This window comes from Gossypium hirsutum, chromosome A01 (assembly GCF_007990345.1).
Source record: "Gossypium hirsutum isolate 1008001.06 chromosome A01, Gossypium_hirsutum_v2.1, whole genome shotgun sequence".
NCBI lineage: Eukaryota > Viridiplantae > Streptophyta > Magnoliopsida > Malvales > Malvaceae > Gossypium > Gossypium hirsutum.
In genome coordinates, this window is record NC_053424.1 from 2,055,786 (window position 1) to 2,126,882 (window position 71,097).

A 71,097-nucleotide genomic window follows, 5' to 3' on the forward strand; every position below is an offset into this window, starting at 1 on the left:
AGTTTGAAACTTTACTATAAAATTTTAATATTAAATATGAGATTGAATGGAAAATAAAGTTGAATTGGAGGACATGTTCTTATGATTTGGGGCCATTGATTAATGATGTTTTATATTTTATTTTATTTTTTTTAAAGTTTTGAAAAGAAGAGAGATTTTAGTGCATGCTAGTGTTACATTTACTTGACAGCATCTTCTTTGTCTTCTTTTTTTCCTTTATATTTTATTTATTATTTGCTTTAACTTTTAAGGGATGTCAACTTATTAAGTATAAAAAATTATTTTTATTAATAGTGTATCTAATAATTTATATCTCAAGATCCGTCACTGGTGTTATATAATCAATTTGATTAAATTTAAATTTTTTTGCTCGATTTCTAAGTTTGGGTTTTTTTTAAATTAATAATTCGATTTAAGATAATTTAATATAAAATTTTAAATTTAATTTTTTTAAAAAAATAAAATTTTTGACTTCGTCTCGGATATAATTGATTGATGGTGTAATTAAGTTAAATTTGACTCTATTAAAAGAATAAAGACAAGAATCAAAATTGTGGTATCTCTTTGATGGTCCCCCAACAAATTGGCTTAGAAAAAGCCACCTTTGAGGAAAGCTTTAAAACCATTTAAAAAAAATGGAAAACTTTAAATTGAAACAAGTTTTGATTTGAACAAGGAGGGAAAATAAAACATTGGGGGAACATGTTGTCTCTAACATGTCAATGTTTGGTCAATTTACATTAATTCCCAATTTGCACCATCAAAGGATCTATCCTTGTGGACTCCATGCCTTTATGCAAAAACCATTATCTTTTCATATTTTCCCTATTCGATTGAGTGTTTAAATTTGAGTTTTATTATTTATAAATTGTTATTTGTGTGTTTTCTCTTAGATTATTTTTGGGTTTAACTTCAATCATGTGTGTTGGGTTAAACTCGAATTATGCGGCGAACAAGAATGAAAACCGAGAAATTGGATACAAATATTTATGTGGAAAAATTCATTCAAAGAGGGTAAAAACTCATGGATAAAGAAAACTCCACTAAAACGACAAATAATCGAAGAGGAGTACAAGATGGAGAAACAAACAAGCCTGAACCCAAAAATACAAAGTTCTCCCGAAATTCCCAAAAAACTCTCTCTTAATTTTATTGTTGTATTTTTCTCTTTAGGGTGCTAAAAACCTTATTTATAAGCAAAATTTCATGGCTTAATCTAATTAGAGTATCCCTAGAGTTATTAGAGTTTGACTAGGTAAAAATGATAAAGTTTAACTAGGAAAAGAAACCCAGTTTAATAGGGAACACGTCGCCACGTCGTGACGTCACTTGTCGCGTTGTCAGGATGTCACTCCACAATGTGTTGGTCCTGGGTCTAAATATATTTCATTATTTTGGTTTATTATGCTCTGTATCGAGCTTATACTAGTCTTAACTTATCAAACATGTATCATTTGTAATTTGTACTATATCTATAATTGTATTCCTAAATTCTTTAAACATATATAGTGAATGAATCATATTATAACACATTATTAGTAAATAAATGAATATTTAAAAATAAATAAATTTGCCAACAAACTATTCATCTAGTGACAATAACTTGTAAACTTTAGATAGAGTTTAAACATTAAAAGTTGACTAGAATCTCAACCTAACTTGCTTGATTATGGTTTATTGTTGGGTCAAATTGTATATAAGGTCCTTGTATCATTTTTTTTGGTGGATTTAATCCTTCTATTGTAATCTGTTCATTCTTAATCTTTTTATTTTTGTCTCAATAACGTCTTCTACAAGGTTTGAACCTGAGTCTTCCTCGGATGCTACATGCCTTAACACTACACCCAACACTTATTGACTCATGTTACCTAATGTTTAAAATATACATTTCTAAAAATATGGGGGATTACAAATGATCTATTCACAGTAAAGGGACAAAATCCACCAAAAACACATAATACAAGGAGCTTCTATAGAATTTTACCTTTGTTTTTGTGTACTACAAAACTAAATTGAATTAGATTCTTGAAAATACCATTTTTTTTAAAGTCCAATGGTCAAAAGTTGACTGGCAAAAGTACCCAAAAAAAAATGATGGTTTGTGGTAGTGATTATACAATCAATGGTCCGTGTGGAAAACCTTTTTATTCTCTTTGTAGAAGAAGAAAATGTAAGGACAAAGCTTTTTACAATTTGGTCCAACTTTTTCTTTTCTTTCCAAAACTATGATTAAAGGAGAAAAAAAGAAGATAACATAATATTGGGTCCTTTAATGTTGGCTTAGTCAATTCACTCCTTTTAAGAAGTAAAGTTGCAATCATATCTAATTTAATCCTCATCTAAACCCTAGATTGTAAAAAAGAAAAGGTGTTTTATGTGTGTCCCACCTTTTTTGGATTTTTCATATTTTCATATCATTTGCGATATAAAATGAAAAAGAATTAAAAATGTTAATAAACTTTGATTTAATATATAACGTAGTTCAAAAATATTGAATATAGTTGTATATATATATATGAAAATTTGATTTACTATATGGCAGTAGGAATGAAAGAAAAATAAGAATACATAGGTTTTACGTGGAAAACCCTTATCGGAAAAAGTCACGAACAGAGAATGAGAAATTCACTAAAGAATACAAGAGATTTTTGGCTATACGCATTTTTTAAGGACTTCGGCCGTTGGACCTTCGCCCTACATATCCTCAATTTTGCCTCTCTATTTTATTTCTCTAACAAATGTGTTGCACCTCGAACTTTTCAAGCTGGATCAAACAGGATTCGAGTCACACAACTCTAACATATATAAACAAATAATTGTTTTTACTTAAGACAAAAACAAAGTTTTTTTTTTAACATCTTTATTGGCAAAGAAGAATGAGAGGGAGAAAAAACTTGAACGTTTGAAAGTCTTGTTCAATTGTCAAAATCCTTCAACATTCATCTCGACCAATTTTTGAAGTCAGATTCAAAGATAATCAGTGATCAATAAGAAAACTTCTCCGACTATCAATGTTAAACCGAATCGTGATTTTCGTATCACATATAAATTAAATAAAATATTTCACATTTAGACTTCATCTCCTACATAATCATAAAAGATGAAGTGTAAATGAAGTCCAATAGACCACAAACATGCAAAATGCAAACCAAGTGAAAAGTAAAGTCAGAACACTATAAGAAATGGACCCTTTAAAGGCCAAAGTCATTTCATGATCAAAACATTAAAAGAAGAGTTTCCCTTCACATGGTATTTAATAATCACCCCTCTCTCCATCCAACCTAACTACAACTAGGCTTGAGATGAGAACCCTTCATGGGTCCGGTGAGTTTGCAGCTCGATTTTAAAAAAAATTCTAAGCTCAGGTCTATTTTCGACTCAATCTAGTAGTTTGACACGTAAACTGATTCATTATTCACAATATTTAAATTTTTTATAAATAAATTTAGATATAAAAAAATTTAATTATTTATTCGGATCGATTATCAAAACTTGGCTCATGTCGAGTTAGGCCGGGCAGATTACTTGCCGTTTAGACAACTCTAAGTTATGCAAATCATAAATTAATTTACCTTCAAAACCGAAACTAGAATTTCTTTTATCAGATGAGAAAATATAATTATAAATTTTTATGGGTCAAAATTAAAAATTTTAATTTTTTAGATGAAGTAAACTGAATTTTTTAGTTAAAAAATTAAAAATTTGTTTCAGTCACTTCGAGAGGGTTGAGAATGATCGAACACCTACAATATAGAGGGTAAACTTTAATAATGTCAAAACCTATGTTCCGATATATTCTTTGATGCTTAAGTCAGATAACGGTGATGAACTTAAGAAAATATCTGGATAGAATATGAGTAACAAGTGAGCTTCGAAATGAATATATTTGATCCTCGAGGCATTGTGGGGGCTTAGCTTATGTTAGAGTAGTGTGAACTTAATCGCTCCTTACTTGAGATTGGTTGAAGTCATTGTTCTCGTCAAGACTACTTTTGGGTAACAAGAATTTCCTAGCTGGTCATTATAGATTTCTTTCTCTTAGTTCGGGTAACATATTCGTGCTTGATATTCATTCTTTCGAGCTTAATATCTTTGGTATAACAAAAATAAAAACCCATTTTTTACCTGTTTTAATCGAGTTTATCAATTCAAGTCAATTTCTCTAATATCTCGACGCATCATATATATATAATTGAAACATTGAAACAACTAGTTTTCAAATCAATCGATTTAACCCATCAATCCTATTCGATTTTTCATTCCTCCACCAACTTACTAATATATGTGCTGGTTAATATGCAATCTAAAGTTTAGGGCACCGACAAAAAGACAATAACAAAACTTGGACTAAAGCAAAGAAATTGAAATTGATAATGACATTTTGGTACCATGTCCTAATTTTACCAACCATTCTGACACAACATTCAAAGATACTGAGATTTCAATTTCAATGCTACAATTTGTATTATTGCTGTCATTTGTAGAATTAAGTTTATATTTATAGGTACCTATCAAATAAAGTTGTAAAATCTCTAAATTAAAACATGTAGGATTAATTGCACCAAAGTCCCAAACTATCTCATGGATTTTAAATTGATCCCGAAACTTCAAAAAGTTCTAAGTCAATTATCAAGCATTTGTGTTGTATCAGCCCTTTGGTTAGCCTACTTGTCAATTTAGGAGTTAATATTATTTTGAATCTGATGTGCAACATAATTGAAACACATAAATTAAATTGTAAACGCGTATCTACTTACCCCATAGAGAATTTGGATCTATCGTATTAAAAAAAAAGCAGACATTGTTTCACGTAGATTTGTTAAAGTTGTTTGAACCGGATTTGACTAGTTGGATCGAGAATTGGTTGGGGTACCAATCCAGAGAGGAGCTTTGAACTAGCTAACCCAAGAATCTGTTTAGACCAACTGAACCGAGAAAAAAACCGGTTGAACCGAATTTTTCATTTTTATACTATTTTTTCATTTTATATCTCAAAAGGCTTATATAACAATTTAACCTTTAAATTATACTCTTTTTTGCATTTTATATTTAAATTTTTTGTCCCAATTTAATACTCGGATTATCATTTTCGCTCCATTTTGTCTTTAGAATTACCGCGGATTATCATTTTCGCTCCATTTTGTCTTTAGGATTACCGCTGTCCAATATGAATGAATGTGTCACTTATCATGCTTTTATTGGTAATTCTTTTTTTAAGGGTAAAATTGGACGAAAATGATAATTTATGTACTAAAATGGAACTCAAAAAATTCAAACATCAAAATATAAAAAAATGGTATAATTTAAGGACTAAATCACGATTTAAGCAATCTGAAAAAGATGAGATGCCATTATTTTGGTTGACTAATGAAGAACCTCGCTGCTTTTTAAATAGGGCCATCAGCCTCTCAATACCGAATCTAATTAAGGACTAAAGTGATAAATAATGGATTCATGATTAATTATTATGTAGGGTAAACTACATTACTAGTTACTCAACTATTATTAAATTTCTTTTTTAGTCATCCAACTATGAAAAGTTACAAAATGGTCATCTAACTATTCAATTTTTATTTTTTTTGGTCATCGGCTCTTAAAAGGCTGGGAGATGATGTGGCAGCTTTCAAAATCAACATAATAACAACTTTAGTCCTCAAAATTTATGCATTTATTAATTTAGCCTTAAAATTTAAAATTTTTTCTCAAAACAAATCTATTTTTAAAAAGATTGAACTAGAGATGAGGCTCTCTAAGTTAGCCTAAGATGATAATAGCGACAACAATAACAAGAGCAACTCGACGAAACTAACGTCAAATGATTCAAACGCGAATCTTATAAAACTGGTGAAGAGTGAATCGATGAAGACCAAGCTATTTCAGCTGTTAGTGTTCAATCCAACAATGGAGAACCAAAATATTAAGAGAAAAGAATGAAAAAGATGTGAAAATTATGATTTTAGGTTTTTGGGTGTTTCTTTTTTTGATATATTTTCGATTAAATTTTCATGATATATTTCTTTAAAATTTTTAGATGAAAGGGTTACAAGGAAAAACAAAACTACAAAAGGATCAAATTACACAATGAGTAAAAGTTGAGGTTTTTTTTAGAATTAAGACTAAATTGATGCAATATATAAATTTTACATGTTAAAGTTATTACTATGTCAATTTTAAGTTGGTGACCAAAAAGAAAAAATTGAATAGTTGTATACCATAGTTCTAGTTATAGTCCTTCTATTATGTTTAAATTTGAGATTTAGTCCCTTTAATTTGGCTTAATTTGATCCGTCTACTTTCATAATATTAGTAGTAAAATCCAAATTGATAACATTATTAATCGAAACCGCTTAAATGCTAATATTATTAACCGTTGATTGATAAACAATGTCAATAAAATTAATGCATTCATGAAAATTCACATCATCAATTTAAAACCAGCAATTATCAGTGTTACTAACTTCAATCTACTAGTAACATTATAGAAGTAAAATATCAAATTATACTAAAGTAAAGTAACATGATTAAATCTCAAATTTTAACACAACAGAGGGACTAAAACTAGAATTAGACCAATGAATATATTTGCATTTAGTATATTACTCACTCCAATTTTGAATATTAATCTCATCGTAGTTTCTTATAATATATGTTCTTTTTGATACAATATTTAAAACTACCTATAGTCCCTCTCAACCTTTAAATAAGATGATAATGTGTTTCAACGCACTCGAACCCATAATCTCTTGCATTGACAACAATACCGTTATCAATCGAGCTAATACTTAATCGATTTGAAGAAAAAAGGAACACGAAACAAAATATGCAAAGATAACATACTTTATTCTAGATAGTCAATGAAATTATTTATTAATTAGCATTATTTAATAATATATTTATTGGTTAAAGAACTAAAGTAATAGACATTGGCTAACGAACATATATAAGATATTAATAAAATTATTCTCTTTTGCCAATGCTGTTTAAAATTTGTCCATATTCATCACCTTTAAAATACTGTAATTTTCTATTGCTATAGCATCTTTATTTTTTTTATTATAAAATAAAAATAAAACTAGACCAAAATGGCAGAGGGTTCTCCATTATTCTTACCAATCTGGGTTTTGGCTCCGACGGTGTTCAAAAGATTTGCCTGCTCTGCTCCTTGTCTCCCTCAACTCAGTTACTTTCATGCACGTAATCTATAAATAAAATATTATTCCACTAAAATTAAAGGTTTAATATAGTATTTGGTACTTAAGTTTAGTTTTAAAGTTCAATTTGGTACATGAATTTTATTTTTCAGTCCCCAACTTGGTAGTTGAGTTTGGTTTCCATGCTCAAATTGATACATGAGTTTTTCCAATGTAATGTTCTCCAATTTAAGTGCTCGAGTTTGGAATTTAGTTTTATTATTAACAAGATTTTAATCTGAATTTCTTTAAAAATTTAACTCGAACACATTTATTTGACTCAATTCGATTAAAAAAATTTCAAACTGAATTGATATAATAAAATAAAACTCGATCGAAATTTTTTTACTCTATTCAATTTAATTCGATACAACAACCACCTTTAAATTATTTATATTTAAAATTTCTTTTTAATTAAATTTAATTAAAAATAATTTTTTTAAAAGAATATATACCAAACCTTTTATTAAATTAAATGACAAAAAAAAAGGTTAGGTATTCATGGAGGAAGGAACCTTAAGGTATACTTTCTTTTACAATCAATATTTTAATAAATCGATGATGATATTTCATGTTTCGTTTATCTACGTTTTGCATGTTAAATTTGAAATAAATTAAAATTTTTTAACCATTTATTTTACGTAAAAAAAATTCTTTCAATCGTCAAATATATTAATATAGATATTTTTTTAGATCGATAAGATAGAAATATTAATTATTTTTAAAATTTTACATGCATGACAAACTGCACTTATTTTGATAAATTCAATAGTTAAATTGTTAAAATATTAATTGTAAAATAATTATGAAAGTATATAAAATCATGCTAGTTTTATACTGATATAAATAAATCCAAAGGGTGACCATAATGGAGACCCCCTAATTTTTGGAAAATTTCATTTTCCATTGAAATTTGTTGAAAATTTTAATTTGACCCTATAAATTTTTGAAACTTTTCATTATGCCTTTTAATTTTTTTGAAAACTTTAATTATACTCTTTAATTTTTTTTCAAAATTCTCATTAATCTAAAAATTTTTTAAAAAATTTTAATTAGTCCCTATTTAAAAAAAAAAATCTTATTGAACTCTTAAAATTTTTGAAAATTTTAATTAGCCTCTTCAAAACTTAGTCCAAAATTTGCCTGTTGGTAAATCCCTCCTGTATGCGTATAAAATTAAAAGAAGAAAACCAAGAAGTGTTGAGTGCAATACTAGCCATTCTCAAACAAGTGTTGGTAAATTAGTCCTTATATGTTAGATCAAAAAGTAAATTAGTCATTTTATTAAAAATTTCATCTATTTTTACAGTTAGAAATTGGTCATTGTACGTCAACATAAGGTACATATGGCATTTCACGTGTAACTATCTGGTTATTTCGTGAGTTATACCAATTTTTAACCGTAGAAATTGATGAAATTTTTAACAAAAAATACTAATTTACTATTTGATTTAACATACAAAAATTAATTTATCAAATTTTTAAATAAAAAAATACAATCGGACTCTTAATATAATATCCTGGATGATAATTTTAACAAGGATTAAAAAGAAGAAAGCCAAATTAGTGATGGGTGGATCGAGGATTGTGCAAGGGCAACAGAGAAGATGCCCCCACGTGAAACAGCCCCCACCTTGTTTCAAAAACTAAAGAAAGGTTCCCTTCCTACTACTATTCACCCTACACTACACTACACTACACTACACTAAACTCATCGGTTCCTTTTTATGGGCTCTATAAATTCTTCCCAACACCACTAAACCTTTGGCCATTTTCAAATTAACCCAAAACACCCCCACCTCTTCATATATATAGCACCACCATTATAGTCTCCAAAAACCAGTAAGAATCAACCACTTTGATAATGGCAATGCATAACCTAGTTCAAGCTCTTGTTTTTGTTGCTGTTTCTTTCAACACATTGGCACCCACAGTTGCAAATGTTGAAGGTAATGAAATTTTCTGTTCATTGGGGTTTATACATACATATATATATTATGGTGGTGAAATGTTGATATGAGTTTTGGGTGTGTGAATAAAAATGGTGAAATATTAGGGGATGCTTTGTATGCATTGAGGAGAAGTGTTAAAGACCCTAAAAATGTGCTCAAGAGTTGGGATCCAACCTTGGTGGATCCTTGTACTTGGTTTCATGTTACCTGTGATGCTGATAATCGTGTTACTCGTCTGTAAGTACCTTACATACATACATACATACATACATACATATATACACACGCATAACATACATACATTCTAATCACCTCACCTTTTTGTGTGTTGCTTTCTTTTACTGCTTATGTTTTTATGTAAATAGATGATGTTTGCTTGTGTAAAGTTTGTAAACATTGGATGATTTGGATTAGTATGATGAAGGTTAAATTATGGTTTTGGTCCCTCTATTATGCTTAAGTTAGGGATTTAGTAAACTACCATTACCATTACACACACAAAAATCACTTCACCTTTTCCGTTTCATTTTAGATTTTTTTTGATATTTTATGTATATATATATATATGATGTTTTCTTATGTAATGATTTTGACAGTACGGATTTAGTTTTTCGTATTTTAATTTGACATAATTTAATTCCTTTCAAATAGTTAAGGTTGATGCCAAGAATCTTCTAGGGGTGACAAAGTTAAAAACAAAAACAAAAACCTTTAGGGACTCAAGCTAAAAATTTTGTATTAAAATAACTTGAGAGTAGTGAAAAAAAGCAATTTTTATTTAACGAAGAGGTTAAAAAGGATTAAATTGAATATTAAATATTTGAAAGGGACTAAAGTCGTAATTATACAATTTAACAAAGAGGCCCCCTATCTGGCACTGCCTATGCCAACTATTAAAATGTTGATGCAATATGAGATTATCGAAAATTCAATATGTTTTAAAAAAACAACAATTATATTTTGGGAGTATTTTTATTTTTTACATAGTCCCTACTTAGACTCTTTAAAATTTTTAAAATTTTAAATTAGTAAAGATAAAATTATATTTTGGTCCCCTAAAAATAATAAAAATTTAATTTAATCCTTTAAAACTTACAAAGATATAGACTATTAAAATTGTGAAACTACATTTTTATTATCGTAAAAATTACAATTTAATTTTGGTCTCCATTAAAAACTTTCTAGCTTCGCTCTGGGTAAGATTTTTTTTCCTAAGTGTTGGATGGCTTTAAAAAAATCATATAAACATTTTAACCAAAATAAGCTTGGTTACTTTGACTAATTAATGATATTAGATGTACCAAAATTATGCCAAATTAAACTGCAATAACTAGATTTCAAAGTAGAGGGACCAAAACCATAAATTGCCCTGTGATGAAAATATAACCTTTTGTTTTTTTTTTTTTTTGCATGTTCTTATTGATTTTGTCACTAATAATAATAATAATAATAATAATAATAACATTTGCAGAGATCTTGGAAATGCAAAATTGAAGGGCAGATTGGTACCTGAGTTGGGAAAGCTTGAACGTCTTCAATATTTGTAAGCAAATATAAGATTTTATTCAGTGACTTTTTTAAAATTTAATGATAATGACAAGGTTAATTTGGTCATTTTATTGACTAATGTATATACAGAGAGCTGTATATGAACAACTTGGAGGGTTCCATACCAGAAGAAATTCGAGGGTTAAAAAGCTTAGTGAGTTTGGATCTTTACCATAATAACCTTACTGGATCTATTCCTGCTTCTCTTTCCAAGCTTTCCAATCTCAATTTCCTGTATGTAAACTTTTCTCTCTTAATCTTTTAGGGGTTAAATTAATATTTAGTCCCTAAACTTGATAACTTTATTCACTTTGATCCTTGGATTCTTTTTTTTTTGTCCATGGTAGTCTCTAAACTTGACAGCTTTTTTTCACTTTGAACCCTAAACTCGGAATCTGTTAAAGTGTGATGATATAATATTTGAAGATTATTTTACATTTCTAAAAAATTTTAAATATAAAATTATACCTTTTTTTAATTTTAAATTTTTTATAATTTTTAGTTGATGATATGACATATCTGAGAGTCTCACATTATACTTTAATGGAATTCAAGTTTAAAAACTAAATTAAGAAAAGTTGTTAAGTTCCAAAACTATGGACCAAAAATTTTAAGGATTAAATTGAAAAAAAATCAAATTCAAGGATTAACTTTTAAAATTTCTATAAGATTTTAATGTTTGTATTAATTTCATGCAGCCGATTGAATGGTAATAGACTGACAGGAAGAATTCCCAGACAACTTACCAAGCTCCCAAATTTAAAGATCTTGTGAGTCCTAAGCTTTCTCTAAACACTAATTATGGGTTAATTCTACTAGGCATCCCAAACAATGACTTTGATTTTAAATTGGTCCTCAAACTTTAAAGTTTTTTAATTGAGTCTTGAAAATATCAGTATCATTTCAATCAGGCCTTTTCGTTAAACTTAGCTTAAATACTGGCCTGGTTTGATTAAATTTTAAACACTTACATATAAAATAGTGAAATTTCAGTTTTCAGCCCTTCTAAGAAAATTTTTAATTCAATTTAAGCCTTTTAGCCTCTTTTTTCTTTTTAACTTTGCTCCCCCTCGTGATTTATATTTCCTTTTGAACATTTTCGGGACCAATTTAAAATCTCGGTCATTGTCTTCGGGGACATCTTATGAAATTATCCCCGTTATTATTGTTGTTTTAATTACTATTTATGGTGTGTGAAACAGTGATGTCTCAAACAACGACTTGTGTGGTACAATCCCCACCACAGGTTCCTTCTCTAAGTTTTCAGAGGAAAGGTAACTGAAGTGATTTTTACAGGCTTTGAAAGCTTTGAATTATTATTGGGTTAATGTAATCTTTAGTCCTTGAACTTGTCAACTATTCCACTTTGATACTTGAACTTGAAAAATATAAAAGTTTGACGGAATCCAAATTTAGGGATAAGAACGGATATAGTTGTTATGTTCAGGTATCAAAGTTGACCCCAAAAAAGACATAAGATACCAAAGTAAATCAAATTGCCAAATTCAAGGACTAAACATCATATTAACCCTATTATTATTCCATAGGGATTTCATCTTTGATTATTGTTTATTGCAGTTTTAAAAATAATTCAAGACTGGAAGGACCGGAGCTGATGGGATTTGTGAGATATGATACAGGAAGATGCAAATGATATAATTTATATAACCAAATTTCACATATATATTATCTCTTTATATATGGAAAAAGTTTGTGTTATAGCACTTCTTTAGAACCCTAAACTAATTGTATCTCTTTTTGTTGTATAACATATATATATATATATATCATAATGGAGTTTTTTAAAGATCTTTCGGTATCAGATAAACGAACCCTAAATGGGATACGTAAATCTTTTTCAACTTTTTTCCTTTTATTTACAAAACTTGAACTTAAACTTTTTCTTAAAGAATATTGAATTTCCTACCACTCGATCCAACATACATTAAAAAGTTATCGAAAACTGAGAAAAAAAACCTTCCACTTGAACAAAAATCTGATAGTCAAAAATCGAAATAGTCTGAAATCCATATATCTTAATCCCCAAAATATTTAAATATGAAATAATCTAAACCCGAAATAAGATTGAACACCAATATCTGGAGATTCAAAACAATCCAATCTGAACCCAGCCGAGCCCGTTAGTTTGCCATTTATGAGCTCATTATAACATTAGTTCCTTTCGCACTGTAAACCTTATTTCAAGACTTGGTAATTTTCATGTTGGCTTTACAATCTATTCTCACATTATTTTAATTACTTCTATAATTTTACTACCTTATGCTACAAAACATAAATCTTGGCTTGAGAAATCAGCTCCTCCCCCCACAGTGTTGAGAATCAATCTCTCTTGATTCCTGAAAAAGATTCATTGATTATATCTATACACAAAAAATAAAATTGCATTTTACCTTCTCTATTAGAAAAATGAATAAATTAATCCTAGTAAATTGAACTTTTTTTGTTAAAATTTTCATCCACTTATACTGTTAAAAACTAGCATAGCTGACAAAATAACCGTATAGTTAAATGTGATGTGCTATGTGTACCTCATGTTAATGTACATTGACTAGTTTTTAATAGTAGAAGTAGATGGAACTTTTAACAAAAGGATCTGTTTGCTTTTTGATATAACATACAGGGACTAATTTACTCATTTTTTGAGTAGAAGGGGCACAATGCAACTTAATTTCTAGTATAAGAGCCTCTATAGTACTTTTACCGTGTATGTATAAGTATATATTGTTAAAAGCACTATGCCCTCGGCATAAGACATTAAAATAAGTTGATGCATTGGCACTAACATGTATTAGGAAAAGAAAGCTGCCTGGACTGGTTTTGATTATGGAGCAGCAGCCTACGATACCGATCTATAGCAAGTTCTCTTTGCAGCACGGACTATATCTTCGACCTGCATGATTCATAGATGAATAAAATTATGTGTTTGCATGCGTATATATACATATATATGTATTTGTACTTGTAATTGTAGGAGAATAGGGAGAAATGGTATATCACCTGTGGCACAGCCATTCTCTCGAGATTTGCTGCATATGGCATAGGAACATCAGCTCCGGCGATTCTCTCAACCGGTGCATCGAGATATGCAAAACTTTCCTCCACAATAGACGCGCTGTGAGACAAGTACAGTGCGTGAATATATGCAAGGGGCAGAATATATATGGGAAGCAGGAATTAAATGGTTTTAAGAGAAAAAGAACTCGAACCAGATTTCAGCACCGACACCGTGCTGTGGAAAAGCTTCTTCAACTGTTACTAATCTGCTGGTTTTCCTGACCGAGGCATTGATCATGGATCTATCCAGTGGCCTAATGGAACGTAAATTTATAACCTGTATTTTTAACAAAAAATAGTCATTAGCAGAATGGTCGAATCAGTTAGAAAGGAGTTGCACTTTCTTCAAGTATAATTATTACCTCAGCATCAATTCCATCCTTTTCAAGCGTCTCGGCTGCCTGAAAGATGAACAATCTCTTAGTTTATAACTCCACAGAGCCAAAATATTAGTACTATATATAAATTCTCAGAAAGTAAAACATGCAGTCCTAACATGATACTCAATGTTCTATTAACAAACATTTGCAATCTTTTAACTCCTTCAATTGACCTAAACCATACCATATATTCACTGGTTCTTGAGCCAACAGACGAAAGGTAAAAATACCATGGAGGCCCTTGTATTAAGAGCCGGATTGCATTTTTCCCTTCTCTACTCAAAAAATAGGTAAATTAGTCACTGTATATTAAATAAAAGAGCAAACGGATCATTTTGTTAAAAATTTTATCCATTGCTACTATTAAAAATTGGCCCTTATATGTCAACATGAGGTACATGTAGCACGCCACATGTAACTATTTGATTATTTTGTCAACCACACCAATTTTTAGCAGCAAAAATGGATGAAATTTTTAACAGGAAGGATCAGTTTGTTCTTTGATCTAACGAATAGGGGCTAATTTGATTATTTTTTAAATAAAGAGGGGAAAATGTAATTTCACTCTTAATAGAGTGGTTTCCATGGTACTTTTAACAATGATGAAAATATAATCTAAGTCAACATAGGGGCATGCAGAACACCAGATAAATGAAGTTCCCACCTAAGGCACAACAGCACTTTCCGTGGCCATTAATGATGAACTTGATCTTCTTGTACGTAAGTTCTACCTTAGATTATTCCTTTATCTCTTATAAGCATCTTGAATGATAATTGGGCATTCACATATACATGCATACAAGACGCACCTTAAGAGCATAGCCCACCATTTTTGAATAAGCTGCAATGGTCACATCCTTTCCTTTCCTCTCTATCTGTTAAAGTAGCAGTTAAAAACTAATGTAAATGCATTAAAATGCGGCTTCATGAGATCCGAGTTATAGCGGAACCAACGGAAGCAAATGGATGAAAATAGTTATAATAACGGCATTGTGATAGAAATTTCAGGGGTACCTTAGCTTTTCCAATTGGAAGACAAAAACTGGAATCGAGAACTTCATCAGAAACAGGGAAGGATTCACCGTATCTGAAGCAGAACAAGTCGAAGTAGCATTAGATGATAACATTCTAATTGAAGGCAGATCAGGGCTCGATACATAAGACTCTTAGCTTAATAATTCACTTACAACAACTCATTCTCAAGGAAAACAACCGGGTCAGGATCTCTAATAGCAGCTTTGAGAAGTCCACGAGCATCTTCGGAACTGTACGGTGCCAGCACTTTCAACCCAGGACAAGAAGCGTACCATGCGGCATAACACTGAAAAGTAACCAAGATACAAAACAATCGATCAAACTTCTTACTCTATTGAAACAAACAAATTAAACAATAATCACAACATTTAGTACAACGTAACTTGATTTTTAACCTCGGGTGGCTTTGGGGAATAAAAGAAAGTAGATGCATGTAAATAAACCAAATAACGGGTGTGAGTAACAGTACTAAGAAATCGAACCTGAGAGTGTTGGGCACCGACACCGGCTGCAGCACCATTAGGACCTCTAAAAACAATGGGTACGGATATCTGGCCAGAAGACATGTAATTTGTCTTTGCGGCAGAGTTAATAATGTGGTCAATTGCCTGCCATAATGGACAACAGATCAAAGAAAACAATGCATCAAATAAAATATCCGATAACAATACATTTTAGAGAAACCAAAATCATTTGTTAACTAATATTAAAAAGAGCAATGTGCACCTCTGAGCAGAACATTCGATGTTGCAATATTCGTAAATTTTAGCATAAAAAAATTATACATCCAAATCATTTGCTCTTTTGAACATCCAAGTTCTAGTAAACCACTTATGTTCCTCCAGTATGTTAGGCTTCGAGGCAAAACATGAATGATTCATTCATACAAACTTACCAGTATTTTAATTGTTAACTTCATCATCTTTTTTCGCAACATGCATATTGTAGCACAAAAAGTACTAATATAAGTGTACATAAGCAGAGATACAAGACAGAACTCTCGAACCTGCATGGAGAAGTTAAATGTCATGAACTCCACAACAGGCTTCACACCATAGTAAGCAGCACCAACCGCAACTCCGGTAAAACCAGCCTATGAAACAAGATAAAAAAAAACTGCGGTGAGAAAAAAAATGTGATAAGAAACTAAAAGGCATCAATACATGCACGTATAAGAAGGTTTTGCAAGGCAGCAAAAAAATAACCTCCGTAATTGGAGTATCAAGAACCCTCTCGGGTCCGTACTTATCGAGAAGCCCCTTGGTTATCTACAAAAGAAAATGGAAATAAAAGCCAATCTTTAGACATATGTAAAAAATGCTCCTCCGGCCTCTATTTTAAAAGGGTGAAATAATAACTTCATTCTTGCACAAGAAAAATGTCAACCTTGTATGCACCCTGATATTCTCCGACCTGTCGTTTATAATTAACAAAATAAAAAACATAAGAATAGGAATAAAAGCAAAAAGAACAGATTAAAATATGGCTAGAATTATCAAAAAATAGTCCGTGTTAAAATTTTCTCACCTCTTCACCCATCAAAAAGACTTTCGAATCAGCTGACATCTCCTCATCGAGAGCAGAGTTTAATGCATCTCTTATAGTCATCTGCACATAATTGTCATTATATGTACATGTATATGTATTATAACACTCCTTGAAAGCTTTGCCTTGCCTTCATCAAAGATTAACAATCACAAAATCCATTTAAAATTTAAGTTCAAGAAAATGAAAACTTCATGCATAAACAAATATACATACAAGTATAACCATATTTGCATATGTGTATGCATTTTTGCAAACACATCTATCAGAAATCACGATCTTCCTAGAGATTTTCAAATTGGTACAGACATTCCTAATCAGGGAACACTAACGATCCAATTTGGTAAAACTAATATTCCTGTTAACCTATAGTTTATTATAAATTTATTGAGTAAAAGAAATAATTCATGAACTTCAGAATTTAATTATTTAGAATCATATATTTATATAATATACAAAAACTTTATATAAGTTAAAAAAAAAATTGTATTCCGTCCCTACTAACTGAGACGGAGAAGACTACCCCTAGCGACGTGCATTCTAGTTTCCGTTCCTCGAATCGGACCGATCCACGTTGCATGTAACATTGGATTAACACTTGCACTACACAATTTGATATCTAATAGCATTAAACCCTAAACCCAAATATAAAAAGAAAAAAAGAATAACCTGTTTTGCAGCAGATGAGTAACTTCTCAACACCGACACGGCGGGTGGAATCTTCTTCAATGACTGTTCCAACATCTGAATAAAGAGAAACAAATCATAAAATTAGACCAAAAACAGAAAAAGCCTATATATATAAGAGCATCTGAGTTTTCCAGAAAAATCACCTTTTGCCTTACAATTCCCAACATCTTTTCCTTCTTCAATTTAGGTTTCTAATTCTGTAATCACCGAAAAAACAACATGATTTTCAATGATTTCAAAAACTGCAAAGCAAACCCAGATTCATATAAATCAAACAAGCATAAAAAAGAGAGCAAGTATTACATTTCAATTACATCTATGATCAGTATAAAAAGGCTTATTTAAGTTTAACTATGATCAGTGTAAATCAGAGGCTTGAATCAAGAAAATAAAATTGATCAAGAAAAAATAAACGAAATTATTAAAAAAAATGAGAAATCTAATTCATAACAAAGAAATAAACAAAATAAGAACCTACCCTCCTTTTTTTTTTTCCTTCAATAATGATAAAGAAAATAGAATTTTGGGATTTTGATTTTTTTTAAGGGAAATTAATGGGCAAGAAAAGGCTAAAAATAGAAAGGAATTTTAGATACTGGTAGGCAAGCAAGGATAGCTCAACTAAGCTAATCGTCTGACACCAATTCAACTAAATATTAATTTAAATTTGTGAAAGAGAAGTATTATAAAAAAAGGTTATTATAACATTTGGTACCTAAGTTTAATTTTATCCTAATTTGGTACTTGAGATTCATTTAAATGTTCAATTTATTACTATGAAAAATAGAACGTCGATAATGATAATGTATCGCCAAAAAAAGAGAATAAAAAATAAAGAACATGGAAACATTTTCGAGAAAAAAGCACGGGCAGAGGAGAAGATAATTCACTATGACGAATTCAAATGATTACAAGAGAAGTAGACTTTGTATATTTATAGGCTTGTAAAACCATATTCTAATAATAGTGTAGTAAGATTGAAACACCTTATTCTAATCAGGATCAAATAGATGAAGTGTAATAAGGTTGAAAGAAGTGTAATTCTATATGGATTTTACTTTTATTTTATTTTATTTTAATAAAGATTCGAGTTACTCAATTCTAACAATTACCCGTACCAATCAACATAACATGTGCTCCAGTAAAATTTGTAGGTACTTGATTGGGGCAGAAAGATGGTAAAAACTATCATGGAGGCTCTTATAGTAGGAGTCAATTTGCATTTTGCCCCATTTACTAAAAAAATAAATTAGTCATTGTATATTAAATCAAAGAGCAAAGTGGTCCTTTCAGTTAACAATTTCATTCACTTCAATTGTTAAAAATTGGCGTGGCTCATGTAATAACTAGATAGTTCTACATAGCATACCATGTGTACCTTATGTTGCCGTACAAGGACTAGTTTTTAACCGTAAAAATGGATAGTTTCTTTTTAACTAAAGGACTAGTTTGCTCTTTGATCTAATGTATCGAGACTAAATTGATTATTTTTTAAGTAGAGGGGGTAAAATGCAATGCGCTTTTTAGTGCAAGGGCCTCCATTGTACTTTTTTCAAAAACAAACTCAAGTATCAAATTAAGCACTAAAGTTAAATTCAGGTACTTAAATGGGACAAAGACAAACTCAAGTATCAAATTGAAAAAAATTCAGGTACCAAACCTAGATACCAATTTGAGATATAAGTACCAAATTGAATATTGAAGTTAAACTCAGGTACCAAATAGCATATTAACCCTAAAAATATAAAATAATTTAATCTATCGGCAAATTTTTTTCCAATTTGGTTTTTGGACTTTTTTTTGTCCATGATGGCTGTAGGCATTTGACAACTTTTTCAATTTGATCCCAGAATTTGAATCCCATTAAAATGTGTTGACGTAACATTCTAAAATTGTATCGTATTTTCACCCAAATTCTTTTAAAAAATTATAAAAAAATCAAATAATAATGTGATATAATCTCCATGCACCCAGTCTCAAATATCTCTATGTTGTACCAAATCGAATAGCCCCAAACTAGATAGCTCTAACATTAAGTGATCCAATGTTTCTTCCTTAATTAAGCAAAGAGGGCCGTAATTTATTGCACGGTTTTCAAAGAAAAAAAATCATAGTTTGAATGTGACTTTTGATTTTTCATAGAGATTTTCGATTAATATTTCAGATCTATCTTTAAAAATTATTGTTGAAAGAAACTGGTTTTTTTAAAAGAATTTTTTGAATTGTCATCCATTAAGTAATTAATCGAACTCCCAACAATGGTATGTTAGAATTATAAATTAAGATTACAAAATTCAATAAATCATAAATCAATATCTTGTCATGTCAAATCATAAAGAACAAAATAAAAATAAAACTAGATGCGGAAGCGTACCTGAATTAATGAATTCCTTTCTTTCTTTCCTTCACTAATGATGGGATATTAGAAAAGATATCTTGTATGTAATCCGGGACCATCTCCCTAATATTTGTAACTTTAATATATTAGCCCTAATTCCTAATTAGCCCATCATTAATTAGAATTTGATTAGAACTTAATTACTCTAGAGTATCTATACATATTTGACCCATACTTTATTTAATAATTAAAGCCCAATAAAATTTTAACCTATCATAATAGTAAATAATAACATGTAATTATTTTTATTATATATGTGATGTCCATATTTTTCAACATGATAAGTATGGTAGCTCGGGTGGTATCATATTTGCAAGTATGTGGCTTATATTCCTTAGGTTGGCGGTTTGACTCTCTTCAAGCGCGTATGTGATTTACTTAGTTAATGTCACCCACAATATTAACACTTCTCTCTTGAGCAATAAACGTTTGTAACTTTGTTGACGTGACATTCACATTACAATTCACATGTATGTCACGTAAATAAATAAATAATTTTTAACAATTTAAAATATTAAAAGGATATATTTTTATATTAAATAATTTATTTTGGCATTTTTTGAAAAAATAAATAAACCGAAAATAAAGATAGAAAAATCAACAAAACGAATAGAAAGAAACAAAAAATGAAAATAAATGAAAAAAACCAAACAAAATAAATGGACATGGCCCAAATTGGAAAAGAGACAACCCAAGCCTAATGTCCAAAAATCATATTTGGGTCTAAAAAGCAAAATTAAATTCTAAATCAATATTTTCAAAACCAAAATAAATCGAAAAATAATGTGTTCAATGTTTATGGAGCAGAAAATTTGAATTATAAATTTTTTAGAGAGTTAAATTATAAATTTATCATTGTATTAAGGTTAAATTTTATAATCCTTTGAAGGATTAAATTATAATTTTTTTATTTTTAAAAAAATCAAAATTAAAATTTAAAGAGCTATAGTGCAATTGTATTAAAAATAATTTTTTTTTCTATTTTTGGAAGCCAAGGCTCCTCTTTACCACCACACCGAGAAACTTCATCTTATTACCAATATCGCCTCTCGTTTTTTGGTCGATTTGGGTCAGTTTTGAGTTAGGCTTATGCATATGATATCAATAATATACATTGCACAAGCTCGACTTGATCTAATGTAGGATCAAATTCTACCCTAACCCACTCGTATATGTAAATGGATAAATAAGTTCGTTTAAGTCATTAATATTATTATTTTACTCTCAACTCAAACAATAGTTGTTAAATTAAATTCTGTTATTTACAAAATCCTATGTGGCAAAAATATTATCGCATGAATTCAGGTTGCTACTTTCACATAATACTTTTAAAAAATATAATCACGTTATTTTATTTCATAGATATAATACTTATTGTTCAAGTCAAAATCATTTTGAAGGAGTTCTTTACAAACACAATACGATCACAAAAAATATATTTCCAAATAATTATAATTAGAATAAAACCGATACAAAATACAATCAAATTGAAATTCGAAATATATTTAAATAAAGTTCACACATAATAATCTACGTATTTACGTAAAATAAAACTCAAATTTGAGTCACAAAATATAAATATATTTCATAATTTATGGATATGATTATCTGGTGAAGATTTTTTCTGTTTCATTGCTCTTGTTCTTTTGCATGACCTGTTTCTTCATCAACTTTAGACAACAAATATAATCATTTATATGAACACATTATTTGAATCTAAAATTATAAAATTGATTTAAATGTGTAATATTATATGAGAATTTTAATTATAAATATATATTAATATTTATATAATTATAAAATGTATTGAATATAATTATGATATAAAAAATAATATCATACAAGATAAAATATTTTAAATGTAATTATAATATATCTTTCAACAAATTCTATATTAATTTTGATTAGGATTTTGTGACCTGATTTTGTTAAGAGCTCTAACAAGTTCACTGAACGAGAATACATTGGAGTGCCTAAACTAATGGGGAACAATGCCTAGGTCACGAGATTAAGTCAAACCATGCCAAACTCTTCAGTTTACCAGAAACACTTGTATTAAACGTAATTATGATATGTGTTGAGCAGTTGAACTCTAATAAGTCCCGTATTGTCTTCGGTCGGAATTTTTTGTCACCCCATTCTGTTAAAAACCCTGATGAATTCATAGAACAATAACATCTCGAAATGTCTGAACAAGTAGCACAATGTCAAATCAAGCTAACTCAAGTATTAATATTATTGTTTTTAATTTGAATTTATTATATGTTAAGCCAAATCATAGTACAATAATGTGATGTGAGGATTTTCGTTCTGTCCATACCAATTATGAAGTAAAAGTCCACGTGTTTCGAACATGAAGTTGATATATCTATCATTGTTATTTTATTATTGTTTTTATAAGCGTATGATATTGCTTTTTTTGTAGTTAGCTGAACCATGCAAGAAAGGAAAAACTCAGGAATTCTAACATAAATATAAAAGTAAATAACTGTCTGGTTTAATCGATTTTTTATCTGATTCAATCGGTTCGTATTAGTTTTCGAGTTAATCAGTCTAATACTTTTCTTTTTACTGATATCTCAATTGGTTCTCAGTCTGATTCAAAGAACTATGCCTCCAGTTCCTCTTACGTTCCACCCCTATTTATAAATAGATATTAATAACTTTATTTAAATATAATTCCTAAATCCAATATCCTAAACCTTATAAACTCAAATTCTAAACACTAAACTTTAACCCTAATCTTGAAACTCGAGAAAAATATAACAATTATAATTATAACTAATATTTTTTAATAGAATCAATGTATTTCTATGTCTGCCATACAGTCCATGCATAAAGCCAATCCTTTTGAGGTTCATGACTACTCCTTCTGACAATATCGTCTTTAATATTCAAATATTAATATTTATTTACAAGTCCCTCACTATTTTTTATTTCACCCAATTGTTGGAATATTTTCAAATATTTATAGTATCCCAATAACTATAAATGAATGGGTGTAATTAATCAAAAGATAAAACTTTTGGTCATTGGTCAAAAGTTATATCATTTGATTTTTTAAAAAAAAGAATTATAACTATTCAAAAAATATTATTTGAATAGTTACAAAATTAAATGAATAATTATTATTATTTATTTATTCATAAAGACACCTATTGAAAGATGTCTCTATGAAGAGACATGAAAATTCCTATAAATAGGAATAGGATTTCATTTGGAAATCATATCAACAAATTCTAATATTATTTCTTCTCTTCCTTCATTTTCTAATATTATTAGATTATTCTATAAAGTATTGCTGCAGAAATCCTTTGTAGAAATTGAGTTTTTGTTATACATTACTCAGTGCATAGTGGACTATTCTCGTCAGTGCAAAATGCAAATAGTCATTGGCTTCATTGTATCCTCGAGGTTAATTTGCTTGGAACTCGTTTGCACACTGAAGATAAGTGGGGGCGAATATAACCTTAAAGATAGTGGCTTGATACACGCCTTGGAGCCTGTCCTATTTCTTCTTTTTCTTTTCGAGTTCCGATCGTGTGTTCGAGTTTTTTCCTTACCGGAGTTTTGTACTAACAATTTTAAGGTTATATTTCATGATGACTACCACAACACATGAAAGTGGAACACTAAGGGAGTTGGCTTCCAACTTTGTTAAACTTGATCGTTTTGATGGTGGCAATTTTCGACGATGGCAGAAAAAGATGCACTTTTTGTTATCAACTTTGAAGATTGCTTATGTTTTGGATACTCCAAGACCTGAAGAGAATGAAAATGAATCTGTTGCTGCAACCCGAGAAAGACAAAAATGGGACAATGCTGATTACATGTGCATGGGCCACATATTGAATGGTTTATCTGATGGTTTGTTCGACACCTATCAAAACGACGTCACCGCTAAAGAATTATGGGACAAATTGGAGGCAAGATACATGACCGAAGATGTTACAAGTAAGAAATTTCTTGTCAGTCGTTTCAATAATTATCAAATGGTTGATGGTCGTTCTGTTATGGAACAATTTCGTGATATTGAAAAGATGCTGAATCAATTTAAGCAATATGATATGAAAATGGATGAAATGATTGTGGTATCCTCCATAATAGACAAACTTCCTCCATCTTGGAAAGACTTTAAAAGAAGTCTAAAATATAAGAAAGAGGAAATATCTCTTGAGGCTTTGGCAAATCATCTTCGTATTGAAGAAGAGTATCGAAAACAAGATCAGAACCTAAATTCTGAAAATGCCAAAGTACATGTTACGGAGGAAGTACAGACTACTAAACCATTCAAGAGAAAGTTCAATCAGACTGATAGAGCACCTAAGTTCAAAAAGAAACAAAAGGGCTCATGCTATCATTGTGGAAAGCCGGGACATTTCAAGAATGAATGTCAATTTTTAAAGAAGAAATCATCTTCTAAGGCTGATAATAACGAAAAGTTCGTTGCAATGATATCTGAAATTAATATGGCACAAGATGATAATACATGGTGGATTGATACCGGAGCAACCAAACATGTGTGCAAAGACAAAAGCATGTTCACAAAGTTCACACAATGTGAAAATGACAATGTCTTGTACATGGGAAATTCTTCCACCGCAACAATTAAAGGCAAAGGGTCTGTTGAACTACAATTCACTTCTGGAAAGGTTTTAACCTTAAATGATGTATATTATATACCAGAAGTTAGGAAAAATTTAGTGTCTGGAAGTCTGTTGAATAAGTTTGTTTTCAAACTTGTTTTTGAGGCAGATAAGTTTATTTTGTCTAAGGGAGGAATTTTTGTGGGAAAAGGGTATATGTATGAAAGCATGTTCAAACTTAATATTATTAATAAGAATAAAAATACTATTTCTGCTTATATGGTTGAATCATTTTGTTTGTGGCATTATAGATTAGGTCATTTGAATTATAGAAAATTGAATGACATGTATAAATTAGATTTAATTCCTGTTTTTAATAATAATATTGAAAAATGCAATACCTGTATGTTGACTAAAATTACAAGAAATCCTTTCCCTAAGGTTAAAAGGAAAACAAAATTGCTTGATTTGATACATAGTGATTTATGTGACTTGCATAATACTCCTACATTAGGTGGAAAGAAATATTTTGTTACTTTTATTGATGATTGTTCTAGATATTGTTATGTATATTTATTGCATTCAAAAGATGAAGCACTTGATAAATTTAAAGTTTATAAATCTGAAGTTGAACTTCAGTGTGAATCATTTATCAAGTACTTAAGATCAGATAGAGGTGGAGAATACTATAATCCAAGTTATTTTGAACTCACTGGAATTGTCCATCAAGTTTCAGCCCCTTACACACCACAACAAAATGGTGTAGCTAAAAGGAAAAATAGAGTCTTGATTGAAATGGTAAATTCAATGTTATCATATTCAGGTCTTGGACAGGGTTTTTGGGGAGAAACTATTCTAACAGCTTGTCATATATTGAATAGAGTTCCTAATAAGGAAACTAAAATAACCCCCTATGAACAATGGAAGAAAAGGAAACCAAACCTTAATTATTTAAAGGTTTGGGGTTGTAGAGCTATTGTAAAAGTTCCAACACCTAAACATAAAAAGTTAGGTGAAAAAGGAATTGAATGCATATTTATAGGTTATGCACATAATAGCAAGGCATATAGGTTCATAGTAATTGAACCAAATGATTCAATTTCAATTAATACGGTTATTGAATCAAGAGATGCTATTTTTGATGAAAATAGATTTAATTCTATATCAAGACAATTACAACCACAACAATTGATTCATTCTTCAAATGAGAATGAGATTCCATTGAAACAAATTGATAATAATGATGAATCTTGTCAAGAATTAAGAAGAAGTAAGAGGATTAAAAAGGTCAAAGATTTTGGACCAGATTTCATTATGTTTCTTGTAGAAGGAAAAGGTGAAAGTATATGCAATAAGATACCTTATTGTTATAATACCGAATCTGATCCTATTACATTTGAAGAAGTAGTGAAATCTCAAGACTCTGCTTTTTGGAAAGAAGCAATAAATGATGAAATGGATTCAATAAAGGGAAATCAAACTTGGATCTTAGTTGATCTTCCACCAGGTTCCAAACCAATAGGTTGTAAATGGATCTTCAAAAAGAAAATGAAGGTCGATGGAACTATTGATAAATTTAAAGCAAGGTTGGTAGCAAAAGGTTTTACACAAAGACAAGGTATTGATTACTTTGATACCTATGCTCCAGTAGCAAGAATTGCTACAATTAGACTATTAATATCACTTACCTCTATATATAATTTGGTTGTTCACCAAATGGATGTTAAAACTGCATTTTTAAATGGTGAATTGGAAGAGGAAGTGTACATGGAGCAACCGGAAGGATTTGTTGTTCCAGGACAAGAGCATAAGGTATGTAAGCTTGTTAAATCTTTATATGGGCTTAAACAAGCACCAAAACAATGGCACCAAAAGTTTGACAAGGTTGTTTTAACTAATGGCTATAAAATAAATGAATCCGATAAGTGCATATATAGTAAATTTGATAATGGAAAGGGTGTTATAATTTGCTTATATGTAGATGACATGCTCATTTTTGGCACGGATTTGGAACAAATAGAAAACACAAAGAAATTCTTGTCAAACAACTTTGCTATGAAGGATATGGGTGTAGCAGATGTTATTCTTGGGATTAAAATAACCCGAGATGAAAGCACTATAGCTTTATCACAATCACATTACATTGAAAATGTGCTTAAAAAGTTTGATCTTTTCAACTGTATACCAGCATCTACACCCATGGATCCTCAATTAAAATTAGTATCTAATGCTGGTAGGAAAATTGATCAATTGAAATATGCAAGTCTAATTGGTTGTCTTATGTACATAATGACTTGTACAAGACCAGATATTGCATATGCTATTGGAAAATTGAGTAGATACACAAATAATCCAAGTAGTTTGCATTGGCAAGCTTTAAATAGAGTACTTAGGTACTTAAAGAAAACTATTAACTATGGATTGTGTTATAATGGATATCCTCTAGTTTTAGAAGGGTATTCAGATGCTAGTTGGATTACAAGTTTGGAAGATCATGCATCTACTAGTGGGTGGATCTTCATTCTTGGTGGAGGAGTCATTTCTTGGGGTTCCAAGAAACAAACATGTATTACTGATTCCACCATGGCAGCAGAATTTATTGCATTAGCCGCTGCATCTAAAGAAGCAGAATGGTTAAGAAATTTGCTTTATGATGTACCTTTATGGCTTAAGCCAATTTCACCTATTTCTATCCGTTGTGATAGTGAGGCTACTCTAGCAAAGGCATATAGCCAAGTATATAATGGAAAGTCTAGACACATTGGATTAAGACATAGTTATGTCCGACAATTAATTTCTGATGGAGTGATCACTATTAATTATGTGAGGTCAAATGAAAATTTGGCAGATCCTTTGACAAAAAGTCTTGCTAGAGATGCAGTAAAAAGGACCTCAAAAGGGATGGGACTCAAGCCTATTAATTAGAGTCACCCATGATGGAAACTCGACTCAACGCTTGGTATAACGTCAAGTCTTGAGTTCAATGAGACAAAGTACATCATTAGTATGTGACTGTTAGCACTATAAATAAATCCATCCTAAGATTAAAGTGCTAGGTACCCGTAATGATAAGGGAAGGATGAGTAATGTACTCTTAATGGACCCATAACATAAATATGTTAGAGTGTTATAATTACGGGAACACTTTTGATGGGATCTACCTATGTGAGTGGAAGTGTGGCCGCTTCTAGGAGCTTAAGGGCTTGGCTCTGACAGCACTCATGAAAAGAGGACATAGACACATGGCTATAATAGTGTCCCTAGATACTATGCATTGACTGATGTTGAAATCATTGTGTGAAATGTGTTCAGTTAATCAAATGGAATAGTTGGTTCAAAGCTTAGTCTACCATACAATTTCGATTAACTTTAACATGTTTTCACTAAGTGAAGGTTCAATCGTAAGACACCTTTATTTATGCAAATTGATTTCCAAGAATATCAAAATCTAAATATTTTGAAAATGGGGGGAGATTGTTGGAATATTTTCAAATATTTATAGTATCCCAATAACTATAAATGAATGGGTGTAATTAATCAAAAGATAAAACTTTTGGTCATTGGTCAAAAGTTATATCATTTGATTTTTTAAAAAAAAAGAATTATAACTATTCAAAAAATATTATTTGAATAGTTACAAAATTAAATGAATAATTATTATTATTTATTTATTCATAAAGACACCTATTGAAAGATGTCTCTATGAAGAGACATGAAAATTCCTATAAATAGGAATAGGATTTCATTTGGAAATCATATCAACAAATTCTAATATTATTTCTTCTCTTCCTTCATTTTCTAATATTATTAGATTATTCTATAAAGTATTGCTGCAGAAATCCTTTGTAGAAATTGAGTTTTTGTTATACATTACTCAGTGCATAGTGGACTATTCTCGTCAGTGCAAAACGCAAATAGTCATTGGCTTCATTGTATCCTCGAGGTTAATTTGCTTGGAACTCGTTTGCACACTGAAGATAAGTGGGGGCGAATATAACCTTAAAGATAGTGGCTTGATACACGCCTTGGAGCCTGTCCTATTTCTTCTTTTTCTTTTAGAGTTCCGATCGTGTGTTCGAGTTTTTTCCTTACCGGAGTTTTGTACTAACATAATAATACATTAAATTATTTACCGAAAATATATAACACTTATACGCTATCAATACATCGAATATGGAATATTATTGCATTCAAGAAAATACAGCAAAGCATACAGTTGGGTCCTTGATGCTTGTTGGAATCTGAATTTCTATGTGTTCTTGGATTGGACACGCATTGTATTATGATACCAAAGGCATATAACATCCAAATATCACACTATAAAACAATACAAAATAAACAGCGAAAACGCCTATACGTTCAAACATGCCCCATAATGTCAAGTTGCAAAAGAAAATTTGAACTTAAAAAGTGAATTATATTCTCTAGACGTGTCCATGGTCGGGTATGTTATTTGTCATCGTGTTAGGTCAAATTTAAGTCTAGATTAACAATGTCAATGTCATTTGTATATGTTGATCGAGTTTTAGTTCAGTTGATATTGACATTGTTATCAGTGCATGAAGACGTAAGTTTGAGCACACTCTAGCGCGTATTGCCTCCTATTTACGGGTTAGGAAGGGATTACGAAGAGTTCTAAGAGCATTATTTTAGAAAAAGAAAAGTTCAATTTAAATACGGTTTATTTATAAGTTAAAGTCTTTGGGAAGTCCTTGTATAATAGGGATTAGATCGAATTAGCCACTCTATCATTAAATGGATCAATGTAGTCCTTATACTATTAATAATATAGGGAGTAAATCGATCCATTTAATAATAGAGGGATTAATTTGATCAAGTTCTTATAATAGAGGGATCTCACTTGCACATTCACCTTTATTTATATATAGTTAATATAAAGTTGTTTATGTTGGTGCGTATTATTTTTCTATTTTTTTTCAAAAAAAATGTATTGTTGATGCATAGGTTGTGATGTACTTATGAACCGATATTGGCACATCTCATACCAAAATCGTAAATTAAGTTTAAACTATGTTAACAAGTACCTTTTGCCTTTAATCTTTTATACTTTTTGTGTTTACTTATCGGTGTATCATTCGGGGTATCCACATCTCTTAACTCGTATATCTTACCTTACCTCACTATCAGAATTTGAATTTTTAATTAACATTTTTTTTTTGTTTTTATTAAATAAAACACGACTTGTCATATATTTTATTATTGTAATATAATACAAATTAAAAAAATTAGACCTTAAATATTAGAATTTAAGCTCGGCCTACTTGTTAAAGAGTTTAACTTTATCATTTTTGTCCAAATCTTTTAAAATATAATATAGTATAACTCGACTCTTGCGTAGATTTAATTATGGTATTAGATTTCAAAATTCATATTTTATTAAAGGCTTAATATAATATTTGGTACATGAACTTGACATTTTTTTCCTAATATGGTACCTAAACTTTTTTTGGGCCCAATTTGATACTTGAACTTCGCATTTTTTTCTAATTTGATACCTAAATTTATTAAATGGTATACAAATTACGCAAAACAATAACAGTGTTAAAATTTTTTTTGTTATGCTACAAAAATATTGTCAGTATTAGAGGAAATTCATGTTTAAAAAATAAGTATTGAGCTATGCTTAACGAATTAATATTAAATAAAGAAAAAAAGGATTTTTTAAAACCCTAAATTAGAATAAATTCATTATTTTCAATTAATAAAATAATTAATTAAATAAATAAAACTAAAAGTAATTGAACATATAAAATACAAAAAAAAATCATATCATCTATCACATGCCGTTCATACATTGATTATTTTTTCTACTTCATAAAAAAATAACATTGTTAATATATTGGAGTAATTTGTAAAATATTTAACAAGTACCAAATTAAGAAAAAGAGTCAAGTACCAAATTGGACCCCCAAAAAAGTTTAAGTACTAAATTAAGAAAAAAGTGTCAAGTTTAGATACCAAATTAGGAAAAAAAAAGTCAAGTTTGGGCACTAATTAGACCAAAAAAGAGTTTAGATACCAAATTAGAAAAAATGTCAAATTTAAATACCAAATATTATATTAAGCCTTTTTTAAATTAAAAAGGATAGTGTTATATTTTGCAGAGTCAAGTATTGATTATGAAAATTCATAAGCACTTTTTTTTCCCTTTTAAGCCATTATCAATAATGAATATCTCAAACTTTATTAATTATTTAAATATATACACATATAATTATAAACAGAAAATGTAGGGTAAAAACCATAATAAAAATTAAAGAAAAAGCAACAAATAGGGTTAAATTCTATTTTAAGTCTATGTATTTTTCATATATTTGAAATTTAGTCCCTCTATTTTTATTTTCAGAAATTTAATTCTTTACTTTTCAATTTTTAAAGTTCAGGTCCAATTGTTCTTTTTTAATGACAAATTTCTTAATTCATAAAATAAGAATCAAGATACATGAATCCATACAAGTATTAGTCATACCGATATCAATTAGGTTCAGTTATTAACACCATTAAAACGTACAAAGAGCACAGGGATTTGGGTATATTTTAATCTTTAAACAGGTTTTGTTTTTCTTCCCCAACTTCATTTCTCAAACCTAATACTTTCATCCAAACCATTCATTCCAAAAAACGAACAAAACTTCGAGCTTGAACAAGTGGGTTGACCCTCGGAAAAGCCTTAAAGGGGGCAACTTGGATCACCAAGATTGGGTGGTCTAAAAATCTGGTTAAACACTACCACAAATTTTATGAAATAAGAACAAGATACATGAATCCATACAAGTATTAATCACACCAATATCAATCAAGTCCAATCGTTAACATCGTTAAAAAGTACAAAGAGCACAGCGACTTCGAACTATTTTAACCTTTAAATGGATTGTTGTTGCTTCCTCAACTTTATTTCTCAAATCTAATACTTTCATCCAAATCACCCCAAAAGATCAAAATGAGTCTTCGAGCTTGAACAAGTCGTTCGACCCAAAACAAGCCCTAAGGGAGCAGCTTGGATCACCATGATTGAGTTGTCTAAAAATATTGTTAAACCCTACCCCAAAATTCATGAACAAAAACAAGATACAAGAACCCATACAAGTATTAATCACACCAATAACAATCAGTTCTAATTATTAACACCATTAAAACATACACAAATAGCACAGAGATTTGGGTATATTTTAACTTCTAAACCAGTTTATTTTCTTCCTCATCTCAATTTCTTGATCCTATCACTTTCATCTAAACTAACCCAAAAACCAAACAATAAGTCGAGCTTGAACAAGTCACCCAGCTATGAAAAAACCCTAAGGGGCAGCTTGGATCACCATGATTGGGTGGTCTAAAAACATGGTTAAACCCTACCACAAATGCCAATAATATATGAAAATATGCATGTCATTATCTACAAAGCCAATAATGAATGATAAAGGGTGGTGAACTGGCTTTGCGTTAGTGAATCAAAGAAGGCAAGCCACAAATTTTTTTCATGTTCATATCATCGTGGCCAAAAAGTTTTTCAACACTACATATAATATCTATCTTTTCCCCCTTTTGCATACAACAGTGTTCCTATAATTGAATTATAGGGATATATACAAAATTAAATAAATAACGAAAATGAAGGTTCAATCTATTGAACTCCAATTATGATCCATAAATGTCATCAAATTCGACCCCACATAATTCTTTTGAAAACAAATGTTTGGGATTTGGTAGTGTATATCAAACCATAAATTTTCGATGCATCGAGTGCGAATTTATTCTGGAATGTTATTATAGAGACAATCAAGGGATTTGGGTCTTTAAAATAAAATAAAAAATTACAAAATTTTTAGTTAATTTAATGATAAATTTGAGTTTTGATTGCCCCTAAAGTTTAATATTCAATTTGATTGATACTTATTTTTGAATAATCTCATTATAGATTCTGATTGATACTTATTTTAGCGCACTCAAACCCACGTTCTCCTGCATTGAATATATTTATACCAATTGTATGGTCCTATATCACACATTTAGCTAAAATTTTAAAAACGTCTCTGAACTTTAGTTATTTATCTAGATAAGCCCATAATTTTTACACCTAAGTAAGTTTTTATCTTTGTATTTGTACCTAAGTTTTTAACGTGTTGTTTGATATACATAATGCCTAAACTATCTATAGTTCCATCTCAACCCATAAATAGGAGGATAATGCATTTCAACGCGCTCGAATCCACATCCTCCTGCATGAGCAACAAAACTTAAATTGGGGTTATCCGCTAAGAACTACGGTAGAGCAGTTTATGAATGTCTACATGGCGTGCATCAAGCTAAAACTCGATCATTTGTTTTGATTTTTTTATTTAAAATAATAATTTAAATAAAAGGATAAAGTCTAACAACTTTATTTATTAATTTAATCCTAATATTTATCTTAAATCCCATAAAAAGGTGACTTATATATGCATGGAGAGCCAAACCTTTATTCATCAATGATTAATTAATCAAGTGGAAGGGCGAATCTATTTTTTAATCCATAAAAAATAAAATATATTTTATGATCATTAAGGAATTGGTTAGGGAAATGATGACGATAGTGCTTCTTTATTTATTTTTGGTCAAATTCTGCTACTAGTCCCTGTATTATACATAAGTCAAGTATTCAGTCCTTTGTACTTTATTTTGATTCTTTTAGTCCCTATACTTTTCAAGGTCTGAAAATTCAGTTATGACCTGAATGGTAATAGTTAAATCCATTGGATCATATTCTATTATTAGTCTCATACTATATGTAAGTTGAAGATTCAATCCATGTTCTTCAATTTGATCATTTTAGCCCATATATTTTTCAAATTTAAAATTCAAGTCCTACGTCAAGTGATAATCATTAAAGTCATTAACTAAAATCAGCAAACTGACATAATATTACACATGATAATACGTTTACTATATAAAACTTTAAAAATAACATAATTTAACTTAGTGAAATTAACACCTAACATCTGGGTCACAAGAGCTAAAACGACCGAATTTAAATATGAAGACAACCGCAACTTACAATAATACAAGGACTAATAACATAAATTAGCCTTTATTTTTTTTTTCTTTTTTTGTAGGTTTAACTTTAAATAACTTTTAATTATTTTTAAAGAAACTTTAAAATAACTTGCGATGATGCTTAGCTACAAGTCAAATCAAATTGGAGGTAAAAGATTTTAAAGATGAGATGAAGCACTTCCCCAAAAAAAAGGTTGTCCTCTAATAAAATGATTAATTTATTATTTCAGTCCAAAAAGAATGATGTCATGAAAAATAAAAGCTTAATTAAATTAAAAGATGAAATTAAAAACATTAAACAAAATCTTCATTTTGTCACTTATGGTATCTGGAAAGTTAGAGATGGCTAGCAACCAAATACCATTATTGGAGTCCCCAAATAATTTGACTTATAATAATGCAAATCATATTTGTAAAATTTTTCAACAAATTAAATATATTTGACTATATAAAAAAAATTTAGGGTCGGAAATTTAATTAAAAAATTTTAGAGGTCAAAATATAATTTATCTTGATTAGTTTATAATTTCATAATTTCTAAATAATTAAAAATATTTTTTATTTTTGAGGTTAAAGTGCAATTTTACCATATATTAACTTAACTAACAATTTTTCATTTTGGGGCCAAAGCCCCTTAATGCTCCATTAAATTCACCATTGATAGTCTTAGTTATGATGTATTAAAAAGTTAAATATTAAAAAAAATGCAATAATATTCGAATTCTACTAACAATGTATCAAATAGTAGTTTATTCGTCGAGGTGAATCTAAGGCAGGAGGAGGGAAGACAATTGGGAAGAGCATTCGTTTTTTTCAATCAATATGCTCAATTTTTTTATTTAACCGACTATAACCTACAAAAACCAATATGACCCAATTAGAGCTTAAAAATCGACATAACCAGATCGACTTTAGGTCGGTTGGTTAATTTACTTAACCGACTTTAGTTATTGGGTTTGAATAATATATATTTATATTTTATATGATAAAATTGTACTTTGACCCCTTAAAATAAAGTTTTTTCTATTTAATCCATTGAAAAATGATGAAATCATAAGTTAATGCGCATTCTAAAACTACACTTTGACCTCTAAAAGAATTATAATCCAATCTTAACCTCTGAAAAGGTTCCTAGTTTCACCCCTGACCTCGATAATAGAAATATTTAATTTTACAAGTTAAAAATTTGTTATTTTTTTCAAATATTAATTTTCTATTACTATGTAGTAAAAACATATGTTAATTTTTTTAACTTTACTCATAAAATATATCATTTATTTTATTATATATTACAGAATATCTGGCCGAAATAATTTAGAGTGTATTTGAATAAAGAATTTTAATTTTTTGAGATTTTTAAAATGTTAGCATTTTAGAATTCATAAATTCAAAATACTAGGGTTTGCATTGCTTTGTTTGGATAAATAATCAATTTAGAAAAAACATTAGGTTAATAAAACTTTACAAATTAAAAAAATTAAAAAATAATTATAAAAGAAGAATAATTATATTAATAATTTTCAATATCGTATCATTATATTTGTAAAATTTTATAAATAATTTTAATAATATAAAATATAAAATATGTATTTTAATTAAATAAAAATAAATTTTAAAGTTTAAGTTTTTATTTTCTAGTAGAATCATGTAATAGCTTGATGGTCAAAGGTGTTTATTGTCTTAAATGTGGCTTGAGTTCGAGTAGCGCTAGTAGAGTTTGTTATTCGAGCTTTGCCCTGTTATTATAATTCACCAAAAAAAATTTTCTCTTGAAATTATTTAGAAATCAGTTTGCAGATAATTCTTTTGTTATAGCTTAAATTGGTTGCATTTGTTCTTTTTCATCGAGTTCGATTGACGTGGGTATTATTGTCAATATAAGAGAATGTGAGTTTGAGTACGTTAAAGCGTATTATCCTTCAGAGACGTATTATGTAAAAAAAATCATATATAAATTGAATATTGTTGAAATAAAAAATCTCTTACAAATTTCTCATCGTCTATAAGAATTTCATGTGGTGGAATAAGTCCAAGAAACAAAAAGAAGTTGTTGATAATTCATTTTACATAAAGAATATCTGTCTGGCAATCTTTGTGCTCGACACGTGGAATTCTTACACAAATCCGAACCACACATGATTGCTGCAAAAAGAAGGATAACATCATCTTTATTTGTTTTTTATTTCTTTTTTTTTCTCTTTTTTGTAATTTTTATCCCTTTTTATCTTGTTTCATTTTCACATCAACCAATAAATATTAATATATTAATATAATTTTGTGCCGATTTTATAATTAAAAAAAAAGAAAAACATTGTCGAATAATCACATATATAATTTTCGGGAAATCAAGATAAAAAAATTACGATATTTTGAGGGATTAAATTTAAAAATCATAATTAAGGTTACTTCTATCTTAAGGGTTCGATCTCTTAATGGACCTACAAAATGAAAAAAATTAATTACTAAATTTATTCTGATAAATACATTGAAAAATTAAAAAAAATTAAAACTGTAGTTATAAAACTACTTAAAGTAAATAACTAGTTTTTTAAGAGAGGCTGAAAATACTATTTATCCAAAGAACTGAAAAAATTAAATTGAATTATTGATATATTAGAGGGACTAAAAATGTAATTTATGTATTTAATTAAGAGAGTCAATGACACTAATATAAAATATTAAAATAGAGATACTCATAAGCCAAATCAAAATAAATTAAGTCTCAATTTCAAAAAAAAAATTTATATTCAAATTGAATTTATCGTCGAAACCTATCTAAATTATTTTTAAACAGTAAAACGAATCAAAATAATCCAAAATCTAAATCCGAATTCAACCACCCATTAATTTATTAATTTAATAATTAAATTATAAAGTAAAAAAGTGAATCAACTTAATCATTTGGTATAAGTTATCAATTATTTGTGAATACCTAGGTATTTCATCTTGAATGCTTTTTTATCTCATCCATTAAAGTAAAGGACAAATCACAAAAGTAAACACCAACTCTGTTTCAATGTATAATTTGGTACATGAATTTAGATTTGGTACAATATATTATATATGAAGTTTTGATTATGGTTTAAATATAACTCTCATTTTGATTGGACGATACACATTTAAAGAAATAAATACTTCAAATAATTTTATATATGATAAATATAATTATTTGTGTATGTAATATATAACATAAAATGATGTTATATCAACAATTGTGTTAATAGCCGATTGAGTCTTGGCTCGATTGGCATGGGCATTGTTGTCAGTGCAGGAGGACATGGGTTTGAGTGCGCTGAAGCACATTATCCTCCTATTTATGGGTTGGAGAGGGGTTATGGGTAATTCTAGGCTTTGCGTCAAAAAGAGCAGATATTATCAGAATATATAATGGGATTGTTCAAAAAAAATAATTGTGTTAATAATTTGTGAGAATTAGATCAGATTATAAGGCATAATTAGAATATATCCAAAACCAAACCTCAACCGGCATAATTATAAGGTATCTGAACTGACCCCAATAATTAATCTTTCGCATTCTGTAGACCCATTAAGGAGGTAGATGTTGACCACAAATTTTAAAGCTAGCTCCATACTGAGGGCGAGGATAGAACCCTCGACCATTGGTTAAGGTAGAAAAGACCTTATCATCTCACTTAACTCTCATGATTTGTATATTCAGTACTTTAAACGTAATTATAACGCGTGAAAGAAATATAAACAAGAAATTTCAAGATGAATTAAGGACTTATACGGGAGTATTCCATTTTGTTTGTATAGCATTTAAGGCTTAATTATACCTGAGTCTCATGCAATTGCAAACGATATTTGTCTTTACACATACACGCCATAGCCGTCTATTTTTTTCTTACAGATTCTCTTGCTGATTTCGTGTCGCCCCAACTTGTTAGATCTCATTTATTACATTCAAAATTTCCATGAATGTGTGTTTGTGTTTGAATTTTCAGTATTCGAAATTCATTTTGAATTTCGATTAAATTCGGAGTCAAGTTGAGTCGAAACCCCTAAATGAAGAGAGAAAGTTCTCTTCGTATTGTTTCCTCCATTTAGAAGATTTGAACTCGAAACCCAAGACCAAAAACTTAAATTAAAGAGGATTGAGAAAAAAATTTAAATTTTTGGAAAGGCTAGGCTAAAATTTTGTGTTTAAAAGGATTAAATTGCATTATTATTATTTTCTTGAAGGGGCCAAAATTACATTTTTTCTTTTGCTCATGAGCTCAATTAACCAAAGAAGGACAAATTCCTTGCCTAACTCTAACTTCGACACTATCGAAGCTTTATTCAATTCGAAAAAAATCGAATTTAAATTCATTCAACTTATAAGCTAAATCAAATTCGAGTATTTTAATATTCAATATTATACCTTTAATCTACTCATATATGAAAACCCTAAATACCTATAAGCTTCAAGGTTCTTCCCCATCATATCCAAAGTTTGAATTTCAAAATTAGAAGTTTAGGGTTGCTTTTTGTTGGGATCAATTTGAATAAAATTATTTTAAATTTAAATTATCTTATATTTTCGTCATTTAAGTTTGTCAATTTTCGGGTGGCATCATCTCATGTTATTGTTCGAGTAATTTTTTATTCTGGGTATTTCAAGCTCAAATTAATAGGTTCAAGTTATTAACTTTTTTTTATTACCAAATCGAGTTCGAGTTTGAATTCGAATTAAAATTTTCAGTTCTAGTCAGAATTGTTAGGTGTAGTGTATGTTCACAATACTAGGATTAAGGGTATAAATGACATATCGGTACTCGCAAAACATTCGAGTTCGACTCAAAAAAATTTAAAGTTGATTTGGTAATTATAAAGCCGAGCTCGAGCTAGAGTCGAATTTGAACTTAGTACTACTTGACTCGAATGCGTCACAAGCTTTATCGAGTTTTTTATATTTTATATTATTAAATTATATTACCCTTAATATTTATTATTAACACTGAGCTTAATTATCGAGGCGTACTCAATACAGAAATTTGTAAATGAGCTTAATCGAGCTCGAACTCGAACTTGAGTAGCTCGATTATGTCTCTATTTGAGCTTGAGCTTAAAAACAGATGTTCGATCGAGCTTAAGCTAAGTATCGAACTCTGAATTTCGAGCCAAGTTTAAGCTCGAACTTGGCAATATTCTAGCTCGGCTCAGTTACACCTTTAAAATTAAGATATTCTCCATATCGATTTAATAAATTCGTAAAAACTAATCATTTTAAGATTTATAACTGTCCCTCTTAATGATATCGTATTTCGAGTTTTGGAATGATTAAGCTGCTAGGGTAGGCAAATACATTGGAAGGGTAAACACGCTAATAAATAGACACGTGTAATAGAAAACAATATGGTAAGAGGAAATGATTTTTTTCGTTTCATGCTAATGTTTTTTCCACTTGTCATGCAAATATGAAGAGTTCAATATCCACACTCTTACTTGCACTCCCCTATATATACATACATACACAAACCCTCCCTACACCATACGAGAAATACAGCAAAACCAGCTAAGGGTTCCACCGCCGCCTCTGCCACCATAAACCACCGTGGTCACCACCACCATCACCACCATTGGTGCTTTAAAAAACCAAGCCCAAAGCTCTCGTTTTCGTTTTCGCTTTTTGCAGTAAAAGAATATGGCCATAATGATCGACCACCATGCTTGGGCTGTTGCATTTGGTGTCTTAGGTTAGTACTACAAATATATTATGAAACTGAAGCTTGAAGAAGGTTATATATGTATATATACATACATACATACATACATACATACATATATATATGATTTTCAAGCATGCTTTCAATGAGATTTTCGCTTTTTATTCCTGGGTTTTTTTTTATGGTTTCATCTTTTTTATAATTAATTTACAAACTAGGTCTGTTTTTGGCCTTTTTTTTCAGTATTTTATTATTATTACGAGTAATTATGAAAAGATTTACAAGTTGATATAGGTTACCAATATAATGTTTACTGTCTTTTCACTATTTTATTATTATTTTACTATATAATATATATATACACTATACATATATAACGACATTATTTTTTTGAAAACAGTAACGATGCATCTGCATGAATGCATTACCATAAGATTTTCTCGGTCCCTGTATTATGGGGTTATTTATATTTTTTATATACGTCGTATTAAAGAATAAATTAATACATTTTTACAATTAAAAATTGATATAATTGAAGAAATATTCAAACAGTATATAACTTATTCTAACTTATAAAAATTAGTTTTTAACGGAAAAAATAAATGAAATTTTTAACAAAATGATCAGGATCTAATTTATTTTTTTAATCTAAATAACCAATGAATTTTTATTTTTTTCAATCAATGGCAGGTAATATCATCTCAGTCCTGGTTTTCCTGGCTCCACTGTAAGCATCGTCACTCTAATTTTCTTATCTGATCTCTCAATTAAAAAAAGGAATAATTCCTCAATAAGTCCCTCTATTTTGTTTCAGGTCAACTTTTTATAGGATTTATAAAAAGAAATCAACAGAGAGTTTCCAATCATTGCCATATCAAGTAGCATTGTTCAGCTGCATGTTGTGGTTGTATTATGCATTGATTAAAAAGGGTGCTTTCCTTCTCATCACAATCAACTCCTTTGGATGCATTGTGGAGACTTTATACATCTCTATGTTCTTAGCATATGCACCTAGGAAGAGCAGGGTGAGTGGGTTTATTTCATATACCATCCTTCAAATTCGTGATTTTTCCCATACAGACATGTATGGTTAATTCCAAAAAGTCCCCCAACTATTGCATAAATTTCAATTTGGTCCTTAAACTTCAAAACACTTCAATTGAGTCCTCAAAGTATCAATATTATACCAATCGGGTTTTTCTATTAGCATGGCAGTCGAATTAGATGTTAAATCACATGGATCAAATTGTAAAAACTTGTTTACCTATTGTGCTATATTTTTAGTACATCGTATCCAAGCAGATCGCACTATAAGTACACACGTATTCATAATTTGACCCACATATTTTAAATATGTTCCATGTCAGATTTTGAGCTGACATATTTATTTTCCAAGCTAATAACAAGATAGCTGAAGGGCCTGCAATGATACAATACTTTTAGAACTCAATTAGAACCCATTGATGTTTGAGGACCTATTTAGAAACTGAACCATAGTTTAGGGACACCCGATAAATTAACCCATACATGTATATAACTCAATGGTTTGTTTTGGCTTATTCTAACTTTGGGAAATTTGCAGATATCGGCCATGAAACTTTTTGCAGCTATGAACATGGGACTATTTTCATTAATTCTCATTGTCACTCACTTTTTGGTGAAAAATTCGATTCGAATCCAAGTTCTTGGTTGGATTAACGTCGCCATTTCAGTATCTGTTTTTGCTGCACCTTTGAACATCACGGTGAGTGTTTAAATTACTGATTTTTCAAAAACCCTTTGATGAATTTTTTTTTCAAATTATTAAGGACTTGTTTTGGAATTAACCCTTTTCTTTTTGCAGGCAAGAGTTATTAAAACAAAGAGCGTTGAGTTCATGCCTTTCAATTTATCGTTTGCCCTAACATTGAGTGCAATTATGTGGTTTGCTTACGGAGTATTTATTAAGGACCTTTGCGTAGCGGTAAGAAGTTCTTTTCTTTTTGGTCTAATTTTTCTTTAATCTCTATGTGTTTCATATTTTTAAAATTTAGTCCCTCTGTTTTTAATTACAAGAATTTAGTCCTCTAGTTGTATGTTTTAAAAATTCAAGTTTAATTCTTTCGAAAAGAAAATTTAAAGTTTAATTGATTGTCTTTTGCCTTGGACCCAGGTTAAATAGGAAAATTTCAATTTTAGTCCCTTTAAAATATTAATGATTCAATTTAAGCCTTTTAGGTCTTTGGATAAACGGAAATAATTATTGTTTTGGCCCCTCCTATTTAAGCTCTTTTAAAATAAAAATTTTTAGTCTAACCCCTCAAAGTTTTATAATTTTATCTCGATCCCTAACACAAAGTTGCCAACCTCGTCCCTATGTGTTATCAATTACACCTTAATATTTTTAAACTCAAATATTTGAATATCAAAATACCAGATATTCAGTTCATTAATAGTGTTATGAATCAAAATTCAATTTTCAATTTAGACAAATAGAAAAGACAAAATTCTTGAAATTTTAAAAAGATTGAAGAGTATAGGGATTTGAGACAAAATTAAACCTTTTATTGGTTTTATACAATTCCTACTACCCATATCCTTATCGTTAAATTGGAGGGCAAAAAGGATTAAACATGCTTAAACCTACATCCTCCTTGTTGATGCAACAACAACGTCCAGCTGAGCTTAAGGCTCAATCTGCAATTAAACCATTTCCTTGACGTGGGACACTAACATTTTATTATTTTATATGTTTCAATTTGAGCCACTAAATAATATATTACTTTCTGTCAATTTCACAGGTCCCTAATGTTGTAGGCTTCATCTTAGGGATGTTCCAAATGATATTATATGCCGTATACAGAAACACCGACAAGGTTATCAATGTTGAAGACAAGAAGGTACCAGAAGAACAAACCACCACCACCACCACCATTTCTGTCCTAAGCAAATTAGGTTCCTCTGAGGTTCATCCTATTGATATTGATACTATTAAAAACCCTAATCAGAATACTACAAACCAAGGTGATGGCAGTGAAAATGACCACACAATTGATGTTGATGATGATGATGATGATGGTAGCAGCAGCCACCAAAAAAGTTTGGAACTTTCTAGTGAACTCCACTTGGATGAATCTCCCGTTTAAAAAAAAAAACATGGTTGGGTTATGTTTTTTTTTTGGGTTTATTTGCAGTTTAGCACCCCCTGCATGATTGGGTTTGGTCCCCCATTCCTAATGATTGTGTTTGTGAGGTGTTTATTTTTCAGTTTGTCACCATGTTTTTTATTATGTTTAGTATGTGTATATATGTATTACTGTTTTTTGGAATAGAGAAAGATGAAATGTCTTTCTTCGGTTTCTGTTCAATTCTGACCCGGACTTTGAAATTTTAAATTAAAATTTGATGCACTTCGATTTTGATAATATTAATTTGTTTAATTCAAACCCAAAATTCATCCAATCCTAAAATGATTTAAACTCGAAATAATATTGACAAGTAACCCTGAAGTTGAACTCTAAGTGACTCAAAATCAAAAGGTCAACAAGTATTATTTATTTATAAACCTACCAATTTTGACTTGTATTTAAAAACTTGAACCAAAACTCGATCTAATTTAATTTGATTATAAAATTTAACAATCTAAATTCGTCCAATTCAAACCCAAATTTGACCTGATCTTGAAATGATTAAATCGTGTAACCTTAATTGGCTCAAACTCAAAATGAATTAATAAATACTTAAAAATTTGAATAAAGAACTTGATCCAATTCAATTTGATCATAAAGCTTAATAATACAAACCCGTCTAGCCCAAACCCAAATTCACTTATAAAATTGGCTTTCATTCGAATTGAAAATAATTCAATCTCAAAATGACTTGAAAAAAGAAGCCAGACCCAAACTCGCCGATGAGGCACTGGTAATACCGGCAAATGCTAAAACCCCATGAGTTCTCCCTCAAATTATTGTGAACTTAAATCTTGCCATCCTATCAAAATATAAATATATTATTTGTGATTTGTACTAAACTCGAGCCTCAAATCCAAACCAATCGGACTCAAAATAACTCGAATTTAAAATTAACCTTAAACCCTAAAATTAAAAAAAAACAAATCAACCATAACCACAAAGTTTATTGAAATTGCAGGGAAATGTTTGTCCTCTTTTTTAACATTATTGGTGTAAAAGTCCATTTTTGCCCGGGCTCATACCAACAAAATAACCCAAATAATAAAACCCAAAACCTAAAATCAACCTAGCCCAACATCCAAGCCCAATCCCAAAACCCTAGACTCCCACTTGCCTCTTCCCATTCTCCCATGTTGTCTGCCACCAGCACCACTCCCACTCTCCCATGCTGTCTGCCACCACCATGCCTTTTGCCGCACCTGCAAACAAGCAAAGGAAAAGGACAAAAAAATGGAGCAATAAACATTAACAGAATATTGTATTTTTGGCTATAAAAAGCCACAAGCAAAATCGGACAAGGAGGGGAAAAAAAGAGAAACAAAAAAAAGGAGGGGGGACTTTTGTAACAAAAAAGAGAAGATTCGGCTTTTGAAAAAATTGAAAGAAATAAAAAAGGGGGCTTTAGAAGGTGATTCACCTTGTTTTTTTTCGTTTTCTTTATTTTCGTTCTATTTCAGTTTTTCTATAGTATTTCTTTCTCTTTTTTATTATCATTCAATCAACACACATATATATAAGATAAAAAAATAAAAGTAAAAAGGAGTTTACCTGTTTCCGGCGGCGGTGGAAAGAGGAAGAACCGAAAGGTCTCTTTCGATTTCGGCCCTTTTCGCCGGGATTTCGGCTTTTCTAACCCCAGATCTGGACTCTATTCGCAAAAAGGAGAAAAAGGGAGCTTTTTTTGGTTTTCCGGCCACCGCGAACGGCAGCGTCGTCGCCGGCGTCCGGCGACCGGTGCGGTGGCCGATGGCCGGCAAAGGGGGCTCTTCCTCTCTTTTTACGGACACAAGAACAATAAAAACATGAACTTTGAATCGGAGAAGTAATTTTCGTTTCTTTATTTTTGTGTTTTTACATCTAGTTTGATTTCTTTTTATTTCTTTCTACTTACGAAAATAAAAACAAAAGAAATAAGGAGAGGAGAAACTCACCGGAGTTGGCCGTGACCGTGCCGCCGGGGTTTCTCTTCCATCGTCGGTCGTCGGTCTTGGTGGCGTGGTGGCACTCAAGGTGTTAAGAAACCCAAGTGTTGGGTGTTTGAAAAAATGGTGGTTTGAAAGAAGGCAGAGCCTTTTTCCTCTAGCAAATTCAAAAAGTGAAGGAATAAAAATATAAAACATTTTTGGTCTTTTTTTCAATCATGAACGGCGCATTAGTGGGGAATCTTGCACATGCTTGTCCTTAATGGGTAATTTATGCATTTAGTCCCTCCATCTTGCGTTGAAATGCAATCAAACCTTTTATTTTTTTTCAATTTGGGCCGCGAGTTTTGTTTCTGTTTCAATCAGGTCCTTTGACCATGTATGGTCCTTTGCGCTGAAACGTTGCACTCTAGGACTAGGGAATATTTCCCTTTTCAGTCCTTCCCTTTTCGCGCGCCTCACATTTTAATCCTTTACTCTATTTCATTTTTGATTTCAGCCTTGAGATTTCGTTTCCGCTTTGATTTAGTTCTATTATTATTATTATTATTATTATTATTATTACCTATTTGTTTATATTTATTTTATTTAAATTTTCGGCACATATATACATATACATGCGTATATTTTTGTGATATACATACATTGTTTTTATAACATATATACTTATATAGTTTATATATTTTACAACTTATGTACATATCTATATATCTATATATATATTTTCGTTTTCCTAAATATATACATATTTATATATAATCTTTATAGTTTAAAATATACTTTTTTTATAAATCCGTATATACACACATATTACTATTAATTTATATACATACATATCCTTTTATTTTATAAGTATATATATTTTTATATGCACGTACATACATATTTTTGTATATCTTAATTTACATAAATATATATATACATTTTCAATATATTTTTTAACATGTATCAAAATTAACGTATTTATTCGTATACATACGTATATTTTCATTATTTTTAAACTTTAATTTGTACATACATACTTTCTTTTATTTTTCAACATATATATATACTTACTTTTATATGTATTTTATTATTTTCATATTCCATAGTTTTATACACCCATATATATGTACATATTTTTATATATACACATTTATCGTTTCTTTTATATATTAAAATATACTTTATACATTTTGTTAATTTATATATATACATATTTTAGTTTATGTCTATATATATCTTTTTATATTTAATTGTATTTGTTACTTATTTATTTCATTTTCGTTATTATTTTGAATGAATGTTTTAATTTATTTGTTTATATATATTGTTATTTTATATGATTGTAGGTATGACTTCTATTTATTTTATATTGTTGCTATTGCTCGTATTATTTTTTATTTTTATGTGTATTATGATTTACCACGTATAACAACAATGTAATTTGCTTTCACATTTTTTACTACGATTTTCGTGTTTTATTTTACTCGATATAACAAAATTTGTTTTAAAAATATTTCGTATTTAGATTCGAAAGGATCGTACTCTAACTTACTGGGTTTCGATTTTCATAATAAATCTAAATACACGAATCTTTTCAAACTCAAGTTTTTAAACGATCTCGGGAATTAAGAAAAGATCGTGCCCTAACTTACTGGGCCTGATTTATTTCTAAAACCAAGATAATAAAATATCTTTTAAATAAGCATTTTTCATCCGCGTATCGGGAATTTGAGACATTGTGTCCTAACTTACTGGATATGATTCTCTTTCTCGAATAACGTGAAATATCCCCTTTTTCCTGAAAATTTTCAACGTTTTAATACAAGGATTGTATTTTTAAAATTCTTCAAGGTTCTCAATTTTTGACATTAAGACATTAAGTAATCAACTAGGTACCAATTTTGGACGTATCGAGGGTGCTAATCCTTCCTCGTGCGTAACCGACTCCCGAACCCGTTTTTCTGAATTTCGTGGACCAAACTTGTTGTTTTAATAAAATCAAACCGTTTATTAAAAACAACCCCTCTTCGAGGTGATCCAATCGCACCTCATAAAAAAAAGAGGATTGGTGGCGACTCCCGTTTCTTTTTTTCAAAACCCAAGTCAACCCCATTTTTCATCCTAAAAAATGGTGTCAACAGCTTGGCGACTCCACTAGGGAAAATAAGAGAGTCAAGCCACGTGTTGATTATTTCTTGTCTTTCTGTTGAAAGTGGAAAATTTGATTTAAATTTACGATCCTCTCATTGCATCTCTTTTGTTTTGAGTTATATTTTTTTTATCGTGTTCTGTATTTTATTTTATACCTCTGCACATTGCATTGCATGACCGCTGGTCATACCCTTTTTAAGTGGGAGTGAGAAGCTACGCCTTCGTGAGGTTTTCACCTCCGCATGGGATAGTGAATCGCTTTCGGGATATATCCGTACCTATGTCTTCGTGAGATTTTCATCTCCGCATGGCCATAGGGAAATGTATCCCCCTGAATCGAACTCGGTCCGTATAAGCCTATAATGGGTGAGGATCGAGGAATCTGCTGGTTCAGGTACCCTACTTTAGAACCAAACCACATGTAATGAGCCATAAGAACTGACCTAGGTAGAGCTACTCCAAATTTTAGTGCTTACCTAAATGAATGTTGTATTTATTGTCGCTTATTTTAAATCTTATTCTGTGTTTAATGCTAATTTACTTTGTTTGTGATTGCATGGCATTTTCATTCTAAAAGAGGTGTCGATTTACGTTCAGTTTCTTGGTAGAAAGCTTATCATGGAAAAAGGGTTTTTTGATAAAGTAGAGGATAATGTGGCTGTGCGAATATGGGCTGAAACGACACAACGAGAGAAAGGTGATAGTCTTACCGAAGGGTACGTGTCAGAATTGTGGGATTTTACCCGTATCAGTGTAATCCAGAATGACCTTCGAGAAATGAAAGAAGTCTGGGATCAATGGGATGTCGAGGCCAAGCAGCTGTTCTATTGTAACTACGGTGACCTACCTTATCTGCTTAGTGTCAAAGTGGACAAGTATTTATTCCGAGCCCTTGCTCAATTTTGGAATTCTGCCTACAGTTGTTTCACTTTTGGGAAAGTAGATTTAACGCCTACTGTGGAAGAGTATACGACCTTGCTTCGGTGCCCAAAGATTCAGGTCGACAAGGCTTATTCCAGAGCTGCTTGTGTCCCTCCGTTGTTAAAGAAATTAATGAACATCACTGGGATGAGCGAGCAGTGGGTCGCTGCCCGGATCCAACAGAAGGGCGACAGTAAATGTGTTCCTTGGAAAAGTTTGCGAGATTTGGTGCTTGTACATCCTGACTTAAAGAAAAGGGTCGATGTCTTCGCTTTAGGTATCTATGGACTAGTGGTTTTCCCCAAAGCTTTAGGACACATAGACGAGGCTGTATCTGATTTGTTTGATCGGCTTAGTAAAGGGGTTACACCGGTTCCGACAATACTCGCTGAAACTTTTAGATCCTTGAATGCGTGTCGAAAAGCAGGGGAAGGAAGGTTTATTGGATGCGCGCAGCTCTTATTGGCATGGTTCCATAGCCACTTCTGGAAAGTCAAAAGGTCTCTTATCGGGTATTCTCTGATAGCTACTCCCCTCTAGGAGAATTGGTGGCCATGCCAAGACGGGATGATATTTCAGAAGGAAAATGGATAGAGATGCTCCAGAATCTCCAGATGAAGATTTGAATGGAGGGCTCATTGGTTAATTCCTGATGAGATATTGTACCGATGTGGAGATTTTGACTGGGTTCCGCTGCTCGGGATATGGGGAGCTATCGGATATGCTCCTCTACTCGTATCAAGACAGTATAGATCACGACAATTCATACCAGCAATGCAGGGGTTGGCCTATTGTGATTTTTCCTATAGGGAGGACAATTACAAGAAGAAGGTTCGAGAAATATCTAGTGCCTGGAACCAGACTCGTCGAATGAAGATCTTAGCCGTGGGTCCGACAATTACCCCCGAGTATAGTCAGTGGCGTGATCAAAGGATCAACGACAACATCCCAGCGTCAAATGCAAAAACTGCTCGATCTTTAGAGGAACACTTACAAGTTTTGCCTTCTGAGATAGAAATCATCAAACAAGAATTTGAAAAAAGGAGTTTAGAATTGGGGAAGAAGATAGAACAACTAGAGGAAGAAAAAATGCAGTTAGGACTGGATGTGGAATTCAAAGATTAGAGGCCGATAAATTGAGAAAAGGAAAGAACAAAGCAGAAGAAGATTTGGACAGCCTGAAGACAGATTACAAGAAGTTGCGTAGGTCGGTAAGAGCTGCTGGCTTGGGTAAAACGCCAGAACAATGGCGACAAGAAATTCAGGAGGAAAAGACGAAAGCTAATCAATGGGAAAAGAAATTTCAGGATACTCGGACTCGAGAAGTTGCTTTGGGAAAGAGTCTACTAGTTTGCCAAGACGATAAGACGGAGTTGAAGGTCCGGATAACTGAACTAGAAAGATCGTTTCACCAGTACTGTAATCATAATGCTATGGTTGAATTAAGGGCGAGCTTAGACAAAATTGAAGAATTAAAAGGACAAATAGGAGGGCTAGAGAATGCATTGCAAAATAGTGAAATCCGGATAGAGCTTCTGGAAGAAAATAATGAGCAGTGGCAAAGACAATTCCGTCGGTCTCAAGAGCAGATTAGAGAAAGAGATTATATTATGGGAGAGGCGGTAGCTCAAGTGCGCGAAGTAGCTGATCATCTGCAAACTCTGGCGGTTCAGGCTGATCTATTAAGTTTGAAATATGAGTCAGAGTCGGACAGGGGCCGAGAATTAGCTTGGCTTCTTAGAAAGGTTAAGGCTTTGAGTGTAAGGGCAAAGCCATATATGTAGTCTATTTTATGTAAAGAAACTCTTTATCTAGTAAAGTTTTCTAATGAAGTTGAATTAGAATCAGTGCCTCTTTTTCTTTGCATTCTTTTCATGCATTGCATCACATCATATGCATTAATGACCATTTAAAAAAACCTAATCGAATAAAATCATTTCAGTTAACCTGGAAAACCAACAAAGTTACGGCACCCGAGCTAAGGCAAAAATTATGGACCAAAGGTTGGAGAAGCTAGAGCGACTTCAAAAAGAAATGCAAGACCAGTTGCAGGCGCAAATGAAAGAGCAAATGGAAAAGATTCAGCGTGACATGGTGCAAAAGATGGAGGAGTCCCAAAATGATCTGGTGGCTAAGATGACGCAATTATTGAAGGGAGTAAATAAGGGTAAAGTCCTGTGATTGTTAGTGAAGAAGAAAACAATGGTGAACCACTTTATCCTCCAGGTTTCACGCCTCCGCATGCGCAAGTACAGACTGAGCTGCATCCGCGGAGACCCTCTGTGTCGGTTAGGCCCCAGCAGTTCCAAGGCGATGCTTCAATCCCAAGGAATTTTCAACCCGGAGCGGGCTTTAATCCCGGTGATAGCCCGAATAATATTGCTGTCCCAGATCTTGATGAGATGGTTGAAAAGGACAAGGCGAATGAGGAATTTCCAAAACAATTTGAGGAGAAATGGAAATGGATAGAAGAAAAGTTTAGGGCAATAGAAAGCATCGAAAGCTATGGAATAGATGCAAAGGATCTGAGCTTGGTTCCGGACTTGGTGCTCCCTTACAAATTTAAGATGCCGGAATTCGAGAAATACAACGGGACTAGTTGCCCAGGATCCCATATTACTATGTTTTGTAGAAGAATGACGGGGCATATTAATAATGATCAATTATTAATACACTGCTTTCAGGAAAGTCTTACGGGAGCGGCGTCAAAGTGGTACAATCAGCTGAGCTGAGCTAAAATTGCTATTTGGAGGGATTTAGCACAGGCTTTCCTGAGACAATACAATCATGTCTCAGAAATGATGCCTGACAGGATAACTCTGCAAAATTTAGAGAAGAAATCAAACGAAAGCTTCAGACAATATGCGCAGAGGTGGCGAGAGGTGGCGGTTCAGGTGCAACCACCACTTTTGGAAAAAGAGATGACGACGCTTTTTATTAATACTTTGAAAGCCCCGTTCATCACTCACATGTTGGGAAGCGCTTCAAAAAACTTCTCGGATATAATCATGAATGGTGAAATGATTGAGCATGCCATTAAAAGTGGAAAAATAGATGGGGAGAAAATAATAGGAGGGCACCCCCGAGGAAAAGAGAAAATGAAGTGAATAATGTGAATGCTTATGGTAGGTCAATTACCGTGAATCAACCAAAGAAAGTGGTTGCTAATCAACAGGGATCATCAAGACAAGAGTCGGGAGCTAGGCAAACTACTGAAAAGCCCCAATTCACGCCAATCCCGATGTCATACAAGGAGTTGTATCAGACTTTATTCGATGCACATGTTGTTGCTCCTCGTTACTTGAGTCCTCTACAACCCCCGTATCCAAAATGGTATGATACGAACGCGCAATGTGATTATCATGCGGGAATTTCTGGGCACTCGATAGAAAATTGTACTGCCTTCAAGAAGGTAGTAGAAGGACTTATCAATTTAGGTGTTGTCAAACTTGACGACTCACCTAACGCAAAGAATCCGTTACCTAATCACGCAGATAAGGGGGTGAATATGGTTAGCGAAGGTACGGGAGAAGAAGTCAAGACTGACATTGCTGAAGTAAAAACTCCATTGAAACGGGTCTGGAAAGAAATGGCGAAAAGAGGGTTGGTTATTTCAGATTCTGAGGAAGGGCATGAGATGGGAAATTATTATGAATTTCACCATAAAACAGGGCATGAAATCCAAGAATGTGAAGATTCAAGGCTTTGGTTCAAAGCATGATGGATAACAAGGAGATGAGGTTTTATGAAGATGCGAAAGAAATGAGGAGCATATGCGCGACAGAGTTGGGAACAAAGGCTCCAAAAATAAATCATCCTGTGGTCATTATCTCACGCCCTAAGGGTAATGAGGTTAGGGCTCAGGTAACACCGAAAATTGTAATCCAGAAACCATCAAATTTCTTTTATAGGGATAACAAAATGGTGCCGTGGAATTACAGGTGTAATGTCACCATTTTGGGAAAAGAAGCAGAAAGAAACCAAGAAATAGGTTCTTACACGCGCAATGGAAAAAGATATGACGCTCAAGCAGAGTCGTCTAGGGAAGAGAATTGGAAGAAAGAACAGAGGAAAGGGAAAGCAGTAGAAGTTGAGCCATTGGTAAATGAACCAATAAAAGAAGAGGAGGCAAAGGAGTTTTTAAAGTTTTTGAAACACAGTGAATACAGTGTTGTCGAGCAACTGCACAAACAGCCAGCCCGCATTTCTGTATTAGCTTTACTCCTAAACTCAGAAGTACATCGGAATGCACTTTTAAAGGTGCTAAACGAAACATATGTGGCTGACGATATTTCGGTAAACAAGCTGGATCGGTTGATCAACAATATTGGTGCTGACAATTTTATCTTCTTCAATGATGATGAAATACCATCCGGAGGAAGAGGTTCTACTAAAGCCCTGCATGTTACTGTCCGATGCAAAGGGTACACACTCCCGGGGGCCTTGGTTGATAATGGATCTGCACTAAATGTATTGCCTTTGTCCACTCTTAGTCGATTACCAATAGACAGTTCGCACATGAAAGCATGCCAGAGCATAGTAAGGGCATTTGATGGAACAAAAAAGGAGGTTATGGGGAGAATTGAGGTACCATTAAGGATTGGCCCAGTCGCTTATGAGGTGGATTTCTTGGTAATTGATATTAAACCTTCCTACAACTGTCTATTAGGAAGACCGTGGATACACTCAGCAGGGGCAGTACCTTCATCATTACATCAGAAGGTGAAGTTGGTATCGGAGGATCGGTTGGTAACGATAGATGCAGAGGAGGATATTATCGCAATGATGACTAGCGATGCACCTTATGTGGACATAACGATGAGGCACTAGAATGTTCTTTTCGGTCGTTAGAATTTGTGAACGCGATGTTTATTGCGGAGGGAAATAGAATTCCAGTACCGAAAATATCCAGGACCACTGAGATGGGATTGCGATTGATGGTAGGAAGAGGAGCCTTACCCGGGAAAGGATTGGGAAAATATCTTCAGGGAAGGATTGAGGCACCAATGCCGAAGGAAAAGTTTGATAGATTTGGTTTAGGGTACAAGCCAGACATGAAGCAGAAAAAGAAAGAAGTAGAGAAGAGACAAGAGAAAAGAATGGCGCGTTTGAATGGACATGAAGCTAAGTGTGAGCCTTTAACCTTTCCCCACATATCTACATCTTTTGTGTCGGGAGGATTTATTCATTCTGAATGTGGAGTGTCCGGTAGCGGCATGGGAAGATTGTTGGAAAATGTTTATACCAACGCCATAGAAGCAACGGAAAGGAGGGCCTTGTTGGAGATCTGCCCTTATGAGCCTGGAAGCGAGCTAAACAATTGGACTGCTAAAGAAATCCCTGTAGTCTTTAGGGCTTATTCAGAGTAATGCTCAAAACATTCCTGTAGTTTGTTGGCCTAGAAATGATATGAAATCTTTTGTGAAATAGGCATTGGGCCTAAGTATCATTATTTTAATGAAATACGTGTCTACATTCATCTCGATCAGTCACTTTTTTTTCCTTTTATATTTTCTATTTGATTGATTGTCTTACAAATAATTCTTTCATTTGTAATTCTTTTGCACAAACATATTCATAAATTTATATATTCTTGGTATATTCTTTGATATGCCCTCATAGGTCTTCAGATATCAATGACATGAGTGACGCTGCCTCAAACGCGGAGCCTATTTTTGAGCAAGAAGTGTGTTTAGAGGGATCCCACGACTTTGAAAATGACGAAGATTATGATGCATCTCCGGACTTGTTAAGAATGGTGGAACAAGAGGATAAGCATATCCTACCTCATAGGGAATCATTAGAAATAGTGAGCCTAGAGGATGGAAAGGAGGTGAAAATTAGAACTGAAATCACCGCAAAGACAAGGCAAGACCTATTAATTTGCTCCGAGAGTTCAAAGATGTTTTCGCGTGGTCGTACCAAGATATGCCTGGGCTAAGTACTAACATTGTGGTGCATCGTCTGCCCATAAAGGAGGATTGTAAACCCGTTCAACAGAAGCTCAGGAGAATGAGACCTGACATTGTGTTGAAAATAAGAGAAGAAGTCAAAAGACAATTTGACGCTGGATTCTTACAAGAAGTCAAGTATTCGGATTGGGTAGCCAACATCGTCCCTGTTCCCAAAAAAGATGGAAAGGTACGAATGTGTGTGGATTATAGGGATTTGAACAAGGCTAGTCCAAAGGACAACTTTCCACTGCCTCACATTGATACTTTGGTAGATAACACGGCGGGCTATTCATTGTTTTCTTTCATGGATGGTTTCTCTGGATACAATCAAATAAAGATGCATCCTGGGGACATGAGGAAAACCACATTCATTACCTTATGGGGAACACTCTGTTACAAGGTAATGCCCTTCGGATTGAAGAATGCGGGAGCAACATATCAAAGAGCTATGGTGACTTTGTTTCACGACATGATGCACAAGGAGATCGAAGTCTATGTTGACGATATGATCGCGAAGTCCAGAACGGAAGAAGAGCATGTTCAGGTCTTGAAAAGGTTATTTTTGAGATTAAAAAATTTCAGCTCAAGCTTAACCCGGCCAAATGCACGTTTGGAGCCAGATCAGGGAAGTTATTAGGCTTCATAGTTAGCAAAAAGGGGATCGAGGTTGACCCAGACAAAGTAAAGGCAATACGAGATTTACCTCTCCCGCGCACTCAGAAGGAGGTTCGAGGCTTCCTAGGGAGGCTGAATTACATTGCTCGGTTTATCTCACAACTGACAGAGAAATGTGATCCAGTATTCCGGCTCTTAAAGAAACATAATCCGGGTGAATGGGATGAAGAGTGTCAGAGGGCTTTCGATAAGATAAAGCAGTACTTGGCTAATACTCCAGTCTTATCACCTCCAAGTCCAGATAGGCCATTGATATTGTATCTAACAGTGTTGGAGAATTCCATGGGATGTGTATTGGGCCAACATGATGAGACGGGAAAGAAAGAAAGGGCAATATACTATCTCAGTAAGAAATTTACAGATTGCGAAATGAGGTACTCATCAATTGAGAAGTTGTGTTGTGCTCTAATCTGGGCAACCCGACGACTGAGGCAGTATATGTTGTATCACACGACTTGGCTGATTTCAAAGTTAGATCCTTTAAAGTATATGATGGAATCGACTGCTTTGAACGGGAGAATGGCTAGATGGCAGATCTTGCTCTCAGAATTTGATATAGTATATGTCAGTTAGAAGGCCATAAAGGGAAGTGCAATAGTCGATTTCCTAGCTAGTAGAGCCTTGGAGGACTATGAATCTTTGAATTTCGATTTTCCAAACGATGACTTGATGTATGTGACGAATACTGAAGAAAATCCTCAAATGGATCACGTATGGAAGTTAAATTTCGATAGAGCTTCAAATGCTACGGGTAATGGAGTTGGGGCAGTTTTGGTATCCCCAAGTGGAGATCATTATCCTGTTGCTAGCAAGTTGGACTTCGATTGTACAAATAACATGGCAGAATATGAAGCATGTATTATGGGCATTCGTGCAGCCATTGAACGGAACATTAAAGTACTGAGAGTATACGGGGATTCAGCGTTGGTGATATACCAACTCAAAGGGGAGTGGGAAACTAGAGATCCTAAGCTAATCGGTTATAGAAAACTAGTTCTTGAATTGGCTGAGGAGTTTGACGATATCACCTTCTATTACCTCCCACGGGAGGAAAACCAAATGGCTGATGCATTAGCTACTCTAGCTTCGATGATTCAGGTGAATAGGCTTGAGGCAATGAGGCCTGTTCAGATGAGTATCTCTGAGACCCCGGCTAATTGCTGCAATATTGAGGAGGAGGGAAAAGATGATTGTCCTTGGTATCAGAGTATCCTACAATATGTGAAGAATCGGGAATACCCTGATCAAGCGACAGAGAATGACAAAAGAACTCTGAGAAAGATAGCCATTGAATATGTCTTAGATGGAGAAATGTTATATAAAAGAAGGAAGGATCAAGTACTGTTAAGATGTGTGGATGCTGTGGAAGCCAAGAAAATTTTGGAAGAAGTCCATGAGGGTATTTGTGGGACGCACGCCAGTGGTTTCATGATGGCCAGACAGATCATGAGATTTGGGTACTATTGGCCCACCATGGAAGGAGATTGTATTGATCATGCCAGGAAGTGCCACAAATGCCAAATTTACGGAGACAAAATACACGCGCCTCCTTCACCTCTTCACGTCATGACCTCTCCTTGGCCGTTTTCCATGTGGGGTATGGATGTTATTGGGCCAATATCACCAAAGGCTTCTAATGGGCATCGCTTCATCTTCGTAGTAATTGATTACTTTACCAAGTGGGTGGAGGCTGCTTCATATGCAAATGTCACGAAAGCAGTAGTCAGCAAATTCTTGAAGAAGGAAATCATTTGTCGATATGGAATGCCTGAGAGGATCATATCCGACAATGCGATGAACTTGAATAATAGCACAATAGCTGAAGTTTGTAGCAAATTTAAAATTAAGCATCATAACTCATCGCCTTATCGTCCCAAAATGAATGGTGCAGTGGAGGCGGCCAATAAAAACATTAAAAGGATTGTGGGGAAAATGACTGAAACCTACAAGGATTGGCATGAGAAATTATCATTTGCTCTCCTTGCCTATCGAACATCTGTTAGAACTTCTACTGGGGCAACGCCTTTTTCTCTGGTTTATGGAATGGAGGCAGTATTACCCATTGAAGTTGAAATCCCTTCTCTACGGGTGTTATCTGAGTTACAGTTGGATAAAGCCGATTGGATCCAATCTCGGTACGATCAGTTGAACCTAATAGAGGAAAAGAGGCTAAGAGCTATTCACCATGGGCAAATGTACCAGAAACGAATGATGCGAGCCTATAATAAAAAGGTTCGCCCCCGAGAATTTCGTGAAGGGGACTTGGTACTAAAAAAGATTCTTCCTATGCAAAAAGATTTTAGAGGAAAATGGATGCCAAATTGGGAAGGCCCTTATGTTGTAAAGAAGGCCTTTTCTGGTGGAGCTTTGATCCTATGCGAGATGGATGGCAAAAGTTTACCAAATCCTATAAACGCAGACTCCGTCAAGAAATACTTCACTTGAAAGAAAGGGGAACCAAAGTGAAAACCCGTGAAGGGCGCTTTGCTTCCTAAAAAAAAAAAAAACTTTGGGGAGGCTAAGGTGAAAACCCGTAAAAGGCACTTTGAGACCAAAGAGGGCTTGAGTCGAAAACCCGAAAAAGGCGGCTCAAGTACTGGGCAGGATTGGAACATCAGGATTTGAGCGGATCAAATTTTGATCGGGGGCATATGATTATCTTGCTTTACTTGAACCAATAAGAAAGGATATGCAACGTCTTGGAACATGGACAGAGTATTGCAGATCTCCTGAACACATGTCAAACTCAGAAGGGTCTTCGGAAAGTTTGTACAGAGAAACTCAAGCTGCGATAATTGGGGCACCTAGTTCTTATGTGTATTCTTGAAAATACATTCTTTTATTTTCTTTCTTTCTTCCTTTCTTTTTGTGAAAACGCACATTCTCAATCCACTTCTTTGTTAACCTTCTTTCGCCATCTTTGATGTTTTATTCGAGTTATGATCAGAACTAGCTTTATTCTTATCCATTGTTATGATCTTTTTGCAAATATGTTGCATAGGAATAATGATTAACAAACTAATAAAACTTTCAGGAAAGAAGTTTTGCACATTACTCTGGAAAATTTCTAAATAATATAGGGACCTGAAATATGACTATTGTTTAGAAAATACCAAGTTTAAAAGGTGAAATATCTAAGAAGGAAGAGTCTAAGTTAAAGACTATCCTTTCAGATTTTGTTGTCTAAACATTGATTGAACAAAATGACAAGATGTCGTGTTACAAAGCTTAAATGAACAAGCAAGCAATGATCATCAGGCAATAGGAAGAGGTTACCTCGGAGAAGAGAGCCTTCACTTGCGCATAAGACTTTGGTACGACACCTTGAGAATAGTGTAGGAAACCAGAACGGTTCAGATCCTATATCCCCGAATTGTGATAAAAGAGGACAGAGGAAAAGCCACATATTTCTACCCTTAGATTACTGTGAGAGAATGATGGTACAAATTTTGGCATCCCAGTGGATATAACTTTGAGGTTTACAATGGGGACAGTCTGGCTAAATGTTTCTTCAGAAAAAAAAAATCAGTCAAGCGAGAAGGCGTTGCAGCACGTCAGTCACAAAGCCTTAGTAAACTTCGAGTAATGACAACCTAAGCGAGATCATTCTCGGAAAAATAAAATTCTGCATTCATGCAAACACCATTCACATATGTCTAGTTAGGAGCATTTGTTTCATTTTGATCATGTATCCTAATCATTAGGCATAATTAGGTTTATTATACAGGTCTTATCTCCCTGAGATTATAGTGGAACAGACCAAAGAATTTCAGATCCTATCTCCCTGAGATTACAGTGGAGCGGATTAAAATAAAAGATCTTATCTCTCTGAAGTTACAGCAGAGTAGATCGCATCAGGTCTTATCACCCTGAGGTTACAGGGAGTAGACCGAAGAATTTCAGATCTTATCTCCCTGAGGTTACAGTGGAGCAGATTGAAGCCAGAGATCTTATCTCTCTGAGATTACAGCGGAGTAGATTGAAGCTAGTAATCCTATATCTCTGAAGTTACAGTGGAGCGGATTAAAATAAAGGATCTTATCTCTCTGAAGTTACAGTAGAGTAGATCACATCAGATTGAAGCCAGAGATCTTATCTCCCTGAGATTACAGTGGAACAGACCGAAAAATTTCAGATCTTATCTCCCTGAGGTTACAGTGGAGCAGATTGAAGCCAGAGATCTTATCTCTCTGAAATTACAGCGGAGTAGATTGAAGCTAGTAATCCTATCTCTCTGAAGTTACAGTGGAGCGGATTAAAATAAAGGATCTTATCTCTCTGAAGTTACAGTAGAGTAGATCACATCAGATTGAAGCCAGAGATCTTATCTCCCTGATGTTGCAGTGGAACAGACTGAAAACATAAATTTCGTTCCCTTGCGAAGAAGATTAAAGCTACAAATCAGACCTTCCTGAAGTAAAGTAGAGTGGATTGAAGCAACAAGGCACAGTGGACGGAATGAGGCTACCTGAAGAAGAGAAGTGTCAAAAAAGTCAAGACTCGGCAAGACCGGGCAAAATTGGCCCTTTTGATGTCTTTGCTCTATTCTCGTTACACGAAAATGAGCAAAGAGGGACAGCTGTAAAAGTCCATTTTTGCCCGGGCCCATACCAACAAAATAACCCAAATAATAAAACCCAAAACCTAAAATCAACCTAGCCCAACATCCAAGCCCAATCCCAAAACCCTAGACTCCCACTTGCCTCTTCCCATTCTCCCATGTTGTCTGCCACCAGCACCACTCCCACTCTCCCATGCTGTCTGCCACCACCATGCCTTTTGCCGCACCTGCAAACAAGCAAAGGAAAAGGACAAAAAAATAGAGCAATAAACATTAACAGAATATTGTATTTTTGGCTATAAAAAGCCACAAGCAAAATCGGACCAGGAGGGGAAAAAAAAGAGAAACAAAAAAAAGGAGGGGGGGACTTTTGTAACAAAAAAAGAGAAGATTCGGCTTTTGAAAAAATTGAAAGAAATAAAAAAGGGGGCTTTAGAAGGTGATTCACCTTGTTTTTTTTCGTTTTCTTTATTTTCGTTCTATTTCGGTTTTTCTATAGTATTTCTTTCTCTTTTTTATTATCATTCAATCAACACACATATATATAAGATAAAAAAATAAAAGTAAAAAGGAGTTTACCTGTTTCCGGCGGCGGTGGAAAGAGGAAGAACCGAAAGGTCTCTTTCGATTTCGGCCCTTTTCGCCGGGATTTCAGCTTTTCTAACCCCAGATCTGGACTCTATTCGCAAAAAGGAGAAAAAGTGAGCTTTTTTTGGTTTTCCGGCCACCGCGAACGGCGGCGTCGTCGCCGGCGTCCGGCGTCCGGCGACCGGTGCGGTGGCCGATGGCCGGCAAAGGGGGCTCTTCCTCTCTTTTTACGGACACAAGAACAATAAAAACATGAACTTTGAATCGGAGAAGTAATTTTCGTTTCTTTATTTTTGTGTGTTTTTACATCTAGTTTGATTTCTTTTTATTTCTTTCTACTTACGAAAATAAAAACAAAAGAAATAAGGAGAGGAGAAACTCACCGGAGTTGGCCGTGACCGTGCCACCGGGGTTTCTCTTCCATCGTCGGCCGTCGGTCTTGGTGGCGTGGTGGCACTCAAGGTGTTAAGAAACCCAAGTGTTGGGTGTTTGAAAAAATGGTGGTTTGAAAGAAGGCAGAGCCTTTTTCCTCTAGTAAATTCAAAAAGTGAAGGAATAAAAATATAAAATATTTTTGGTCTTCTTTTCAATCATGAACGGCGCATTAGTGGGGAATCTTGCACATGCTTGTCCTTAATGGGTAATTTATGCATTTAGTCCCTCCATCTTGCGTTGAAATGCAATCAAACCTTTTATTTTTTTCGATTTGGGCCGCGAGTTTTGTTTCTGTTTCAATCAGGTCCTTTGACCATGTATGGTCCTTTGCGCTGAAACGTTGCACTCTAGGACTAGGGAATATTTCCCTTTTCAGTCCTTCCCTTTTCGCGCGCCTCACATTTTAATCCTTTACTCTATTTCATTTTTGATTTCAGCCCTGAGATTTCGTTTTCGTTTTGATTTAGTTCTATTATTATTATTATTATTATTATTATTACCTATTTGTTTATATTTATTTTATTTAAATTTTCGGCACATATATACATATACATGCGTATATTTTTGTGATATACATACATTGTTTTTATAACATATATACTTATATAGTTTATATATTTTACAACTTATGTACATATCTATATATCTATATATATATTTTCGTTTTCCTAAATATATACATATTTATATATAATCTTTATAGTTTAAAATATACTTTTTTATAAATCCGTATATACACACATATTACTATTAATTTATATACATACATATCCTTTTATTTTATAAGTATATATATTTTTATATGCACGTACATACATATTTTTGTATATCTTAATTTACATAAATATATATATACATTTTCAATATATTTTTTAACATGTATCAAAATTAACGTATTTATTCGTATACATACGTATATTTTCATTATTTTTAAACTTTAATTTGTACATACATACTTTCTTTTATTTTTCAACATATATATATACTTACTTTTATATGTATTTTATTATTTTCATATTCCATAGTTTTATACACCCATATATATGTACATATTTTTATATATACACATTTATCGTTTCTTTTATATATTAAAATATACTTTATACATTTTGTTAATTTATATATATACATATTTTAGTTTATGTCTATATATATCTTTTATATTTAATTGTATTTGTTACTTATTTATTTCATTTTCGTTATTATTTTGAATGAATGTTTTAATTTATTTGTTTATATATATTGTTATTTTATATGATTGTAGGTATGACTTCTATTTATTTTATATTGTTGCTATTGCTCGTATTATTTTTTATTTTTATGTGTATTATGATTTTACCACGTATAACAACAATGTAATTTGCTTTCACATTTTTTACTACGATTTTCGTATTTTATTTTACTCGATATAACAAAATTTGTTTTAAAAATATTTCGTATTTAGATTCGAAAGGATCGTACTCTAACTTACTGGGTTTCGATTTTCATAATAAATCTAAATACACGAATCTTTTCAAACTCAAGTTTTTAAACGATCTCGGGAATTAAGAAAAGATCGTGCCCTAACTTACTGGCCTGATTTATTTCTAAAACCAAGATAATAAAATATATTTTAAATAAGCATTTTTCATCCGCGTATCGGGAATTTGAGACATTGTGTCCTAACTTACTGGATATGATTCTCTTTCTCGAATAACGTGAAATATCCCCTTTTTCCTGAAAATTTTCAACGTTCTAATACAATGATCGTATTTTTAAAATTCTTCAAGGTTCTCAATTTTTGACATTAAGACATTAAGTAATCAATTAGGTACCAATTTTGGACGTATCGAGGGTGCTAATCCTTCCTCGTGCGTAACCGACTCCCGAACCCGTTTTTCTGAATTTCGTGGACCAAACTTGTTGTTTTAATAAAATCAAACCGTTTATTAAAAACAACCCCTCTTCGAGGTGATCCAATCGCACCTCATAAAAAAAAGAGGATTGGTGGCGACTCCCGTTTCTTTTTTTCAAAACCCAAGTCAACCCCATTTTTCATCCTAAAAAATGGTGTCAACAATTGGGATCATAAAAGTTTATATCATTTACAGTTACGTCCAGGTGGCTCTCAATGGAGCTTTAATGAATGTTCAATTTAAGAATCATTTGTTCATTCACAACAAGACATAATATGGGGTCATTGACATCATAATCATAATAATCATATAATAATATTATTACAGTAAGTGACAAAACAGAAAAAGTTCCGTACAGATAGGGACCTTACAGTTTACAAAGAGCAAAAGGATAGAATTTGACCCATACTGTCTTTTTTTACTATCAAAATTTTTATCATCACCACCATGATAATGTACACATCATCATCATCATCATCATCATCGTCATTCAATGAAAGGATTTTAAAGTGAAGAAAAGAGAAAAGAACCTGAATGGGAAGTTAAGAACAAGTCAGCGTCAAAGTCCTTGCATTTTGTCTCCACTTCGAGGCCAATCGGGCCGAGCTTTTCGGTTAGAACGAGCAGAAGAGAGCTTGGAAATATGTTTTTTTTTTCATCCGGTTTGAGTGAGAAAACTGGATAAACACTGATGAAAGAAAATCGGGATGTTAGCCATTTGAACCATCGGAACTACCTTGTGCGCTTTGTCGTCTTTTTTCCCGCCAATTCTCGCCCCACATCTTCGCTTCAGCTACGGCTCGTTCCCTATCCAAATCCCGGTTCAACATCCTGGCTGATTCTTTAGGGGAGTCATCTTTCTCGGACCCTTCTAAATCCCACCTACAGCCTGATACTCCTCCTTCATCGTTCTTTGATACCCTTCCTCCTCTGTCGTCTCGATATCTTTTTTCATCGGTTTCTCCAGAGCCACTATGGCCATGCCCTGATGCATTAGGTTCATATGCTTGGTTTGCCAGATACGAGAGAGCAGTGACCACATCTCCGATATGAGGACGTGTGGCAGCCTCCTCTTGAATGCACATAGATGCCACAGCTAGAGCCTGGTAGAGACCTCGCATTGGAAACCGTCCTTGCAATAATGGATCCGCCAATTTCGACAATTTGCGACGATTAGTGAACAATGGACGTGCCTGTATATACATAAACCATGAGAAAAAAAAGAACCTCGATTATTAAGTAGTCTTAGCCGATACTACAACATGATAGTTAGGCAACCAAACTACAAAAACATTTCGAATGTGTTACCCATGTTATGAGATTCTGTTCCCCATGAGGTCGAGTGCTATCGATAGCTTTCCTACCGGTAATTAACTCTAAGAAGACAACCCCAAAACTATAGACATCAGATTTCACTGTTAATTGACCAGTCATGGCATACTCAGGAGCACAATAGCCATATGTGCCCATAACCCTGGTGGAAACATGCGATTTATCTCCAACAGGACCAAGTTTCGCAAGCCCAAAATCGGATAACTTTGGGTGAAATCCTTCATCCAGTAATATGTTGGAGGATTTGAAGTCCCTGTAAATAACAGGAGGGTTTGCTTTATCATGGAGGTACTCCAAACCCTTGGCTGCACCGGCTGCTATCTTCATTCTCGTGTTCCAGTCCAACGGCTCCTTACCAGGTGGAAGATCTGCAAAGAGATTAACAAAGATCATACTGTAATCGAGTTTACCGCTTCCTGCTATTTTAATTTCTGTATTTAAACAGCACAAAACAAGCAAAATACATTGAAGGGCATAACACCGCAATCCTTGTGTGCATCCATCTGTATTAACTTAAACCAAAACTCATCCAACAATACATCACCTGTCTCAAACAGATACATAAAGCATATTGATTCCAACCATAATTAGGCTTAGTTTACGTTGTAGTTGGTTGGAAAACCAAGGTGAAAAGCCACCTTTTTTTTTACAGAAAACTCGGTTTTAGGCTGAAAATGTTGAGCCTGTCTGGAATAGCAACTGTTAAGTGCAAACCAGGGTTTTGCAGGTCAATCACAATGCAAAACTCGGCCTTAATCAGATACGGTTTAACCGTAAGTTTGATTTACATGTAAAAAAGCAAAGCAAAGGTCATCTAAGCTCACGTTGAACACCAGGAAGTACAATAATGTCACTCTCTCGTAGATAGCAAATATCGATAGGCATGGATATCTAGATCATCTATACGTTTTAATTAAAGCTTCTAGCATGAATTATCGAACTACAAATCATATGGAAAAATCAAACACAATAACCATTCCAATAACTACGTACCCTCATCATCATCAGTGCATATATATGATATATATGTAAACCCCACAGCTAAGCATCTACCATATGAGACAAACAGATAAATAATAATTAAAATCCACAAATATGTACCTACCATGAAAGATAAACAGATTATAATTACTTGACAGTCCGAAAAAATATCAGAGGCATAGAACTACAAACAGAAAGAAGAGGTAATAGAACTTAAATAACTCCCTTTTTGGGACTGTCAGTGACACGTAACGTCAAAGTGTTAAAAAAATAAGATTTTTAATGCTCTAAAGGTTGCAGTAGAACCAGTTTGTCTATGGAAAATAAATTAATGAAAGTAATCATATTAGAGCACCAAAATATTACCATGAAGATGATCCTCCAAGGATCCCAATGGCATGAATTCATATACAAGAAGCCGTTGATCCCCATCGGCACAATAACCGATCAGATTTACAAGATTATGATGATGAAGAAGGCTTAGCATGAGGACCTCGACAAGAAATTCCCTGTTACCCTGGAGACCATTTCTGTCCAACTGTTTGACCGCGACTACCTGTAAAAGCAAAATCCATATATCTAAGACACTTAATGACATGAAGTCCTACGAAAACCTTCAATTCGTTCAATTTCAAAAGAAAACCTAGAGATCATCTTTTAAATCTTGTATACACATGTATGGTGATTTGGTTACAAGGGAACAAAACAATTTTCACAGAAAATTTGTTCTCCAAATCACAGAGATATACTCAGGGGCGAAGGAGGGGGGAAGGGGGGCAGGCAAGGGCCTTGGCCCCCCTAAAATGGGAAAATTATTCTTTAGAGCCCCCCAAAATCTATAAACTTATAAGTTAATACATGGTAAAATTATAGTTTGACCCCAAAAATGATAAATTTTTGATTTAGTCCTAGAAATTATAAAGATATAAGAAAATACAATGATGAAATTGCATTTTAACTATTATAAAGATAGGTAACTTAATCCTCCCCTCAATAAAACTTTTGGCTTCATCCCTAGATATACTTACTAACTATAGTATTTCACCTATTAAGAATTTAATGAAATGTTTGGTAGGAGTATCATTTTTTACACATGTTTTAGTATATGTGTTAGCAATAAACTAATTCAATTGGTAATATTTAACCACTCTCATGACTTATTTTTAGCAAAGAGAAGGAAAAGTTTTCACTTATTTTGAAGGGGTCTTATTTTTTACAAGTTATTACTTATTTTTCAAATTTAAATTTGTACTAACTATTCTTTATTTTATGTCTAACTGTTCTAATACATATGTAATAAATAAGCTTTTTCCTCATATTATTACACTAGTAAGCAAAGGAGGCATAAGTCTAATAGCAAAAACTCGTGCTGCAAGCAGCAATTGGATTTTTCAGACACATCTCGCAACTCACCTACGTGAGGATCACACCTGTTGAGGATTTAGAACAGAAATCAACATTTTATCAGCAAGACAGACAATAGCAGGATGAATGCTACTTTATTTGACCAAAGGATCAATTATACTCCGATATTAATCGATCATCTAGATAGATATCATTAGATCATATTAAAGAACTGCATCCAAGTTCGATTATTTTAACTTTTAAATAGATTTCCACTAAGATTGAACCAGATATGGCCAATACATTCTTAATGACGATATTTCCGGCTTTACTAATGCTTCACGTGCTACGTTAATAAATTTTAGAATCTTAGATAAAAGCCTCCAACCTCTAAATATTATACAACTTCCATGTTTCCTTTTGTGGCATAAAGACAAATAAAATATGGTTTGAGGCTCGAACAAAACAAGGGCTGAAGCAATAAACAATTACCTGACCAGTGCTCTCGAGCTGCCCTTTGTAAACATGTCCGAATCCACCTTCACCTAAGAAAGACTCCGGCCTGAAATTCTTCGTGGCAGCGGCAAGCTCGCGAAAACTAAAAATATGGGCAGCAATTTGAACACCAGGACCATCCCTGGGACATGGTAGTTCCCTTTTGGACCCTCCATTACTCCTCGATCTAAGCCGGTCCCCTCCTGCCAAAACTCCATTGAAACAGACACTATTTAAAGATCTAAAGTACCATTCACATACAAAGAAACAATCTACCAACAAAAGATATATGGACTTGCTTATCATATTCTAAAGAAAGCCAATTTTAGTTTAAGATATTAAATTAATTCCAATTTATCAATATCATCATTAGATCCTAATTACATCAAAACAAAAACAACCCAAACTTTAAATCTCTAAAATTTTTTTAAAAAGCATCATTATATTCTAAAGTAAGCTATTTTTAGTTTAAGATATTGAATAAATTCCGATTTATCAATATCATCATTAGATCCTAATTACATTTAAAAAAAAACACCCAAACTTAAATCCCTAAAAACATCCATAGGGTTAAATAAAAAAAATAACAATGATAAAATTTTACAACAAAAAAACAAGCATACCATCATCTAAACATTGAAATAATAATAATAATAATAACAGAGAAAACCCAGATCAGATCAAATGAATAAAGTAATTAATTTTCTTTCTTTTTTTTAATTAAAAGCTAACCTGATGACAATCTGGAAATATTAGAGGAAACAGTAGGTTGGGCTTGCTTTGGATCATTGCTTTCATTTACAGTATTTAACTTCTCTTCTTCCTTCGAATCGAAACAAGAAAAACAACCCATCCCTTAAAAGAAAATTTCAAAACGAACCCAGAAATCAAATTTCCTTAAAAGTCCTAAAAATTATATCAGATTTACCGTTAACTTGGCATTCCCAATACTTTCTTTTTTTTTTACAAAAATTCAAAATAAAAAGTTATAAAAATTTTGGGCACCCTCGATTCTATGCCTTTAAACGATCAAATCATTGAAAAATAAAGGATTCAATGAACGTAATTAAAAATTATGAAAGGGTTTAATTAAATATATTTGAAAGTAAAAGAGAAATTTTTGAAGCAAAATAGAAGAAGAAGAAGAAGCCGGCTTTGGGTTACCGGATATTATGTATTAAAAAAAATTTATAACTACCACCTCACTCTCTTCCTTTTGACCATATAGAGGGAAAACTTGGATAAAATGAAGAGTAAATCACACCCATGGTGATTCTACAATTGGACTTGTTCTATTTTTGTCGCTTTAAATGTTTCCTTCAATTTACTCACTCTAATTATAATAAGGTAAAATGGTCTCTCCAGTCCCTATCAATTGCAATTTTGAGCAAATTAATCCCTCTAAAAAACTTAGAACAATTTAATCCTTATCAATTTTAAAAGTGAGCAATTAAGGACAACTAATCAAGGTGTCAATCGTGGATAAGTTTGATTGGTATAATAATAAATTTAGCACTTAATGTTTACATATTTTGTTAATTTGGTCTTGATTCTAAAAAATTCAACAAATTTAGCCTCAACATTTACACATTTACAAAAGGACTGCGGGCTAAATTTGTTAAATCATGACTAAATTGATAGAATATTTAAATTATGATAGCTCAATTTGTTATTAAACCAGTCAAATTTATGTAAAAATTGATGAAAAACATTAATATTGTGGTTAATTGTCTTTAATTGCTCACTTTTAAAATTAACAATGATTAAATTACTCCGATTTTTTTGAGAGGGACCAATTTGCTCAATATCAAAATTGAGAGAGACTAAAGAGGTTTTTTTTACTTTAAAATAATTTTGCAATCACTACCGTTAAAATTTTCGTTTCCCTCTAATGGCTTAAAAAAAATTCTCGTTGTTTCCTTTACTACCTTATGTTTTCTTTTCACTTTTCGATTCCCTCCTCTTTTTTTCTCTTTTGAACGGTTTGATTGCAGATGTGGTCTTTGAGCTCATGGTGAGTTGCAAGAACGGCGATAGCTTCTCAGCCAAAATGGAAGAAAACGTCGTCCGTTAATTCGCTTCTGAGCTTGATGTCATCGAAGCTCTCTCTTATTTCTCTCATCTCAAAAAATATTGGGCTATGTATTATCAGGGGATCCGACACCATTTCAAACAGTACTCGCCATTTCAAGTTAATTTAGTTGTTTAGCAAAACCTAAAACACCAAACATTCTCCCAACTTCGTCATTTAAACTAAAGTAACATTTGGTTTTTAGGTGAATTCTTAATAAATTTATTATTTAATTATTTTCGCCCACATCTTAATTTTGTCATAATCTTATTGATAATATCGTTAACTGAGTTAATGTCATAAGTTAACTTGATATCAATTCAAGAAAAATGACGAAATTATGATAAACTATTAGAGTGCATTTAATATTCTTAATATTTACCTATTTATATTTCATTTTGCTCGCAGTTTAAACTGATCATATTGTATATATCCTATTATTATTAATTTCAAATACTACATTTTATTATTTATTATATGTTATTTATACATGCATCCATAGATTCTAAATACGTAGTTTCCACGTGCATACGTTTGTGATAGAATTTTTAGTATTATTTATTTATTTTAATTGAAATTAACATTCTTAATTATTTTTAGTATTATATTATAATCATTTTACTGACTCGTAATGCCTTGAAATCGAAATGCACAAGTTTAGTATACATATAATTATTATATATATTTTTTTGTTTGTTAATTATAATTTATTTTTCTAATAAAAATCCTTTTAACAGCTTTAAATTAAATGATTATTATATTTATGTTATTTCAAAAATTACCAATTTTTGTTATAATTTATATAAAGGATCGATAAAGAAAATTGTCTATTTGTTTTAAATTTAAACGTAGTCAATCATTATAATTTATATAAAGGGACCTGAATGGGAGTTCAAGAATATGTCAGCATCGAAGGCCTTGCACTTTGTCTCCGCATCAAGGCCGATCGGGCCGAGCTTTTTGGATAGAACGAGCCGAAGAGAGCTCGGATATGTGTTTTTTTTTTTCATCTGGTTCAAGTGAGAAATCTGGATAAACATTGATGGAAGAAAATCGGGATGTTAGCCGTTTGAACCATCGGAACTACCTTGTGCGCTTTGTCGTCTTTTCTCTCGCCAATTCTCGCCCCACATCTTGGCTTCGGCTACAGCTCGTTCCCTATCCAAATCCCTGTTCAACATCCTGGCTGTTTCTCTAGGGGAGTTCTCTTTCTCGGACCCTTCTAAATCCCCCTTACGGCCGGATACTCCTCCTTCGTCGTTCTTCGATACCCTTCCTCCTCTGTCGTCTCGGTATCTTTTTTCATCGGTTTCTCCAGAGCCTCTATGGCCATTCCCTGTTGTATTAGGATCGTATGCTTGATTTGCTAAATACGAGAGAGCAGTGACCACATCACCGATAAGAGGACGTGTGGCAGCCTCCTCTTGAATACACATAGATGCCACAGCTAGAGCTTGATAGAGACCTCGCATTGGATACCGTCCTTGCAATAGCGGATCTGCCAATTTTGACAATTTGCGACGGTTATTGAACAATGGACGTGCCTGTATATACAAAACCAAAAGAAAAAAAAGAACCTCGATTATTAAGTAGTCTTGGCCAATACTACAACATGATAGTTAGGCGATCGAACCACAAAAACATTTCAAATGCGTTACCCATGCTATAAGATTCTGTTCACCATGGGGTTGAGAGCTGTCAATAGCTTTCCTACCCGTAATTAGCTCTAAGAAGACAACCCCGAAACTATAAACATCAGATTTCACCGTCAATTGACCAGTCATGGCATACTCAGGAGCACAATAACCATATGTGCCCATAACCCTGGTGGAAACATGCGATTTATCTCCAACGGGACCAAGTTTCGCGAGCCCAAAATCGGATAACTTCGGGTGAAATCCTTCTTCCAGTAATATGTTGGAGGACTTGAAGTCCCTGTAAATAACAGGAGGGTTTGCTTTATCATGGAGGTACTCCAAACCCTTAGCTGCACCGGCTGCTATCTTCATTCTCATGTTCCAGTCCAACGGTTCCTTACCGGGTGGAAGATCTGCAGAGAGATTAATGAAAGAATAGATTATACAATCGAGTTTATCGCTTCCTGCTATATAAATTTCTATGCTTTAACTCGTAAAAATTAAGCAAACTACATCAAAGGGGGTAAAAGTACCATGGAGGCCCTTGTATTGGGAGTTGGATTGCATTTTGCACCCTTTACTCAAAAAAGGGCAAATTAGTTCCTATATGTTGATCAAGGAGTAAATTGGTAGAAGTGGATGAAATTTTTAATAGAAAGGACTAGTTTACTCTTTGGTCTGATGTATAGAGACTAATTTGCCATTTTTTGAGTAGAAGGGGTAAAATACAATCTGAAACATAGTACATGGCCCTCCATGATATTTTTACCTGTCAAAGGGCATGACACCACAATCCTTGCGTGCATCCATTTGTATTAACTTAAACCAAAACTCATCTAACAATAACATCACCTGTCTCAAACAGATGCATACAGCATATTGATTCCAACCATAATTAGGCTTAGTTTACGTTGTCTCTGGTCAGAAAACTGTTTGGAAAACCATGGTGAAAAGCCACTTTTTTACTCAAAACTCGGTTTCAAGGGCAAACCATGATTTTGCATGTCAACCACAATGCAAAACTCGGCCTTAATCAGATACGATTTAACCACAAGTTTAACTTCAATGTCAAATAGCCGAGCAAAGGTCATCTAAGCTCATGTTGAACACCAAGTACAAAAATGTCACTCTCATACATAACAAATACCGACAGACATGGATATTTAGATCATATATACAATTTATTAAAGCTACTAGCATGAATTCTCGAACTAAAAATCATGCGAAAAATTAAACACAATAACCATTATAACTACTTAACCAGAATAATAAGCACAAATATTCTTGTAATAGGTACGTAGCTTTTAATTATAGAAATATATTAACTTCATCAGTATATATATGTAAACCTCACAGCTAAGCATCTACCATGTGAGACAAACAGATTAAAATTTATTTAAATCCACAAATATGTATCTGCCATGCAAGATAGACAGTGTACGTACCTTAGAGGTCCATATACTATTGAAAAGAATCAAGTAAGGCCAAACTGAAATAGATTTAACATTTACTGTTTAATAGAGTTAATATTTTTAAAATTTTTATAGTTTTGTAAATGAAATCTTTTGTTTGAAATTGAACTGCAATTGAAAAAAAATAAAATTTCAAGACATTTTTTGCAGTAAATGTTAACTCCGTTACGATTTGGACTTATTTTATTCTTTTTAATAGTATAAGGACCTCATAGGTACTTTAACCCAAGATAAACAGATTTAAATTACTTGACAGTCCGAAAAAATATCAGAGGCATAGAACTAACACAGAAAGAAGAGGAAATCTAACTTCAATAACTCCCTTTTCAGACTGTTGATGACACATAACGTCAAAGTGTTAAAAAACAAAATGATTTCTCATGCTCTAA

At 32.4% G+C, this 71,097-nt stretch overlaps 7 protein-coding genes across 12 annotated transcripts in view; 2 read left to right on the plus strand and 5 right to left on the minus strand.

Moving 5' to 3' along the window:
* The first annotated feature begins 8,750 nt into the window (after positions 1 to 8,750).
* On the plus strand, positions 8,751 to 12,492 carry LOC107938476 (leucine-rich repeat protein 1). Of its 2 annotated transcripts, XM_016871645.2 has the most exons (7): positions 8,751 to 9,139; positions 9,247 to 9,379; positions 10,614 to 10,685; positions 10,781 to 10,924; positions 11,389 to 11,460; positions 11,893 to 11,964; positions 12,269 to 12,492. In XM_016871645.2, the coding sequence occupies exons 1-7, from the start codon at positions 9,055 to 9,057 to the stop codon at positions 12,342 to 12,344; spliced, it is 654 nt and encodes a 217-aa protein (XP_016727134.1). In that variant the 5' UTR covers positions 8,751 to 9,054; the 3' UTR covers positions 12,345 to 12,492. The 2 variants fall into 2 exon arrangements, with proteins under 2 accessions (XP_016727134.1, XP_016727135.1); XM_016871646.2 differs by lacking the exon at positions 11,389 to 11,460 and having other exon boundaries at positions 8,922 to 9,139.
* A 198-nt stretch (positions 12,493 to 12,690) lies between these two features.
* Positions 12,691 to 18,067, minus strand: LOC107938475 (pyruvate dehydrogenase E1 component subunit beta-2, mitochondrial). Of its 4 annotated transcripts, none has more exons than XR_001694919.2 (16): positions 17,894 to 18,067; positions 17,559 to 17,612; positions 17,395 to 17,469; positions 16,708 to 16,788; positions 16,567 to 16,593; positions 16,386 to 16,448; positions 16,187 to 16,273; positions 15,663 to 15,788; positions 15,333 to 15,466; positions 15,160 to 15,232; positions 14,955 to 15,020; positions 14,128 to 14,166; positions 13,918 to 14,042; positions 13,709 to 13,823; positions 13,495 to 13,601; positions 12,691 to 13,047 (listed from the first exon to the last, which is right to left on the minus strand). XR_001694919.2 is itself a non-coding variant. In XM_016871644.2 (15 exons), exons 2-15 carry the CDS (start codon positions 17,580 to 17,582, stop codon positions 13,548 to 13,550), a joined length of 1,089 nt encoding a protein of 362 aa, XP_016727133.1. In that variant the 5' UTR covers positions 17,583 to 17,612; positions 17,894 to 18,067; the 3' UTR covers positions 13,494 to 13,547. The 4 variants fall into 4 exon arrangements, 1 of the variants encoding a protein (XP_016727133.1); XR_005930462.1 differs by having other exon boundaries at positions 17,559 to 17,657; positions 17,894 to 18,042; XR_001694920.2 differs by lacking the exon at positions 17,894 to 18,067 and adding an exon at positions 17,719 to 17,891.
* A 20,886-nt stretch (positions 18,068 to 38,953) lies between these two features.
* Positions 38,954 to 42,466, plus strand: LOC107938460 (bidirectional sugar transporter SWEET15). Its single transcript, XM_016871629.2, has 6 exons — positions 38,954 to 39,149; positions 39,810 to 39,846; positions 39,934 to 40,144; positions 40,702 to 40,863; positions 40,963 to 41,082; positions 41,900 to 42,466. Exons 1-6 carry the CDS (start codon positions 39,098 to 39,100, stop codon positions 42,242 to 42,244), a joined length of 927 nt encoding a protein of 308 aa, XP_016727118.1. The 5' UTR covers positions 38,954 to 39,097; the 3' UTR covers positions 42,245 to 42,466.
* A 751-nt stretch (positions 42,467 to 43,217) lies between these two features.
* LOC121232194 (uncharacterized) lies at positions 43,218 to 44,424 on the minus strand. 2 transcript variants are annotated; one of them, XM_041117713.1, is made up of 3 exons: positions 44,221 to 44,412; positions 43,838 to 44,062; positions 43,218 to 43,488 (listed from the first exon to the last, which is right to left on the minus strand). In XM_041117713.1, the coding sequence occupies exons 1-3, from the start codon at positions 44,259 to 44,261 to the stop codon at positions 43,356 to 43,358; spliced, it is 399 nt and encodes a 132-aa protein (XP_040973647.1). In that variant the 5' UTR covers positions 44,262 to 44,412; the 3' UTR covers positions 43,218 to 43,355. The 2 variants fall into 2 exon arrangements, with proteins under 2 accessions (XP_040973647.1, XP_040973648.1); XM_041117714.1 differs by lacking the exon at positions 43,838 to 44,062 and having other exon boundaries at positions 44,221 to 44,424.
* A 14,059-nt stretch (positions 44,425 to 58,483) lies between these two features.
* LOC121231229 (uncharacterized) lies at positions 58,484 to 59,470 on the minus strand. Its single transcript, XM_041116507.1, has 3 exons — positions 59,446 to 59,470; positions 59,038 to 59,269; positions 58,484 to 58,685 (listed from the first exon to the last, which is right to left on the minus strand). Exons 1-3 carry the CDS (start codon positions 59,468 to 59,470, stop codon positions 58,553 to 58,555), a joined length of 390 nt encoding a protein of 129 aa, XP_040972441.1. The 3' UTR covers positions 58,484 to 58,552.
* Positions 59,471 to 61,669: 2,199 nt separating this feature from the next.
* On the minus strand, positions 61,670 to 66,806 carry LOC107905242 (serine/threonine-protein kinase PBS1). Its single transcript, XM_041117717.1, has 5 exons — positions 66,261 to 66,806; positions 65,526 to 65,731; positions 64,056 to 64,245; positions 62,685 to 63,076; positions 61,670 to 62,569 (listed from the first exon to the last, which is right to left on the minus strand). The coding sequence occupies exons 1-5, from the start codon at positions 66,379 to 66,381 to the stop codon at positions 62,087 to 62,089; spliced, it is 1,392 nt and encodes a 463-aa protein (XP_040973651.1). The 5' UTR covers positions 66,382 to 66,806; the 3' UTR covers positions 61,670 to 62,086.
* A 1,607-nt stretch (positions 66,807 to 68,413) lies between these two features.
* The window catches only part of LOC107905240 (serine/threonine-protein kinase PBS1), a 4,808-nt gene continuing 2,124 nt past the window's right edge, over positions 68,414 to 71,097 (minus strand). The window contains exons 4-5 of the mRNA XM_016831842.2: positions 69,258 to 69,649; positions 68,414 to 69,143 (exon numbers count right to left, since the gene is read on the minus strand). Coding sequence (XP_016687331.1) covers positions 68,661 to 69,143; positions 69,258 to 69,649 — 875 coding nt within the window. The 3' untranslated portion in view covers positions 68,414 to 68,660. The remainder of the gene's footprint in view (positions 69,144 to 69,257; positions 69,650 to 71,097) is intronic.

Excerpts from the sequence above, each read along its gene's own strand:
- LOC107938476 (XM_016871645.2), top strand. The coding sequence starts at position 9,055 with ATGGCAATGCATAACCTAGTTCAAGCTCTTGTTTTTGTTGCTGTTTCT. Across the intron at positions 9,380-10,613 it reads GATAATCGTGTTACTCGTCT|AGATCTTGGAAATGCAAAAT; the intron begins GTAAGTACCTTA and ends TAACATTTGCAG. Across the intron at positions 11,965-12,268 it reads TCTAAGTTTTCAGAGGAAAG|TTTTAAAAATAATTCAAGAC; the intron begins GTAACTGAAGTG and ends TGTTTATTGCAG.
- LOC107938475 (XM_016871644.2), bottom strand. The coding sequence starts at position 17,582 with ATGTTGGGAATTGTAAGGCAAAAG. Across the intron at positions 17,470-17,558 it reads TGGGAATTGTAAGGCAAAAG|ATGTTGGAACAGTCATTGAA; the intron begins GTGATTTTTCTG and ends CTCTTTATTCAG. Across the intron at positions 13,824-13,917 it reads GGTGTCGGTGCTGAAATCTG|CGCGTCTATTGTGGAGGAAA; the intron begins GTTCGAGTTCTT and ends CTTGTCTCACAG.
- LOC107938460 (XM_016871629.2), top strand. The coding sequence starts at position 39,098 with ATGGCCATAATGATCGACCACCATGCTTGGGCTGTTGCATTTGGTGTC. Across the intron at positions 40,145-40,701 it reads ATGCACCTAGGAAGAGCAGG|ATATCGGCCATGAAACTTTT; the intron begins GTGAGTGGGTTT and ends GGAAATTTGCAG. Across the intron at positions 41,083-41,899 it reads TTAAGGACCTTTGCGTAGCG|GTCCCTAATGTTGTAGGCTT; the intron begins GTAAGAAGTTCT and ends TCAATTTCACAG.
- LOC121232194 (XM_041117713.1), bottom strand. The coding sequence starts at position 44,261 with ATGGAAGAGAAACCCCGGCGGCACGGTCACGGCCAACTCCG. Across the intron at positions 44,063-44,220 it reads CACGGTCACGGCCAACTCCG|AGAGGAAGAGCCCCCTTTGC; the intron begins GTGAGTTTCTCC and ends GTCCGTAAAAAG. Across the intron at positions 43,489-43,837 it reads TCCACCGCCGCCGGAAACAG|GTGCGGCAAAAGGCATGGTG; the intron begins GTAAACTCCTTT and ends GCTTGTTTGCAG.
- LOC121231229 (XM_041116507.1), bottom strand. The coding sequence starts at position 59,470 with ATGGAAGAGAAACCCCGGTGGCACG. Across the intron at positions 59,270-59,445 it reads AGAGAAACCCCGGTGGCACG|AGAGGAAGAGCCCCCTTTGC; the intron begins GTCACGGCCAAC and ends GTCCGTAAAAAG. Across the intron at positions 58,686-59,037 it reads TCCACCGCCGCCGGAAACAG|GTGCGGCAAAAGGCATGGTG; the intron begins GTAAACTCCTTT and ends GCTTGTTTGCAG.
- LOC107905242 (XM_041117717.1), bottom strand. The coding sequence starts at position 66,381 with ATGGGTTGTTTTTCTTGTTTCGATTCGAAGGAAGAAGAGAAGTTAAAT. Across the intron at positions 65,732-66,260 it reads TATTTCCAGATTGTCATCAG|GAGGGGACCGGCTTAGATCG; the intron begins GTTAGCTTTTAA and ends GAGTTTTGGCAG. Across the intron at positions 62,570-62,684 it reads AACAGAATCTCATAACATGG|GCACGTCCATTGTTCACTAA; the intron begins GTAACACATTCG and ends ATGTATATACAG.